The sequence below is a fragment of the Leuresthes tenuis genome, unplaced genomic scaffold (genome assembly GCF_036924035.1).
Source record: "Leuresthes tenuis unplaced genomic scaffold, fLeuTen1.0.hap1 SCAF_5, whole genome shotgun sequence".
Classification (NCBI taxonomy): Eukaryota; Metazoa; Chordata; class Actinopteri; order Atheriniformes; family Atherinopsidae; genus Leuresthes; species Leuresthes tenuis.
Genome location: NW_027325359.1, coordinates 24903753 through 24961325, shown reverse-complemented (window position 1 = coordinate 24961325; position 57573 = coordinate 24903753). Strand labels below are relative to the sequence as shown.

The following is a 57573-nucleotide window of genomic DNA, read 5'->3' as shown; positions in this document are numbered from 1 at the left end:
ACACCTGACGTTAAGGACAGGTTCACAATCAGTAACAGGTCTGACTCCAAAGTCTTTGAGACCCCTTTGAAAAAACCTGTTGGTAGGATGTCTAAACAGCAAGAGGAGGACTTCAGGTGACGTAAGATGTCCTCCAGGTCTTTACTGTTAATGGGTTGAAATAGTGTCATGGTGTTTAAACCGGTTTTCGGTGGACACAGTACATATGCTGAACCTGCTGCTGATGTACCAACTGCTTGTCTAATATTTTGGACTTTGTCTATGAAGAATTTGGCAAAGTCATTGCAGGCCATGGTGGAATGGAGTTCATTTGCCACTGACACAGGAGGGTTTGTTAGCCTGTCAACTGTAGCAAATAAGGCCCGAGCATTATGACTGTTTTTGGTGATGATGTCAGGGAAGTAGGATTTCCTTGCATTCCTCAGTTGTAAATTATAAGAGTGAAGTTTCTCTTTATAGATGTCATAATGAACCTGGAGATTTGTTTTTCTCCATCGGCGCTCAGCTTTCCGACACACTCTTTTCCCATTTTTCACCAGTGTGGAATTTCGCCATGGAGACTTCTTCCTTCCAGAGATAACCTTCACCTTAATGGGAGCAATAGTATCCATAACATTTAACATTTTAGTATTAAAGCTACTGACGAGCTCACTGACTGAACCCCCGGACAGGGCAGGTGCTAAGGAGAAAACCTGGTTAAAGATCTTACTACTGTTTTCAGTTTTGAGATCACTGCTGTTGAGACATTTGTGTGCACTGAAATCGTACTCTCAAAGAAAACACAGGAATGGTCAGACAGGCCCACATCAGACACAGTAATCTTTGAAATGCTTAGACCCTTGGAGATCACTAAGTCTAGAGTGTGCCCCCTATTGTGCGTAGGCTCTGTTATATGCTGAGTCAGCCCAAAGTTGTCCAGAGTGTTACTCAGGTCTTTAGTCCCTCTGTCCTGAGGATTGTCCATATGGATGTTAAAATCACCAACAATAATTATACAGTCAAAATCAACACAGATCATAGACAGCAGTTCACTGAGGTCTTCAGAAAAATCTGAACAGTATTTAGGGGGCCTGTAAATATTCAGAAACAGGACACTGGGTGAGGCCTTCACCTGTATAGCCATATATTCAAAGGACTGAAAACTTCCAGGAGATAACTGCTTACATTGAAAGGATTCATTGAATAAGACTGCGACCCCTCCTCCTCTCCTGCTCACTCTGGCCTCGCTGATAAAACTGTAACCAGGAGGGGTTGACTCAATAAGAACAGCAGCACTGTTATTTTGTTCCAACCAAGTTTCAGTTAAAAACATAAAATCCAGGGTGTGCTCAGTGATAAAATCATCAATTAAGAATGTTTTCCCAGCTAAAGACCTAACATTTAATAAAGCCAACTTAAGTGTTTTAGAGGTATTATTTGCCCCCTCGTGTTTGGGTGCAGTCTGTGGCACACAAGGTATGTTTACTTTATTTAAAGATCTTTTTGAGTGCAACTCTCTGTGTTTTGACTGGGTCACATTTCTCCTTCTGTCACCTAAAAGTACAGAAATTTTAAGATCTTCTAATAAACAGGGTCCCAGCTTGTCCTGGGAAAAGTCACGACTGTCAGAATTCACACAGCCTGGACCCCTCACACATCACACATCAGACTGCGGAGACAGTACATGGTGGCAGCGTGAAGGGACAGAAGGGGGTGGGGCTGGGCTCCGTCGCTTCGGCTGCTCTAGTAGGGGCGGGGCTCGGCGGGGAACCTTTGGCCGCTTTGGTGGGGGGTTTATGGGGGATAAAAAGGGATTGGGCTGGGGGGTAGATCTAAGCCCAGCATTGACCCGTTCCATCATCTCCTCAGTGAATTTCAGGTGAGGGGAGGAGGAGGGAGAAAGGGAGGGTGAGGAGCACAATGACCTGTCAGGGGTTTGGGGGGCTGGGGAAGGTCCTGGTCCTGGTCCCTGGTCCTGGTCATTAGTGCTGTTGAGAGGGTTTGGGGCAAATAAAGACCTCTCTTCTTGCCTCTGATGTCTCTCCTTTCCAAAGTTCCTCTTGGGTGGGGGCAGATGGAGTTCCTCCTCAAGGTTTCTGCTGGGATTTGTTTGTTCCTCTCTATGAGATAACTCCTTGTTTATCTCAGCCTTGGCCCCGAGCACAGATGGATGACGTAGGAAATAAAATATGTTGGAGGTGAACAGTTTCACCCCTGACTTGTTAAAATTAAATCCATTTGCCATGTATGATCAAAAGAGGGAGCGGAGGTGTTTGGCTGCAAGGTCTGAATGTCCAGCCATAATTTCTAAAAACCGGGTAAGAAAAGGCTCGAAAGCCCGACTTTACACCATCAAAAGCGGGAGCGGAGGTGTTCAGCTGCAAGAAGGTGTGAATGTTCGACTAAAGTTTGTAAAAATCTGGTAAGACAAGGTGCGAATGCCCAACAATGTATGATCAAAAGCGGGAGCAGAGGTGTTCAGCTGCAAGAAGGTCTGAATGTCCATCAATAATTGCTAGAAAACATGAAAGTAAAAATTTCGAAAATCAAACCGCACATGATCATAAGTGGGAGAGGAGGTGTTCCGCTGCAAGAAGATGTGAATATCCACCCATAATTCCTGAAAAAAGGGGAAAAAAATGGTGCGAATGCCCAACCATACATCATCAAAAGCAGCTGTAGATGTGTTCGGCTACAAGAAGGTGTGAACGTCCAACCAAAGTTTGTAAAAAGCAGTTAAGAAAAGGTTCGAATATCCAACCAAACATAATCAAAAGCGGGAGCAGAACTGTTCGACTGCAAGTAGGTGTGGATGTCAGATCCATCCATCCATCCATCATCTGCCGCTTATCCGGGGGTCGGGTCGCGGGGGCAGCAGCTTGAGCAGAGAAACCCAGACGTCTCTGTCCCCGGCCACTTCCTCCAGCTCTTCCGGGGGGACCCCGAGGCGTTCCCAGGCCAGCCGAGAGACATAGTCTCTCCAGCGTGTCCTGGGTCTTCCCCGGGGTCTCCTCCCAGTGGGACGTGCCCGGAACACCTCCCCAGGGAGGCGCCCAGGGGGCATCCTAACCAGATGCCCGAGCCACCTCATCTGACTCCTCTCAATGCGGAGGAGCAGCGGTTCTACTCCGAGCCCCTCCCGGATGACTGAGCTTCTCACCCTATCTCTAAGGGAGAGCCCAGACACCCTGCGGAGGAAACCCATTTCGGCCGCTTGTATTCGCGATCTTGTTCTTTCGGTCACTACCCACAACTCGTGACCATAGGTGAGGATGGGAACGTAGATTGACCAGTAAGTAGAGAGCTTCGCCTTCTGGCTCAGCTCCCTCTTCACAACGACGGGTCGGTGCAGAGCCCGCAACACTGCAGACGCCGCACCGATCCGCCCGTCAATCTCCCGCTCCATTCGTCCCTCACTCGTGAACAAGACCCCGAGATACTTGAACTCCTCCACTTGGGGAAGGATCTCATTCCCGACCCGGAGAGAGCATTCCACCCTTTTCCGGCTGAGAACCATAGTCTCGGATTTGGAGGTGCTGATTCTCATCCCAGCCGCTTCACACTCGGCTGCGAATCGCTCCAGTGAGAGCTGAAGGTCACGGCCTGACGACGCTAACAGAACCACATCATCTGCAAAAAGCAGAGACCCGATTCTGAGGTCGCCAAATCGGACACCCTCAACGCCCTGGCTGCGCCTAGAAATTCTGTCCATAAAAGTTAGGAACAGAATCGGTGACAAAGGGCAGCCCTGACGGAGTCCAACTCTCACCGGAAACGTATCCGACTTACTGCCGGCAATGCGGACCAAACTCTGGCACCGGTCATACAGAGACCGAACGGACCCTATCAAGGGGTCCGGCACTCCATATTCCCGGAGCACCCCCCACAGGACTCCACGAGGGACACGGTCGAACGCTTTCTCCAAGTCCACAAAACACATGTAGACTGGTTGGGCGAACTCCCATGCACCCTCCAGGATCCTGCCGAGGGTATAGAGCTGGTCCACTGTTCCACGGCCAGGACGAAAGCCACACTGCATCTCCTGAATCCGAGGCTCGATTATCCGACGGATCCTCCTCTCCAATACCCCCGAATAGACCTTACCAGGGAGGCTGAGGAGTGTGATACCCCTATAGTTGGAACACACCCTCCGGTCCCCCTTTTTAAAGAGGGGGACCACCACCCCAATCTGCCAGTCCAGAGGCACTGTCCCCGATGTCCACGCGATGCTGCAGAGGCGTGTCAGCCAAGACAGCCCTACAACATCCAGAGCCTTGAGAAACTCAGGACGGACCTCATCCACCCCCGGGGCCTTGCCACCGAGGAGCTTTTTGACCACCTCGGCAACCTCAGCCCCAGAAATGGGAGGCCCCGTCTCCGAGCTCTCCGACTCTGCCTCTTCCGAGCACGTGTTGGTAGGATTGAGGAGTTCCTCGAAGTACTCCCCCCACCGACTCACAACATCCCTAGTTGAGGTCAGCAAAGCCCCGTCCCCACTGTAAACAGTGTTGACTGTGAGCCGCTTCCCCCCCCTGAGACGCCGGATGGTGGACCAGAATCTCTTCGAGGCCGTCCGGAAATCGTTCTCCATGGTCTCACCGAACTCCTCCCAGGCCCGAGTTTTTTTCTCAGCAACCGCCGAAGCCGCAGCCCGTCTGGCCTGTCGGTACCTATCAGCTGCTTCCAGGGTCCCACTGGCCAAAAAGGCCCGATAGGACTCCTTCTTCAGCTTGACGGCTTCCCTCACCACTGGTGTCCACCAGCAGGTTCGAGGGTTGCCGCCACGACAGGCACCGACCACCTTACGGCCACAACTCCGATCAGCTGCCTCGGCAATGGAGTCACGGAACATGGCCCATTCGGACTCAATGTCCCCCACCTCCCCCGGGATATGGTTGAAGCTCTGCCGGAGGTGGGAGTTAAAGCTCCTTCTGACGGGGGATTCTGACAAACGCTCCCAGCAGACCCTCACAATACGTTTGGGCCTGCCAGGTCTGATCGGCATCCTCCCCCACCAGCGGAGCCAACTCACCACCAGGTGGTGATCAGTTGACAGCTCCGCCCCTCTCTTCACCCGAGTGTCCAGGACATACGGCCGCAAGTCCGATGATACAACCACAAAGTCGATCATCGAACTGCGGCCAAGGATGTCCTGGTGCCAAGTGCACATATGGACACCCTTATGTCTGAACATGGTGTTCGTTATGGACAGTCCATGACCAGCACAGAAGTCCAACAACATAACACCACTCTGGTTCAGATCGGGGGGGCCGTTCCTCCCAATCACACCCCTCCAGGTCTCACTGTCATTGCCCACGTGAGCATTGAAGTCCCCCAGCAGAACGAGGGAGTCTCCGGTAGGAGCATTCTCCAGTGCCTCCCCCAGAGACTCCAAAAAGGGTGGGTACTCTGAACTGCTGTTTGGCGCATAGGCACAAACAACAGTCAGGACTCGTCCCCCCACCCGAAGGCGGAGGGAGGCTACCCTCTCGTTCACTGGGGTAAACCCCAATGTACTGGCACACAGCCGGGGGGCAATAAGTATGCCCACACCTGCTCTGCGCCTCTCACCACGGGCAACTCCAGAGTGGAAGAGAGTCCAACCCCTCTCAAGAGGACTGGTTCCAGAGCCCAAGCCGTGCGTCGAGGTGAGTCCGACTATATCTAGCCGGAACCGCTCAGCCTCGCGCACCAGCTCCGGCTCCTTCCCCAACAGAGAGGTGACATTCCACGTCCCAAGAGCTAGCTTCAGTAGCCGAGGATCAGACCGCCAAGGCCTCTGCCTTCGGCCGCTACCCAGCTCACATCGCACCCGACCCCCTTGGCCCCTCCCACGGGTGGTGAGCCCGTCGGAAGGGGGACCCACGTCATCATTTCGGGCTATGCCCGACCGAGCCCCATGGGCACAGACCCGGCCACCAGGCGCCCGCTGCCGGGCCCCACCCCCGGGCCTGGCTCCGGGGGGAGGCCCCGGTGTCCCATATCCGGGCAAGGGATCACGAGGTCCAAATTTTTTGTTCATCATAAGGGGTCTTTTGAGCTGTTCTTTGTCTGGTCCCTCATCTAGGATCTGCTTGCCTTGGGTGACCCTACCAGGGGCTTAAAGCCCCGAGCAACATAGCTCCCGGACTCATTGGGGCACGCAAACTCCCCCACCACGATAAGGTGACAGCTCAGGAGGGAGGGATGTCAGATCATAATTTGCAAAAAGCTGATGAGAAAGGGTGAGAATGCCCAACTATACACCATCAAATGCGGGAGCGGAGTTGTTCGTCTGTGAGTAGGTGTGAATCTCCGACCATAATTGCTGAAAAATGTGTTAGAAAAGGTAAGAATGCCGGTCCATACATCATCAAAAGCGAGAGAAGTGGTGTTCTGCTGAAAGTAGGTGTGAATGTCCAGCCATAATTACTCACAAACGGGTAAGAAAAGGTAGTATTGCCAGACCATACATGATCAAAACAGGGAGCGGAGGTGGTTCAGCTGCAAGAAGGTGTGAATGTCCGACTAAAGTTCAAATATATTAACAAAAGCGAGAGGAGAAGTCTTCGGATGAGAGTGTTTGAGAATTTCCAACCATAATCTATAAAATGCGGTGAAAAAAAGGTGTTATAGAACACTAAAAGGTGGAGCGGAAGTGTTCGGCTGCAAGAAGGTGTGAATGTCCGACTATATTTGGTGAAAAGCATGTGAAGCAAGGTCTGAATGCCCAACCTTACATCAGCAAAAGCGAGATCAAAGGTGTTTGGCTGCAAGAAGGCCATAGTTTGCCAAAAGCGGGTAAGGTGCGAATGACCGACCAAATATCAACAAAAGTGGGGGCGGAGGTCTTCGGATGCAAGTGGGTGTGAATATTCCACCATACAAGTATGGTGGAGAGGAAGCTATGAATTGCTGACCATTGTTTGCAAAAAGCGGGTGAGAAAAGGTGCGAATGTCCAACCATACATGATCAAAACAGGGAGCGGACGTGTTTGGCTGCGACAAGGTTTTAATGTCCACCCATAATTAATGAATAGCGGGCAACAAGTAGGTTCCAATGCCCAACCATACATCATCAAAAGCAGGAGTGGATGTGTTCGGCTACAAGAAGGTTTGAATGTCCGAGCATAGTTTGTAAAAAGCGGGTAAGAAAAGCTTCGAATGCCCGAACATACACCATCAAAAGACAGACCGGACGTGTTCCGCTGTAAGTAGGTGTGAATGCCCAACCATAGTTGGTAAAAAGAAGTTAAGAAAAGGTTCAAATATCCGACTGTACACAATCAATAGCGGGAGCGGATGTGTTCGGCTACAAGAAGGTGTGAAAGTCTCACCATGGTTTGTAAAAAGTGGGTAAGAAAAGGTGCGAATGCCCGACAATGTATGATCAAAAGAGGGAGCGGAGGTTTTCGGCTACAAGAAGGTCTGAATGTCCGACCAAAGTTTGTAAAAAGCGGGTAAGAAAGGTTTGAATGCCCGACTATACACCATCAAAAGCGGGAGCGGAGGTGTTGCACTGTAAGACGGTGTGAATGTCTGACCATAGTTTGTAAAAAGCAGTAGGTGTGAATGTCAGATCATAATTTGCAAAAAGCTGATGAGAAAGGGTGAGAATGCCCTACTATACACCATCAAATGCGAGAGCGGAGGTGTTTGTCTGTGAGTAGGTGTGAATGTCCCACCCTAGTTGCTGAAAAATGTGTTAGAAAAGGTAAGAATGCCAGCCCATACATCATCAAAAGCGGGAGAGGTGGTGTTCGGCTGCAAGAAGGTGTGAATATCCAGCCATAATTACTCACAAACGGGTAAGAAAAGGTAAGAATACCAAACCATAAATTATCAAAAGCGGCAGCAGAGATGTTCGGCTGGTATTTATAAATGTCTAGATAGATTTGAACAAAAAACAACGTAGTATTTTGCAGTAAAAGAAAAAAAGGTTCAGAAATCCGAGAAAAAGCTTTTCATGAGTTCTGCATGATTTGGGATTTTGCTTATAAAATGCATTCCTTCAATCAAACTATGGTAAAACGGCTTTTACCTTCATATTTATCAATGTCTAGATCGACTTCAACAAAGAACAACATTAGATTTTGCAGTAGAAGAAAGAGAGACACTGAAGGATCAGGAATCCGAGAATAAGCTTATTTTCATACGTTCTGCATGATTTGGGATTTTGCTATAAAATGAATTCCTTCACTCAAACTATGTTAAAACTGCTTTTACCTTCATATTTATCAATGTCTAGATCGACTTCAACAAAGAACAACATTGTATATTGCAGTAGAAGAAAGAGCAACACTGAAGGAACAGGAATCCGAGAATAAGCTTACTTTCATACGTTCTGCATGATTTGGGATTTTATGTATAAAATGAATTCCTTCACTCAAACCAAGTGAAAACTTCTTTGTCCTTCATATTTATCAATGTCTAGATCGACTTCAACAAAGAACAACATTGTATATTGCAGTAGAAGAAAGAGAGACACTGAAGGAACAGGAATCCGAGAATAAGCTTCTTTTCATACGTTCTGCATGATTTGGGATTTTGCTATAAAATGAATTCCTTCACTCAAACTATGTTAAAACTGCTTTTAACTTCATATTTATCAATGTCTAGATCGACTTCAACAAAGAACAACATTGTATATTGCAGTAGAAGAAAGAGCAACACTGAAGGAACAGGAATCCGAGAATAAGCTTATTTTCATACGTTCTGCATGATTTCGGATTTTCCTATAAAATGAATTGCTTTGCTCAAACCAAGTTAAAATTGCTTTGTCTTCATATTTATCAATGTCAAAGCAGTTTTAACATAGTTTGAGTGAAGGAATTCATTTTAAAACAAAATCTCAAAACATGCACAACACATGAAAAGCTTATTCTCGGATTCCTGATCCTTCAGTGTTGCTATTTGTTATATTGCAAAGTACAACGTGTTTTCTTTGTTTTGTTTAAATCTATCTCGACATTGATAAATATGGAAGGACAAAGCAGGTTTAACTTGGTTTGAGCAAAGCAATTCATTTTGTAGCAAAATCCGAAATCGTGAAGAACTCATGAAAGCAAGCTTATACTCGGATTCCTGAAACTTTTAGATCTTAGATTTGCTCTTTCTTTTACTGCAAAGTACGTTGGGGTTTTTTTTTTTTGTTTAAATCTTTCTAGACAAGGTAAATATGAAGGACAAATCAGTTTTAACATAGTTTGAGTGAAGGAATGCATTTTATAAGCAAAATCCCAAATCATGCAAAACTAACGAAAAGCTTTTTCTCGCTTTTCACTGCTTTTTACAAACTGGTCGGACGTTCACACCTTCTTGCAGCCGAACACCACCTCTCCCGCTTTTGATGATGTATGGTCCAGCATTCTTACCTTTTCTAACACATTTTTCAGCAATTATGGTCGGACATTCACACCTACTCACAGCCAAACACTTCCGCTCCCGCATTTGATGGTGTTTAGTCAGGCATTCTCACCCTTTCTCATCAACTTTTTGCATATGATCTGATATTCACACCTACTTGCAGTCGAAAAGCTCTGCTTCCGCTTTTGATGGTACATATTTGGGCATTCGAACCTTTTGTTACCCGCTTTTTACATACCATGGGTGGACTTTCACACCTTCTTGTAGCCGAACAACTCTGCTCCCGCTATTGATTGTGTACAGTCGGGTATTTTAACCTTTTCTTACCCGCTTTTTACCAACTATGGTCGGACATTCACACCTTCTTACAGCGGAACACGTCCGCTCCCTCTTTTGATGGTGTATGTTCGGGCATTCGAACCTTTTCTTACCTGCTTTTTACAAACCATGGTCGGACTTTCACACCTTCTTGTAGCCGAACACCTCCGCTCCCTCTTTTGATCATACATTGTTGGGCATTCGCACCTTGTCTTACCCGCTTTTTACAAACTATAGTCAGACATTCACACGTTGCAGCTGAACCACCTCCGCTCCCTGTTTTGATCATGTATGGTCTGGCAATACTAGCTTTTCTTACCCGTTTGTGAGTAATTATGGCTGGACATTCACACCTACTTGCAGTCGAACAGCTCTGCTCCCGCTTTTGATTTTGTTTGGTTGGATATTCGACGCTTTTCTTAACTGCTTTTTACAAACTTTGGTCGGACGTTCAAACCTTCTTGCAACCGAACACCTCCGCTTCCGCTTTTGATGGTATATATTCGGGAATTCGAACCTTTTCTTACCCGCTTTTTACAAACCATGGTCGGACTTTCACACCTTCTTGTAGCCGAACAACTCCACTCACGCTATTGATTGTGTACAGTCGGGTAGTTTAACCTTTTCTTACCCGCTTTTTACCAACTATGGTTGGACATTCACACCGTCTTACAGCGGAACACCTCCGCTTCCGCTTTTGATGGTGTATAGTCGGGCATTCGAACCTTTTCTTACCCGCTTTTTACAAACTATGGTCGGACATTCAATCCTTCTTGTAGCCGAAAAGCTCCGCTCCCTCTTTTGATCATACATTGTCGGGCATTTGCAACTTTTCTTACCCGCTTTTTACAAACCATGGTCGGACTGTCACACCTTCTTGTAGCTGAACACATCCGCTCCCACTATTGATTGTGTACAGTCAGGTTTTTTAACGTTTTCTTACCCGCTTCTTACCAACTCTGGTCGGACATTCACACCTTCTTAAAGCGGAACACGTCCGCTCCCTCTTTTGATGGTGTATGTTTGGGCATTCGAACCTTTTCTTACCCGCTTTTTACAAACTATGCTCGGACATTCAAACCTTCTTGTAGCCGAACACATCCACTCCTGCTTTTGATGATGTGTAGTTGGGCATTCGAACCTACTTCTTGCCCGCTTTTCATTAATTATGGGTGGACATTCATACCTTGTCGCAGCCAAACACCTCCGCTCCCTGTTTTGATCATGTATGGTTGGACATTCGCACCTTTTCTCAACCGCTTTTTGCAAACTATGGTCAGCAATTCACAGCTTCCTCTCCACCATACTTGTATGGTGGAAGATTCACACCCACTTGCATCCGAAGACCTCCGCCCCCACTTTTGTTGATATTTAGTCGGTCATTCGCACCTTACCCGCTTTTGGCAAACTATGGCCTTCTTGCAGCCAAACACCTCTGATCTCGCTTTTGATGATGTAAGGTTGGGCATTCAGACCTTGCTTCCCCTGCTTTTCACCAAATATAGTCGGACATTCACACCTTCTTGCAGCCGAACACTTCCGCTCCACCTTTTAGTGTTCTATAACACCTTTTTTTCACCGCATTTTATAGATTATGGTTGGAAATTCTCAACCATTGTCATCCGAAGACCTCTCCTCCCGCTTTTGTTAATATATTTGAACTTTAGTCGGACATTCACACCTTCTTGCAGCTGAACCACCTCCGCTCCCTGTTTTGATCATGTATGGTCTGGCAATACTACCTTTTCTTACCCGTTTGTGAGTAATTATGGCTGGACATTCACACCTACTTTCAGCAGAACACCACCTCTCTCGCTTTTGATGATGTATGGACCGGCATTCTTACCTTTTCTAACACATTTTTCAGCAATTATGGTCGGACATTCCCACCTACTCAGAGCCGAACACCTCCGCTCCCGCATTTGATGGTGTATAGTCGGGCATTCTCACTCTTTCTCATCAGCTTTTTGCAAATTATGATCTGATATTCACAGCTGCTTTTGATAATGTATGGTTGGGCATTCGCACCTTTTTTTACCCATTTTTCAGGAATTATGGGTGGACATTCACACCGTCTTTCAGCTGAAAACATCCTCTCCCGCTTATGATCATGTGCGGTTTGATATTCGAAAATTTTCTTTCATGTTTTAAAGAAATTATTGATGGACATTCAGACCTTCTTGCAGCTGAACCCCTCTGCTCGCGCTTTTGATGGTGTATAGTAGGGCTTTCGAGCCTTTTCTTCCCGGTTTTTACAAATTATGGTTGGACATTCAGACCTTCTTGCAACCTAACACCTCCGCTCCCTCTTTTGATCATACATTGTCTGGCATTCGCACCTTGTCTTACGCGCTTTTTACAAACTTTAGTCGGACATTCAGACCTTCTTGCAGCTGAACCACCTCCGCTCCCTGTTTTGATCATGTATGGTCTGGCAATACTACCTTTTCTTACCCGTTTGTGAGTAATTTTGGCTGGACATTCACACCTACTCAAAGCCGAACAACTCCGCTACCGCATTTGATGGTGTATAGTCGGGCATTCTCACCCTTTCTCATCAGCTTTTTGCAAATTATGATCTGACATTCACACCTACTTGCAGTCGAACAGCTCTGCTCCCGCTTTTGATTATGTTTGGTTGGATATTCGAACCTTTTCTTCACTGCTTTTTACAAACTTTGTTCGGAGGTACACGTCTTCTTGAAGCCGAACACCTCCGCTTCCGCTTTTGATGGTGTATAGTCGGGCTTTCGAGCCTTTTCTTACCTGGTTTTTAGAAATTATGGTTGGACATTCAGACCTCGCAGCCGAACACCTCCGCTCCCTCTTTTGATCATACATTGTCGGTTATTCGCACCTTGTCTTACCCGCTTTTTACAAACTATAGTCAGACATTCACACGTTGCAGCTGAACCACCTCTGCTCCCTGTTTTGATTATGTATGGTCTGGCAATACTACCTTTTCTTACCCGGTTGTGAGTAATTATGGCTGGACATTCACACCTACTTGCAGTCGAACAGCTCTGCTCCCGCTTTTGATTTTGTTTGGTTGGATATTCGAACCTTTTCTTAACTGCTTTTTACAAACTTTGGTCGGACGTTCACACCTTCTTGCAGCCGAACAACTCCACTCCCGCTATTTATTGTGTACAGTCGGGTAGTTTAACCTTTTCTTACCCGCTTTTTCCCAACTATGGTCGGACATTCACACCGTCTTACAGCGGAACACCTCCGCTTCCGCTTTTGATGGTGTATAGTCGGGCATGCGAACCTTTTCTTACCCGCTTTTTACAAACTATGGTCGGACATTCAAACCTTCTTGTAGCCGAAAGCCTCCGCTGCCTCTTTTGATCATACATTGTCGGGCATTCGCACCCTTTCTTACCCGCTTTTTATAAAACCATGGTCGGACTGTCACAACTTCTTGTAGCCGAACACATCTGCTCCCGCTATCGATTGTGTACAGTTGGGTTTTTTAACCTTTTCTTACCCGCTTTTTACCAGCTCTGGTCGGACATTCACACCTTCTTACAGCGGAACACGTCCGCTCCCTCTTTTGATGGTGTATTTTCGGGCATTCAAACCTTTTCTTACCCGCTTTTTACAAACTATGCTCGGACATTCAGACCTTCTTGCAGCTGAATCACCTCCGCTCCCTGTTTTGATTATGTATGGTCTGGCAATACTACCTTTTCTTACCCGTTTGTGAGTAATTATGGCTGGACATTCACACCTACTTTCAGCAGAACACCACCTCTCTCGCTTTTGATGATGTATGGACCGGCATTCTTACCTTTTCTAACACATTTTTCAGCAATTATGGTCGGACATTCCCACCTACTCAGAGCCGAACACCTCCGTTCCCGCATTTGATGGTGTATAGTCGGGCATTCTCACTCTTTCTCATCAGCTTTTTGCAAATTATGATCTGATATTCACAGCTGCTTTTGATAATGTATGGTTGGGCATTCGCACCTTTTTTTACCCATTTTTCAGGAATTATGGGTGGACATTCACACCGTCTTGCAGCTGAAAACATCCTCTCCCGCTTATGATCATGTGCGGTTTGATATTCGAAAATTTTCTTTCATGTTTTAAAGAAATTATTGATGGACATTCAGACCTTCTTGCAGCTGAACCCCTCTGCTCGCGCTTTTGATGGTGTATAGTAGGGCTTTCGAGCCTTTTCTTCCCGGTTTTTACAAATTATGGTTGGACATTCAGACCTTCTTGCAACCTAACACCTCCGCTCCCTCTTTTGATCATACATTGTCTGGCATTCGCACCTTGTCTTACGCGCTTTTTACAAACTTTAGTCGGACATTCAGACCTTCTTGCAGCTGAACCACCTCCGCTCCCTGTTTTGATCATGTATGGTCTGGCAATACTACCTTTTCTTACCCGTTTGTGAGTAATTTTGGCTGGACATTCACACCTACTCAAAGCCGAACAACTCCGCTACCGCATTTGATGGTGTATAGTCGGGCATTCTCACCCTTTCTCATCAGCTTTTTGCAAATTATGATCTGACATTCACACCTACTTGCAGTCTAACAGCTCTGCTCCCGCTTTTGATTATGTTTGGTTGGATATTCGAACCTTTTCTTAACTGCTTTTTACAAACTTTGTTCGGAGGTACACGTCTTCTTGAAGCCGAACACCTCCGCTTCCGCTTTTGATGGTGTATAGTCGGGCTTTCGAGCCTTTTCTTACCTGGTTTTTAGAAATTATGGTTGGACATTCAGACCTTGCAGCCGAACACCTCCGCTCCCTCTTTTGATCATACATTGTCGGTTATTCGCACCTTGTCTTACCCGCTTTTTGCAAACTATAGTCAGACATTCACACGTTGCAGCTGAACCACCTCTGCTCCCTGTTTTGATTATGTATGGTCTGGCAATACTACCTTTTCTTACCCGGTTGTGAGTAATTATGGCTGGACATTCACACCTACTTGCAGTCGAACAGCTCTGCTCCCGCTTTTGATTTTGTTTGGTTGGATATTCGAACCTTTTCTTAACTGCTTTTTACAAACTTTGGTCGGACGTTCACACCTTCTTGCAGCCGAACACCTCCGCTTCCGCTTTTGATAGTATATATTCGGGCATTTGAACCTTTTCTTACCCGCTTTTTACAAACCATGGGTGGACTTTCACACCTTCTTGTACCCGAACAACCCTGCTCCCGCTATTGGTGGTGTACAGTCGGGTATTTTAACCTTTTCTTACCCGCTTTTTACAAACTATGGTCGGACATTCACACCTTCTTACAGCGGAACACGTCTGCTCCACCTTTTAGTGTTCTATCACACCTTTTTTTCACCGCATTTTATGGATTATGGTTGGAAATTCTCAACCACTCTCATCCGAAGACCTCTCCTCCCGCTTTTGTGAATATATTTGAACTTTAGTCGGACATTCACACCTTCTTGCAGCTGAACCACCTCCGCTCCCTGTTTTGATCATGTATGATCTGGCAATACTACATTTTCTTACCTGTTTGTGAGTAATTATGGCTGGACATTCACACCTACTTTCAGCAGAACACCACCTCTCTCGCTTTTGATGATGTATGGACCGGCATTCTTACCTTTTCTAACACATTTTTCAGCAATTATGGTCGGAGATTCACACCTACTAACAGACGAACAACTCCGCTCCCGCATTTGATGGTGTATAGTTGTTGTTTTGCAAATTATGATCTGACATTCACACTTACTTGCAGTCGAACAGTTCTGCTCCCGCTTTTGATTATGTTTGGTTGGATATTCGAAACTTTTCTTAACTGCTTTTTACAAACTTTGGTTGGACGTTCAAACCCTCTTGTAGCCGAACACATCCACAGCTGCTTTTGATGATGTATGGTTGGGTATTCGCACCTTTTTTTTACCCATTTTTCAGTAATTATGGGTGGACATTCACACCTTCTTGCAGCTGAACACCTCCTCTCCCACTTATGATCATGTGCGGTTTGATTTTCAAAATTTTTACTTTAATTTTTTCTAGCAATTATTGATGGACATTCAGACCTTCTTGCAGCTGAACAACTCCGCTCCCTCTTTTGATCATAAATTGTCGGGCATTCGAACCTTTTCTTACCCGCTTTTTGACAAAACTTGGTCGGACTTTCACACCTTTTAGTAGCCGAACAACTCCGCTCCCGCTATTGATTGTGTACAGTCGGGTATTTTAACCTTTTCTTACCCGCTTTTTACCAACTATGGTCGGACATTCATAACTTCTTACAACGGAACACCTCCGCTCCTTATTTTGATGATGTATGGTTGGGCATTCAAACCTACTTGTTGCCCGCTTTTCATTAATTATGGGTGGACATTCACACCTTGTCGCAGCCAAACACCTCCGCTCCCTGTTTTGATGGTGTATAATGGTGGACATTCGCACCTTTTCTCACCCGCTTTTTACTATGGTCGGCCATTCACAGCTTCCTCTCCACCATACTTGTATGGTGGGATATTCACACCCACTTGCATCCGAAGACCTCCGCCCCCACTTTTGTTGATATTTAGTCGGTCATTCGCACCTTACCCGCTTTTGGCAAACTATGGCCTTCTTGCAGCCAAACACCTGATCTCGCTTTTGATGATGTAAGGTTGGGCATTCAGACCTTGCTTCACCTACTTTTCACCAAATATAGTCGGACATTCACACCTTCTTGCAGCCGAACACTTCCGCTCCACTTTTGAGTGTTCTATGTAGCATTCACACCTTTTTCTTCACCGCATTTTATAGATTATGGTTGGAAATTCTCACCCACTCTCATCCGAAGACCTCTCCTCCCGCTTTTGTTAATGTATAGTCGGGCATGAGAACCTTTTCTTACCCGCTTTTTACAAATTATGGTTGGACATTCACACCTACTTGCAGCCGAATACTGATACTGATCCTCCCGTAATAAAATGGTCGGATCTTATCAAACACACTTTGTTTCTTGTGACAATCAAGTCAGCGAAACAGCGTATACACGTCAAGACACTGAATCAAGTTTGCCACAAGAACTCATAAGTTTGGCAGTATTGCTCTGCCGTCAGCAATCATACACCCATTTTATTTTCGTGAGACATGTGCAGGCACCTGTTCATCTACTGTTCTATCACTATGAATTAGTTTATCTATTATCAATAAGGATACTTCTACAACTACTATCAAAGTATGTCCGGACTTCTTATGTTGTCAGTTGCTATATATGAATAAGTGGGTAGCTACTGACAAGCATTAAGCATGTCACACAGCCCAAACATATAACATTTCAGGACACACCACACAGTTAACAACCACAGTGAAGCGTGTCAAAGCCCAAACATGTAACATTCAACGGGACACTTACACAACACATTCAAATCAAACAGTCAGACAACATACAAGAACATATACCCCAGCCGGCATTGCTCCCTGCCTATTTTCCTACAGCTCACTATGTGTGCGCACACCTTTATTCACAAACTCTTCAACTTATACTCTTTTACCGAAGCTGCTACAGCTCGATTGGCCGAATACCCTTAGATCCTATTTCGGTGAATTTGACATCTGCCTTACATGTAACAGATTAGCGATTTAGTTTGAGTGAAGGAATTCATTTTATAGCAAAATCCCAAATCGTGAAGAACTCATGAAAGTAAGCTTATTCTCGGATTCATGAAACTTGCAAATCCCAAGAGTCTGCTGAGAAACAAGAATGAATGCGAAGTAGACTTTAACACGGCTCTAGGAGCGAGCCGAGTGTGGGCTAACCGGGAGAATTGCTTGAAAGAAACGCGACACCGAATGAGCGGTCAGAACAAAGCCTCAATACGGTTTTCCCGTGGTGTTTTTGTTGCTGCCTTGTCTTTTGCACAGAGTAAAAGACAAGGCAGCCATCGAATAGGGCCCGATTGTTCCTACTTGGTCAGCCGAGGAGCAAGGGGGGGAGCAAGCGTCTCAACCAAGCAAAGCTCACCATGGGGAAGGTGGCTATGCCAACTAGCCTGATGCCCTGCTCCCGCAGTGACAGATAATCGTACTCTGGTTTCTCTTCATAATGTACAAGTCTTTCGCCTTTTACTAAAGACTTCCGTGGAGAGCAGCACTAATGAGTTGTTGCTATTTTTGGCAGGCTTTACCTTTGCGGGTGAAGCCCTTTCTGTCTGTGCAAAAGAAATCTTGTTACTGTGCAGAGTGACTTCTCTGAGTAGAGTTGCCTTACTTGTTGCGACTGTGCCGATGTTTGAAGCTGGAGTGCAAAGTTGTTGCTTGAATGGTGCTCGCTGGAGCGTGCGGGAGTGCAAAGTTATACCATTTAAAAGGGCTGAAGAGTGCTCAGTGCAGCGGGTGGGCGGAGATGCAAAGTGACACTCTGGCCACCTCGAAAACCGAGGTTACATCCAGTACCAGGGGCAGCCCAAGCTCTGCCGCAAGTGTGGTGAGCATGGGCACCTGGTTGAGGCTTGTACCAAGGTGATATGTGGGAAGTGCAGAGAAATTGGGGACACTTTTGGAGAGTGTCCAAATGGCAGGAAATGTAATCTCTGTGGAGAATTAAATCACCTCTTCTGAGACGGTAAAGCCACAGTCAAGCCAACAAAGAGAAGGACCAGAGGTGGCAGTTGGTGAACAAAGTGAAGAGGTTGACCCAATAAATTCAAACTTCCCGCTAAAAGCTTGGATTGGAAGTGAGGAGCAAAAAGGAGAGGGGCCTGTAGAGGCCTCACCACTCAGTGCTGAAGTCTGTGAGAATTCACAGGCAGAGGGTGGAGCTAAGCTAAATGAGGAGGAAGAGCAGACAGGTGAGTCTAGTGAAGGTACTCACCTCCCCGAAGGTCAACAGCCGAGGAGGACGGCATCTGAGTTGTCCTCTGATTCCCTTTAGCTCTGCAATCAACCCCCAGGGACTCAAAGTTAAATGCAACATTGCATCAGAGGCCAACACGAGAGTCCGAAAAGGAGAGCTAGTTTCCCAAGAAATAACCTGAGTGTGTAATTTGTTTTGATAACTTAGAAAAACGAAAATGACATACCTACTTTCCTTTATCCTTTTAATGGTTCTCACCTTCTCAACACTAAATGTGAGAAGTGTGAAATCAAAGACAAGAGCCCAGAGTATTATATCCTTCTTAGACTCCATAAAATCAGATGTGTTTTTAATACAAGAATGTGGACTACCTTTTTTGAAAAACCATAGACAATGGGAGGAAATGTGGCCCAATTTATCGATATGGAGTGGCTCAAATCAAATTAAAAATGATGGTGTGGCCATTCTAATTAAAAATCCGCATGTTCTGGTGCGAGACGGACGGGCACTTTTAGCACACTTGAATTTTATGGGGCAAGACTTTAACCTCTTAAATATTTATGGTTTCAATGGAAAAAATGACAGGTATGACCTTTTAGAAGATTACTCACAAACGGGTAAGAAATGGTAGTATTGCCAGACAATACATGATCAAAACAGGGAGCGGAGGTGGTTCAGCTGCAAGGTGTGAATTTCTGACTAAAGTTTGTAAAAAGCGCGTAAGACAAGGTGCGAATGCCCAACAATGTATGATCAAAAGAGGGAGCGGAGGTTTTCGGCTGCAAGGTCTGAATGTCCAACCATAATTTGTAAAAACCGGGGAAGAAAAGGCTCGAAAGCCCGACTATACACCATCAAAAGCGGGAGCGGAGGTGTTCAGCTGCAAGAAGGTGTGAATGTCCGACCATAGTTGGTAAAAAGCGGGTAAGAAAAGGTTAAAATGCCCGACTGTACACCATCAAAAGCGGAAGCGGAGGTGTTCGGCTTCAAGAAGACGTGAACCTCCGAACAAAGTTTGTAAAAAGCAGTTAAGAAAAGGTTCGAATATCCAACCAAACATAATCAAAAGCGGGAGCAGAGCTTTTCGACTGCAAGTAGGTGTGAATGTCAGATCATGATTTGCAAAAAGCTGATGAGAAAGGGTGAGAATGCCCGACTATACACCATCAAATGCGGGAGCGGAGTTGTTTGTCTGTGAGTAGGTGTGAATCTGCGACCATAATTGCTGAAAAATGTGTTAGAAAAGGTAAGAATGCCGGTCCATACATCATCAAAAGCGAGAGAGGTGGTGTTCTGCTGAAAGTAGGTGTGAATGTCCAGCCATAATTACTCACAAACGGGTAAGAAAAGGTAGTATTGCCAGACCATACATGATCAAAACAGGGAGCGGAGGTGGTTCAGCTGCAACGTGTGAATGTCTGACTATAGTTTGTAAAAAGCGGGTAAGACAAGGTGCGAATGCCCGACAATGTATAATCAAAAGAGGGAGCGGAGGTGTTCGGCTGCAAGGTCTGAATGTCCAACCATAATTTCTAAAAACCGGGTAAGAAAAGGCTCAAAAGCCCGACTTTACACCATCAAAAGCGGGAGCGGAGGTGTTCAGCTGCAAGAAGGTGTGAATGTTCGACTAAAGTTTGTAAAAATCTGGTAAGACAAGGTATGAATGTCCGACAATGTATGATCAAAAGCGGGAGCGGAGATGTTCAGCTGCAAGAAGGTCTGAATGTCCATCAATAATTGCTAGAAAAAATTAAAGTAAAAATTTCGAAAATCAAACCGCACATGATCATAAGTGGGAGAGGAGGTGTTCAGCTGCAAGAAGGTGTGAATGTCCACCCATAATTCCTTAAAAATGGGTAAAAAAAAGGTGCGAATACCCAACCATACATCATCAAAAGCAGGTGTTAATGTCAGATCATAATTTGCAAAAAGCTGATGAGAAAGGGTGAGAATGCCCGACTATACACCATCAAATGCGGGAGCGGAGTTGTTTGTCTGTGAGTAGGTGTGAATCTCCGACCATAATTGCTGAAAAATGTGTTAGAAAAGGTAAGAATGCCGGTCCATACATCATCAAAAGCGAGAGAGGTGGTGTTCTGCTGAAAGTAGGTGTGAATGTCCAGCCATAATTACTCACAAACGGGTAAGAAAAAGTAGTATTGCCAGACCATACATGATCAAAACAGGGAGCGGAGGTGGTTCAGCTGCAAGAAGGTGTGAATGTCCGACTAAAGTTCAAATATATTAACAAAAGCGGGAGGAGAGGTCTTCGGATGAGAGTGGTTGAGAATTTCCAACCATAATCTATAAAATGCGGTGAAAAAAAGGTGTGATAGAACACTAAAAGGTGGAGCGGAAGTGTTCGGCTGCAAGAAGGTGTGAATGTCCGACTATATTTGGTGAAAAGCAGGGGAAGCAAGGTCTGAATGCCCAACCTTACATCATCAAAAGCGAGATCAGAGGTGTTTGGCTGCAAGAAGGCCATAGTTTGCCAAAAGCGGGTAAGGTGCGAATGACCGACTAAATATCAACAAAAGTGGGGGCGGAGGTCTTCGGATGCAAGTGGGTGTGAATATCCCACCATACAAGTATGGTGGAGAGGAAGCTGTGAATTGCTGACCATAGTTTGCAAAAAGCGGGTGAGAAAAGGTGCGAATGTCCAACCATACACCATCAAAACAGGGAGCGGAGGTGTTTGGCTGCGACAAGGTGTGAATGTTCACCCATAATTAATGAAAAGCGGGCAAGAAGTGGGTTCGAATGCCCAACCACACATCATCAAAAGCAGGAGTGGATGTGTTCGGCTATAAGAAGGTTTGAATGTCCGAGCATAGTTTGTAAAAAGCGGGTAAGAAAAGGTTCGAATGCCCGAACATACACCATCAAAAGAGGGAGCGGAGGTGTTCCGCTGTAAGAAGGTGTGAATGTCCGACCAGAGTTGGTAAAAAGCGGGTAAGAAAAGGTTAAAAAAACCCGACTGTACACAATCAATAGCGGGAGCAGATGTGTTCGGCTACAAGAAGGTGTGACAGTCCGACCATGGTTTGTAAAAAGCGGGTAAGAAAAGGTGCAAATGCCCGACAATGTATGATCAAAAGAGGGAGCGGAGCTTTTCGGCTACAAGAAGGTTTGAATGTCCGACCATAGTTTGTAAAAAGCGGGTAAGAAAAGGTTCGAATGCCCGACTATACACCATCAAAAGCGGAAGCGGAGGTGTTCCGCTGTAGACGGTGTGAATGTCCGACCATAGTTGGTAAAAAGCGGGTAAGAAAAGGTTAAACTACACGACTGTACACAATCAATAGCGGGAGTGGAGTTGTTCGGCTACAAGAAGGTGTGAAAGTCCGACCATGGTTTGTAAAAAACGGGTAAGATAATGTTCGAATTCCCGAATATATACCATCAAAAGCGGAAGCGGAGGTGTTCGGTTGCAAGAAGGTGTGAACGTCCGACCAAAGTTTGTAAAAAGCAGTTAAGAAAAGGTTCGAATATCCAACCAAACAAAATCAAAAGCAGGAGCAGAGCTGTTCGACTGCAAGTAGGTGTGAATGTCCAGCCATAATTACTCACAAATGGGTAAGAAAAGGTAGTATTGCCACTCCATACATGATCAAAACAGGGAGCGGAGGTGGTTCAGCTGCAACGTGTGAATGTCTGACTATAGTTTGTAAAAAGCGGGTAAGACAAGGTGCGAATGCCCGACAATGTATGATCAAAAGAGGGAGCGGAGGTGTTCGGCTGCAAGGTCTGAATATCCAACCATAATTTCTAAAAACCGGGTAAGAAAAGGCTCGAAAGCCCGACTTTACACCATCAAAAGCGGGAGCGGAGGTGTTCAGCTGCAAGAAGGTGTGAATGTTCGACTAAAGTTTGTAAAAATCTGGTAAGACAAGTTATGAATGCCCGACAATGTATGATCAAAAGCGGGAGCGGAGGTGTTCAGCTGCAAAGAAGGTCTGAATGTCCATCAATAATTGCTAGAAAACATGAAAGTAAAAATTTCTAATATCAAACCGCGCATGATCATAAGTGGGAGAGGAGGTGTTCAGCTGCAAGAAGGTGTGAATGTCCATCAATAATTGCTAGAAAACATGAAAGTAAAAATTTCTAAAATCAAACCGCACATGATCATAAGTGGGAGAGGAGGTGTTCAGCTGCAAGAAGGTGTGAATATCCACCCATAATTCCTGAAAAATGGGTAAAAAAAAGGTGCGAATGCCCAACCATACATCATCAAAAGCAGCTGTGGATGTGTTCGGCTACAAGAAGGTGTGAACGTCCAACCAAAGTTTGTAAAAAGCAGTTAAGAAAAGGTTCGAATATCCAACCAAACATAATCAAAAGCGGGAGCAGAACTGTTCGACTGCAAGTAGGTGTGGATGTCAGATCATAATTTGCAAAAAGCTGATGAGAAAGGGTGAGAATGCCCGACTATACACCATCAAATGCGGGAGCGGAGTTGTTCGTCTGTGAGTAGGTGTGAATCTCCGAACATAATTGCTGAAAAATGTGTTAGAAAAGGTAAGAATGCCGGTCCATACATCATCAAAAGCGAGAGAGGTGGTGTTCTGCTGAAAGTAGGTGTGAATGTCCAGCCATAATTACTCACAAACGGGTAAGAAAAGGTAGTATTGCCAGACCATACATGATCAAAACAGTAAGCGGAGGTGGTTCAGCTGCAAGAAGGTGTGGATGTCTGATTATAGTTTGTAAAAAGCGGGTAAGACAAGGTGCGAATGCCCGACAATGTAAGGCAAGGCAAGACAAGGCAAGTATATTTGTATAGCACAATTCAACAACAAGGTGATTCAAAGTGCTTCACAGAGACATTAAAACAGAAGAAATAAAAAGCATGATTTAAAATTTAAACAAAAGAAGGAAATAAGAACAATAGATAAAATCAGAAAAAATTATATATATGAAAGATAAAATCAATAGTTAAAACATGATTCCGTTTTGAAACTCAAGCTTATTCAAATGCAGCTGAAAATAGATGTGTCTTCAACCTGGACTGAAATACACTGAGTGTTTCAGCTGATCTGAGGCTTTCTGGGACTTTGTTCCAGACATGTGGAGCATAGAAGCTGAATGCAGCTTCTCCATGTCTGGTTTTGACTCTGGGAACTGATAAAATACCGGATCCAGATGACCTGAGGGGTCTGGAAGGTTCATAGTGGGTCAGGAGGTCACTGATGTATTTTGGTCCTTGACCATTCAGAGCTTTATAGACCAGCATCAGAACTTTAAAGTCTATCCTCTGATGGACAGGCAGCCAGTGTAAAGACTTGAGAGCTGGACTGTGATGTGCTCCACTTTTTTGGTCTTAGTGAGGCCTCGAGCAGCTGAGTTCTGGATGAGCTGCAGTTGTCTAACTGACTTTTTAGGCAGACCTGTAAAGATGCTATTACAATAATCAAGCCTACTAAAGATGAATGCATGGACTAGTTTTTCCAGGTCCTGCTGAGACATCAGATCTTTTAGCCTTGATATATTCTTAAGGTGATAGTAGGCTGACTTTGTTAATGCCTTAATGTGTTTGTCCAAATTTAGGTCTGAGTCCATCACTACACCCAGATTTCTGGCCTGGTTGGTCGTTTTTAGATTTATAGATTGAAGCTCTGTGGTGACTTTCAATCGTTTATCTTTGGCTCCAAAGACAATTACTTCAGTTTTGTTTATGTTTAGCTGGAGGAAGTTGTGGCACATCCAGTCATTAATCTCCTCAATGCATTTTCCAAGGGCCTGTACAGGCCCTCTGTCTCCTGGTGACATTGTTATATACATCTGTGTGTCATCTGCATAGCTATGGTAGTTTATTTGGTTGTTTTTTATAATCTGTGCCAGTGGGAGCATGTAGATGTTAAACAGAAGAGGTCCCAGGATGGAACCTTGGGGAACTTGTGATTCTTGTCTGCTCAGATGTAAAGTTACCTATTGACACAAAGTACTTCCTGTTCTCTAAGTATGTTTTGAACCAGTTTAGTACAGTTCCGGAAAGACCAGCCCAGTTCTCCAGTTGTTTGAGTAATATATTGTGGTCAACTGTATCAAAGGCAGCACTGAGATCCAGTAAAACTAAGACTGACATTTTTCCACTGTCTGTATTCAGACATATGTCATTAAACACTTTGGTCAGAGCAGTCTCAGTGCTGTGGTGCTGTCTAAAGCCTGACTGGAAGGTATCATAGCAGTTATTTTGTGTTAAAAAGTAATTAAGCTGTTGAAAAACCGCTTTTTCAATGATCTTACTTAAAAATGGGAGATTTGAGATGGGCCTGTAGTTGTTCATTTGCGTCTTATCAAGATTGTCCTTTTTCAGCAGAGGTTTAATTACAGCTGTTTTTAGTGGCTCTGGAAACACACCTGACGTTAAGGACAGGTTCACAATCAGTAACAGGTCTGACTCCAAAGTCTTTGAGACCCCTTTGAAAAAACCTGTTGGTAGGATGTCTAAACAGCAAGAGGAGGACTTCAGGTGACGTAAGATGTCCTCCAGGTCTTTACTGTTAATGGGTTGAAATAGTGTCATGGTGTTTAAACCGGTTTTCGGTGGACACAGTACATATGCTGAACCTGCTGCTGATGTACCAACTGCTTGTCTAATATTTTGGACTTTGTCTATGAAGAATTTGGCAAAGTCATTGCAGGCCATGGTGGAATGGAGTTCATTTGTCACTGACACAGGAGGGTTTGTTAGCCTGTCAACTGTAGCAAATAAGGCCCGAGCATTATGACTGTTTTTGGTGATGATGTCAGGGAAGTAGGATTTCCTTGCATTCCTCAGTTGTAAATTATAAGAGTGAAGTTTCTCTTTATAGATGTCATAATGAACCTTGAGATTTGTTTTTCTCCATCGGCGCTCAGCTTTCCGACACACTCTTTTCCCATTTTTCACCAGTGTGGAATTTCGCCATGGAGACTTCTTCCTTCCAGAGATAACCTTCACCTTAATGGGAGCAATAGTATCCATAACATTTAACATTTTAGTATTAAAGCTACTGACGAGCTCACTGACTGAACCCCCGGACAGGGCAGGTGCTAAGGAGAAAACCTGGTTAAAGATCTTACTACTGTTTTCAGTTTTGAGATCACTGCTGTTGAGACATTTGTGTGCACTGAAATCGTACTCTCAAAGAAAACACAGGAATGGTCAGACAGGCCCACATCAGACACAGTAATCTTTGAAATGCTTAGACCCTTGGAGATCACTAAGTCTAGAGTGTGCCCCCTATTGTGCGTAGGCTCTGTTATATGCTGAGTCAGCCCAAAGTTGTCCAGAGTGTTACTCAGGTCTTTAGTCCCTCTGTCCTGAGGATTGTCCATATGGATGTTAAAATCACCAACAATAATTATACAGTCAAAATCAACACAGATCATAGACAGCAGTTCACTGAGGTCTTCAGAAAAATCTGAACAGTATTTAGGGGGCCTGTAAATATTCAGAAACAGGACACTGGGTGAGGCCTTCACCTGTATAGCCATATATTCAAAGGACTGAAAACTTCCAGGAGATAACTGCTTACATTGAAAGGATTCATTGAATAAGACTGCGACCCCTCCTCCTCTCCTGCTCACTCTGGCCTCGCTGATAAAACTGTAACCAGGAGGGGTTGACTCAATAAGAACAGCAGCACTGTTATTTTGTTCCAACCAAGTTTCAGTTAAAAACATAAAATCCAGGGTGTGCTCAGTGATAAAATCATCAATTAAGAATGTTTTCCCAGCTAAAGACCTAACATTTAATAAAGCCAACTTAAGTGTTTTAGAGGTATTATTTGCCCCCTCGTGTTTGGGTGCAGTCTGTGGCACACAAGGTATGTTTACTTTATTTAAAGATCTTTTTGAGTGCAACTCTCTGTGTTTTGACTGGGTCACATTTCTCCTTCTGTCACCTAAAAGTACAGAAATTTTAAGATCTTCTAATAAACAGGGTCCCAGCTTGTCCTGGGAAAAGTCACGACTGTCAGAATTCACACAGCCTGGACCCCTCACACATCACACATCAGACTGCGGAGACAGTACATGGTGGCAGCGTGAAGGGACAGAAGGGGGTGGGGCTGGGCTCCGTCGCTTCGGCTGCTCTAGTAGGGGCGGGGCTCGGCGGGGAACCTTTGGCCACTTTGGTGGGGGGTTTATGGGGGATAAAAAGGGATTGGGCTGGGGGGTAGATCTAAGCCCAGCATTGACCCGTTCCATCATCTCCTCAGTGAATTTCAGGTGAGGGGAGGAGGAGGGAGAAAGGGAGGGTGAGGAGCACAATGACCTGTCAGGGGTTTGGGGGGCTGGGGAAGGTCCTGGTCCTGGTCCCTGGTCCTGGTCATTAGTGCTGTTGAGAGGGTTTGGGGCAAATAAAGACCTCTCTTCTTGCCTCTGATGTCTCTCCTTTCCAAAGTTCCTCTTGGGTGGGGGCAGATGGAGTTCCTCCTCAAGGTTTCTGCTGGGATTTGTTTGTTCCTCTCTATGAGATAACTCCTTGTTTATCTCAGCCTTGGCCCCGAGCACAGATGGATGACGTAGGAAATAAAATATGTTGGAGGTGAACAGTTTCACCCCTGACTTGTTAAAATTAAATCCATTTGCCATGTATGATCAAAAGAGGGAGCGGAGGTGTTTGGCTGCAAGGTCTGAATGTCCAGCCATAATTTCTAAAAACCGGGTAAGAAAAGGCTCGAAAGCCCGACTTTACACCATCAAAAGCGGGAGCGGAGATGTTCAGCTGCAAGAAGGTGTGAATGTTCGACTAAAGTTTGTAAAAATCTGGTAAGACAAGGTGCGAATGCCCAACAATGTATGATCAAAAGCGGGAGCGGAGGTGTTCAGCTGCAAGAAGGTCTGAATGTCCATCAATAATTGCTAGAAAACATGAAAGTAAAAATTTCGAAAATCAAACCGCACATGATCATAAGTGGGAGAGGAGGTGTTCCGCTGCAAGAAGATGTGAATATCCACCCATAATTCCTGAAAAAAGGGGAAAAAAATGGTGCGAATGCCCAACCATACATCATCAAAAGCAGCTGTAGATGTGTTCGGCTACAAGAAGGTGTGAACGTCCAACCAAAGTTTGTAAAAAGCAGTTAAGAAAAGGTTCGAATATCCAACCAAACATAATCAAAAGCGGGAGCAGAACTGTTCGACTGCAAGTAGGTGTGGATGTCAGATCCATCCATCCATCCATCATCTGCCGCTTATCCGGGGGTCGGGTCGCGGGGGCAGCAGCTTGAGCAGAGAAACCCAGACGTCTCTGTCCCCGGCCACTTCCTCCAGCTCTTCCGGGGGGACCCCGAGGCGTTCCCAGGCCAGCCGAGAGACATAGTCTCTCCAGCGTGTCCTGGGTCTTCCCCGGGGTCTCCTCCCAGTGGGACGTGCCCGGAACACCTCCCCAGGGAGGCGCCCAGGGGGCATCCTAACCAGATGCCCGAGCCACCTCATCTGACTCCTCTCAATGCGGAGGAGCAGCGGTTCTACTCCGAGCCCCTCCCGGATGACTGAGCTTCTCACCCTATCTCTAAGGGAGAGCCCAGACACCCTGCGGAGGAAACCCATTTCGGCCGCTTGTATTCGCGATCTTGTTCTTTCGGTCACTATCCACAACTCGTGACCATAGGTGAGGATGGGAACGTAGATTGACCAGTAAGTAGAGAGCTTCGCCTTCTGGCTCAGCTCCCTCTTCACAACGACGGGTCGGTGCAGAGCCCGCAACACTGCAGACGCCGCACCGATCCGCCCGTCAATCTCCCGCTCCATTCGTCCCTCACTCGTGAACAAGACCCCGAGATACTTGAACTCCTCCACTTGGGGAAGGATCTCATTCCCGACCCGGAGAGAGCATTCCACCCTTTTCCGGCTGAGAACCATAGTCTCGGATTTGGAGGTGCTGATTCTCATCCCAGCCGCTTCACACTCGGCTGCGAATCGCTCCAGTGAGAGCTGAAGGTCACGGCCTGACGACGCTAACAGAACCACATCATCTGCAAAAAGCAGAGACCCGATTCTGAGGTCGCCAAATCGGACACCCTCAACGCCCTGGCTGCGCCTAGAAATTCTGTCCATAAAAGTTAGGAACAGAATCGGTGACAAAGGGCAGCCCTGACGGAGTCCAACTCTCACCGGAAACGTATCCGACTTACTGCCGGCAATGCGGACCAAACTCTGGCACCGGTCATACAGAGACCGAACGGACCCTATCAAGGGGTCCGGCACTCCATATTCCCGGAGCACCCCCCACAGGACTCCACGAGGGACACGGTCGAACGCTTTCTCCAAGTCCACAAAACACATGTAGACTGGTTGGGCGAACTCCCATGCACCCTCCAGGATCCTGCCGAGGGTATAGAGCTGGTCCACTGTTCCACGGCCAGGACGAAAGCCACACTGCATCTCCTGAATCCGAGGCTCGATTATCCGACGGATCCTCCTCTCCAATACCCCCAAATAGACCTTACCAGGGAGGCTGAGGAGTGTGATACCCCTATAGTTGGAACACACCCTCCGGTCCCCCTTTTTAAAGAGGGGGACCACCACCCCAATCTGCCAGTCCAGAGGCACTGTCCCCGATGTCCACGCGATGCTGCAGAGGCGTGTCAGCCAAGACAGCCCTACAACATCCAGAGCCTTGAGAAACTCAGGACGGACCTCATCCACCCCCGGGGCCTTGCCACCGAGGAGCTTTTTGACCACCTCGGCAACCTCAGCCCCAGAAATGGGAGGCCCCGTCTCCGAGCTCTCCGACTCTGCCTCTTCCGAGCACGTGTTGGTAGGATTGAGGAGTTCCTCGAAGTACTCCCCCCACCGACTCACAACATCCCTAGTTGAGGTCAGCAAAGCCCCGTCCCCACTGTAAACAGTGTTGACTGTGAGCCGCTTCCCCCCCCTGAGACGCCGGATGGTGGACCAGAATCTCTTCGAGGCCGTCCGGAAATCGTTCTCCATGGTCTCACCGAACTCCTCCCAGGCCCGAGTTTTTTTCTCAGCAACCGCCGAAGCCGCAGCCCGTCTGGCCTGTCGGTACCTATCAGCTGCTTCCAGGGTCCCACTGGCCAAAAAGGCCCGATAGGACTCCTTCTTCAGCTTGACGGCTTCCCTCACCACTGGTGTCCACCAGCAGGTTCGAGGGTTGCCGCCACGACAGGCACCGACCACCTTACGGCCACAACTCCGATCAGCTGCCTCGGCAATGGAGTCACGGAACATGGCCCATTCGGACTCAATGTCCCCCACCTCCCCCGGGATATGGTTGAAGCTCTGCCGGAGGTGGGAGTTAAAGCTCCTTCTGACGGGGGATTCTGACAAACGCTCCCAGCAGACCCTCACAATACGTTTGGGCCTGCCAGGTCTGATCGGCATCCTCCCCCACCAGCGGAGCCAACTCACCACCAGGTGGTGATCAGTTGACAGCTCCGCCCCTCTCTTCACCCGAGTGTCCAGGACATACGGCCGCAAGTCCGATGATACAACCACAAAGTCGATCATCGAACTGCGGCCAAGGGTGTCCTGGTGCCAAGTGCACATATGGACACCCTTATGTCTGAACATGGTGTTCGTTATGGACAGTCCATGACCAGCACAGAAGTCCAACAACATAACACCACTCTGGTTCAGATCGGGGGGGCCGTTCCTCCCAATCACACCCCTCCAGGTCTCACTGTCATTGCCCACGTGAGCATTGAAGTCCCCCAGCAGAAAGAGGGAGTCTCCGGTAGGAGCATTCTCCAGTGCCTCCCCCAGAGACTCCAAAAAGGGTGGGTACTCTGAACTGCTGTTTGGCGCATAGGCACAAACAACAGTCAGGACTCGTCCCCCCACCCGAAGGCGGAGGGAGGCTACCCTCTCGTTCACTGGGGTAAACCCCAATGTACTGGCACACAGCCGGGGGGCAATAAGTATGCCCACACCTGCTCTGCGCCTCTCACCACGGGCAACTCCAGAGTGGAAGAGAGTCCAACCCCTCTCAAGAGGACTGGTTCCAGAGCCCAAGCCGTGCATCGAGGTGAGTCCGACTATATCTAGCCGGAACCGCTCAGCCTCGCGCACCAGCTCCGGCTCCTTCCCCAACAGAGAGGTGACATTCCACGTCCCAAGAGCTAGCTTCAGTAGCCGAGGATCAGACCGCCAAGGCCTCTGCCTTCGGCCGCTACCCAGCTCACATCGCACCCGACCCCCTTGGCCCCTCCCACGGGTGGTGAGCCCGTCGGAAGGGGGACCCACGTCATCATTTCGGGCTATGCCCGACCGAGCCCCATGGGCACAGACCCGGCCACCAGGCGCCCGCTGCCGGGCCCCACCCCGGGCCTGGCTCCGGGGGGAGGCCCCGGTGTCCCATATCCGGGCAAGGGATCACGAGGTCCAAATTTTTTGTTCATCATAAGGGGTCTTTTGAGCTGTTCTTTGTCTGGTCCCTCATCTAGGATCTGCTTGCCTTGGGTGACCCTACCAGGGGCTTAAAGCCCCGAGCAACATAGCTCCCGGACTCATTGGGGCACGCAAACTCCCCCACCACGATAAGGTGACAGCTCAGGAGGGAGGGATGTCAGATCATAATTTGCAAAAAGCTGATGAGAAAGGGTGAGAATGCCCAACTATACACCATCAAATGCGGGAGCGGAGTTGTTCGTCTGTGAGTAGGTGTGAATCTCCGACCATAATTGCTGAAAAATGTGTTAGAAAAGGTAAGAATGCCGGTCCATACATCATCAAAAGCGAGAGAAGTGGTGTTCTGCTGAAAGTAGGTGTGAATGTCCAGCCATAATTACTCACAAACGGGTAAGAAAAGGTAGTATTGCCAGACCATACATGATCAAAACAGGGAGCGGAGGTGGTTCAGCTGCAAGAAGGTGTGAATGTCCGACTAAAGTTCAAATATATTAACAAAAGCGAGAGGAGAAGTCTTCGGATGAGAGTGTTTGAGAATTTCCAACCATAATCTATAAAATGCGGTGAAAAAAAGGTGTTATAGAACACTAAAAGGTGGAGCGGAAGTGTTCGGCTGCAAGAAGGTGTGAATGTCCGACTATATTTGGTGAAAAGCATGTGAAGCAAGGTCTGAATGCCCAACCTTACATCATCAAAAGCGAGATCAGAGGTGTTTGGCTGCAAGAAGGCCATAGTTTGCCAAATGCGGGTAAGGTGCGAATGACCGACTAAATATCAACAAAAGTGGGGGCGGAGGTCTTCGGATGCAAGTGGGTGTGAATATTCCACCATACAAGTATGGTGGAGAGGAAGCTATGAATTGCTGACCATTGTTTGCAAAAAGCGGGTGAGAAAAGGTGCGAATGTCCAACCATACACCATCAAAACAGGGAGCGGAGGTGTTTGGCTGCGACAAGGTGTGAATGTCCACCCATAATTAATGAAAAGCGGGCAAGAAGTAGGTTCGAATGCCCAACCACTCATCATCAAAAGCAGGAGTGGATGTGTTCGGCTACAAGAAGGTTTGAATGTCCGAGCATAGTTTGTAAAAAGCGGGTAAGAAAAGCTTCGAATGCCCGAACATACACCATCAAAAGACAGACCGGACGTGTTCCGCTGTAAGTAGGTGTGAATGCCCAACCATAGTTGGTAAAAAGAAGGTAAGAAAAGGTTCAAATATCCGACTGTACACAATCAATAGCGGGAGCGGATGTGTTCGGCTACAAGAAGGTGTGAAAGTCTCACCATGGTTTGTAAAAAGCGGGTAAGAAAAGGTGCGAATGTATGATCAAAAGAGGGAGCGGAGGTTTTCGGCTACAAGAAGGTCTGAATGTCCGACCAAAGTTTGTAAAAAGCGGGTAAGAAAGGTTTGAATGCCCGACTATACACCATCAAAAGCGGGAGCGGAGGTGTTGCACTGTAAGACGGTGTGAATGTCTGACCATAGTTTGTAAAAAGCAGTAGGTGTGAATGTCAGATCATAATTTGCAAAAAGCTGATGAGAAAGGGTGAGAATGCCCTACTATACACCATCAAATGCGAGAGCGGAGGTGTTTGTCTGTGAGTAGGTGTGAATGTCCCACCCTAGTTGCTGAAAAATGTGTTAGAAAAGGTAAGAATGCCAGCCCATACATCATCAAAAGCGGGAGAGGTGGTGTTCGGCTGCAAGAAGGTGTGAATATCCAGCCATAATTACTCACAAACGGGTAAGAAAAGGTAAGAATACCAAACCATAAATTATCAAAAGCGGCAGCAGAGATGTTCGGCTGGTATTTATAAATGTCTAGATAGATTTGAACAAAAAACAACGTAGTATTTTGCAGTAAAAGAAAGAAAGGTTCAGAAATCCGAGAAAAAGCTTTTCATGAGTTCTGCATGATTTGGGATTTTGCTTATAAAATGCATTCCTTCAATCAAACTATGGTAAAACGGCTTTTACCTTCATATTTATCAATGTCTAGATCGACTTCAACAAAGAACAACATTAGATTTTGCAGTAGAAGAAAGAGAGACACTGAAGGATCAGGAATCCGAGAATAAGCTTCTTTTCATACGTTCTGCATGATTTGGGATTTTGCTATAAAATGAATTCCTTCACTCAAACTATGTTAAAACTGCTTTTACCTTCATATTTATCAATGTCTAGATCGACTTCAACAAAGAACAACATTGTATATTGCAGTAGAAGAAAGAGCAACACTGAAGGAACAGGAATCCGAGAATAAGCTTACTTTCATACGTTCTGCATGATTTGGGATTTTATGTATAAAATGAATTCCTTCACTCAAACCAAGTGAAAACTTCTTTGTCCTTCATATTTATCAATGTCTAGATCGACTTCAACAAAGAACAACATTGTATATTGCAGTAGAAGAAAGAGAGACACTGAAGGAACAGGAATCCGAGAATAAGCTTCTTTTCATACGTTCTGCATGATTTGGGATTTTGCTATAAAATGAATTCCTTCACTCAAACTATGTTAAAACTGCTTTTAACTTCATATTTATCAATGTCTAGATCGACTTCAACAAAGAACAACATTGTATATTGCAGTAGAAGAAAGAGCAACACTGAAGGAACAGGAATCCGAGAATAAGCTTATTTTCATACGTTCTGCATGATTTCGGATTTTCCTATAAAATGAATTGCTTTGCTCTAACCAAGTTAAAATTGCTTTGTCTTCATATTTATCAATGTCAAAGCAGTTTTAACATAGTTTGAGTGAAGGAATTCATTTTAAAACAAAATCTCAAAACATGCACAACACATGAAAAGCTTATTCTCGGATTCCTGATCCTTCAGTGTTGCTATTTGTTATATTGCAAAGTACAACGTGTTTTCTTTGTTTTGTTTAAATCTATCTCGACATTGATAAATATGGAAGGACAAAGCAGGTTTAACTTGGTTTGAGCAAAGCAATTCATTTTGTAGCAAAATCCGAAATCGTGAAGAACTCATGAAAGCAAGCTTATACTCGGATTCCTGAAACTTTTAGATCTTAGATTTGCTCTTTCTTTTACTGCAAAGTACGTTGGGGTTTTTTTTTGTTTAAATCTTTCTAGACAAGGTAAATATGAAGGACAAATCAGTTTTAACATAGTTTGAGTGAAGGAATGCATTTTATAAGCAAAATCCCAAATCATGCAAAACTAACGAAAAGCTTTTTCTCGCTTTTCACTGCTTTTTACAAACTGGTCGGACGTTCACACCTTCTTGCAGCCGAACAATTCCGCTTCCACTTTTGATGGTGTATATTCGGGCATTCAAACATTTTCTTACCCGCTTTTTACAAACCATGGTCGGACTTTCACACCTTCTTGCAGCCGAACACCACCTCTCCCGCTTTTGATGATGTATGGTCCAGCATTCTTACCTTTTCTAACACATTTTTCAGCAATTATGGTCGGACATTCACACCTACTCACAGCCAAACACTTCCGCTCCCGCATTTGATGGTGTTTAGTCAGGCATTCTCACCCTTTCTCATCAACTTTTTGCATATGATCTGATATTCACACCTACTTGCAGTCGAACACCTCTGCTTCCGCTTTTGATGGTACATATTTGGGCATTCGAACCTTTTGTTACCCGCTTTTTACATACCATGGGTGGACTTTCACACCTTCTTGTAGCCGAACAACTCTGCTCCCGCTATTGATTGTGTACAGTCGGGTATTTTAACCTTTTCTTACCCGCTTTTTACCAACTATGGTCGGACATTCACACCTTCTTACAGCGGAACACGTCCGCTCCCTCTTTTGATGGTGTATGTTCGGGCATTCGAACCTTTTCTTACCTGCTTTTTACAAACCATGGTCGGACTTTCACACCTTCTTGTAGCCGAACACCTCCGCTCCCTCTTTTGATCATACATTGTTGGGCATTCGCACCTTGTCTTACCCGCTTTTTACAAACTATAGTCAGACATTCACACGTTGCAGCTGAACCACCTCCGCTCCCTGTTTTGATCATGTATGGTCTGGCAATACTAGCTTTTCTTACCCGTTTGTGAGTAATTATGGCTGGACATTCACACCTACTTGCAGTCGAACAGCTCTGCTCCCGCTTTTGATTTTCTTTGGTTGGATATTCGACGCTTTTCTTAACTGCTTTTTACAAACTTTGGTCGGACGTTCAAACCTTCTTGCAACCGAACACCTCCGCTTCCGCTTTTGATGGTATATATTCGGGAATTCGAACCTTTTCTTACCCGCTTTTTACAAACCATGGTCGGACTTTCACACCTTCTTGTAGCCGAACAACTCCACTCACGCTATTGATTGTGTACAGTCGGGTAGTTTAACCTTTTCTTACCCGCTTTTTACCAACTATGGTTGGACATTCACACCGTCTTACAGCGGAACACCTCCGCTTCCGCTTTTGATGGTGTATAGTCGGGCATTCGAACCTTTTCTTACCCGCTTTTTACAAACTATGGTCGGACATTCAATCCTTCTTGTAGCCGAAAAGCTCCGCTCCCTCTTTTGATCATACATTGTCGGGCATTTGCAACTTTTCTTACCCGCTTTTTACAAACCATGGTCGGACTGTCACACCTTCTTGTAGCTGAACACATCCGCTCCCACTATTGATTGTGTACAGTCAGGTTTTTTAACGTTTTCTTACCCGCTTCTTACCAACTCTGGTCGGACATTCACACCTTCTTAAAGCGGAACACGTCCGCTCCCTCTTTTGATGGTGTATGTTTGGGCATTCGAACCTTTTCTTACCCGCTTTTTACAAACTATGCTCGGACATTCAAACCTTCTTGTAGCCGAACACATCCACTCCTGCTTTTGATGATGTGTGGTTGGGCATTCGAACCTACTTCTTGCCCGCTTTTCATTAATTATGGGTGGACATTCACACCTTGTCGCAGCCAAACACCTCCGCTCCCTGTTTTGATCATGTATGGTTGGACATTCGCACCTTTTCTCAACCGCTTTTTGCAAACTATGGTCAGCAATTCACAGCTTCCTCTCCACCATACTTGTATGGTGGAAGATTCACACCCACTTGCATCCGAAGACCTCCGCCCCCACTTTTGTTGATATTTAGTCGGTCATTCGCACCTTACCCGCTTTTGGCAAACTATGGCCTTCTTGCAGCCAAACACCTCTGATCTCGCTTTTGATGATGTAAGGTTGGGCATTCAGACCTTGCTTCCCCTGCTTTTCACCAAATATAGTCGGACATTCACACCTTCTTGCAGCCGAACACTTCCGCTCCACCTTTTAGTGTTCTATAACACCTTTTTTTCACCGCATTTTATAGATTATGGTTGGAAATTCTCAACCATTGTCATCCGAAGACCTCTCCTCCCGCTTTTGTTAATATATTTGAACTTTAGTCGGACATTCACACCTTCTTGCAGCTGAACCACCTCCGCTCCCTGTTTTGATCATGTATGGTCTGGCAATACTACCTTTTCTTACCCGTTTGTGAGTAATTATGGCTGGACATTCACACCTACTTTCAGCAGAACACCACCTCTCTCGCTTTTGATGATGTATGGACCGGCATTCTTACCTTTTCTAACACATTTTTCAGCAATTATGGTCGGACATTCCCACCTACTCAGAGCCGAACACCTCCGCTCCCGCATTTGATGGTGTATAGTCGGGCATTCTCACTCTTTCTCATCAGCTTTTTGCAAATTATGATCTGATATTCACAGCTGCTTTTGATAATGTATGGTTGGGCATTCGCACCTTTTTTTACCCATTTTTCAGGAATTATGGGTGGACATTCACACCGTCTTTCAGCTGAAAACATCCTCTCCCGCTTATGATCATGTGCGGTTTGATATTCGAAAATTTTCATTCATGTTTTAAAGAAATTATTGATGGACATTCAGACCTTCTTGCAGCTGAACCCCTCTGCTCGCGCCTTTGATGGTGTATAGTAGGGCTTTCGAGCCTTTTCTTCCCGGTTTTTACAAATTATGGTTGGACATTCAGACCTTCTTGCAACCTAACACCTCCGCTCCCTCTTTTGATCATACATTGTCTGGCATTCGCACCTTGTCTTACGCGCTTTTTACAAACTTTAGTCGGACATTCAGACCTTCTTGCAGCTGAACCACCTCCGCTCCCTGTTTTGATCATGTATGGTCTGGCAATACTACCTTTTCTTACCCGTTTGTGAGTAATTTTGGCTGGACATTCACACCTACTCAAAGCCGAACAACTCCGCTACCGCATTTGATGGTGTATAGTCGGGCATTCTCACCCTTTCTCATCAGCTTTTTGCAAATTATGATCTGACATTCACACCTACTTGCAGTCGAACAGCTCTGCTCCCGCTTTTGATTATGTTTGGTTGGATATTCGAACCTTTTCTTCACTGCTTTTTACAAACTTTGTTCGGAGGTACACGTCTTCTTGAAGCCGAACACCTCCGCTTACGCTTTTGATGGTGTATAGTCGGGCTTTCGAGCCTTTTCTTACCTGGTTTTTAGAAATTATGGTTGGACATTCAGACCTCGCAGCCGAACACCTCCGCTCCCTCTTTTGATCATACATTGTCGGTTATTCGCACCTTGTCTTACCCGCTTTTTACAAACTATAGTCAGACATTCACACGTTGCAGCTGAACCACCTCTGCTCCCTGTTTTGATTATGTATGGTCTGGCAATACTACCTTTTCTTACCCGGTTGTGAGTAATTATGGCTGGACATTCACACCTACTTGCAGTCGAACAGCTCTGCTCCCGCTTTTGATTTTGTTTGGTTGGATATTCGAACCTTTTCTTAACTGCTTTTTACAAACTTTGGTCGGACGTTCACACCTTCTTGCAGCCGAACAACTCCACTCCCGCTATTTATTGTGTACAGTCGGGTAGTTTAACCTTTTCTTACCCGCTTTTTACCAACTATGGTCGGACATTCACACCGTCTTACAGCGGAACACCTCCGCTTCCGCTTTTGATGGTGTATAGTCGGGCATGCGAACCTTTTCTTACCCGCTTTTTTACAAACTATGGTCGGACATTCAAACCTTCTTGTAGCCGAAAGCCTCCGCTGCCTCTTTTGATCATACATTGTCGGGCATTCGCACCCTTTCTTACCCGCTTTTTATAAAACCATGGTCGGACTGTCACAACTTCTTGTAGCCGAACACATCTGCTCCCGCTATCGATTGTGTACAGTTGGGTTTTTTAACCTTTTCTTACCCGCTTTTTACCAGCTCTGGTCGGACATTCACACCTTCTTACAGCGGAACACGTCCGCTCCCTCTTTTGATGGTGTATTTTCGGGCATTCAAACCTTTTCTTACCCGCTTTTTACAAACTATGCTCGGACATTCAGACCTTCTTGCAGCTGAATCACCTCCGCTCCCTGTTTTGATTATGTATGGTCTGGCAATACTACCTTTTCTTACCCGTTTGTGAGTAATTATGGCTGGACATTCACACCTACTTTCAGCAGAACACCACCTCTCTCGCTTTTGATGATGTATGGACCGGCATTCTTACCTTTTCTAACACATTTTTCAGCAATTATGGTCGGACATTCCCACCTACTCAGAGCCGAACACCTCCGTTCCCGCATTTGATGGTGTATAGTCGGGCATTCTCACTCTTTCTCATCAGCTTTTTGCAAATTATGATCTGACATTCACACCTACTTGCAGTCGAACAGCTCTGCTCCCGCTTTTGATTATGTTTGGTTGGATATTCGAACCTTTTCTTAACTGCTTTTTACAAACTTTGTTCGGAGGTACACGTCTTCTTGAAGCCGAACACCTCCGCTTCCGCTTTTGATGGTGTATAGTCGGGCTTTCGAGCCTTTTCTTACCTGGTTTTTAGAAATTATGGTTGGACATTCAGACCTTGCAGCCGAACACCTCCGCTCCCTCTTTTGATCATACATTGTCGGTTATTCGCACCTTGTCTTACCCGCTTTTTGCAAACTATAGTCAGACATTCACACGTTGCAGCTGAACCACCTCTGCTCCCTGTTTTGATTATGTATGGTCTGGCAATACTACCTTTTCTTACCCGGTTGTGAGTAATTATGGCTGGACATTCACACCTACTTGCAGTCGAACAGCTCTGCTCCCGCTTTTGATTTTGTTTGGTTGGATATTCGAACCTTTTCTTAACTGCTTTTTACAAACTTTGGTCGGACGTTCACACCTTCTTGCAGCCGAACACCTCCGCTTCCGCTTTTGATAGTATATATTCGGGCATTCGAACCTTTTGTTACCCGCTTTTTACAAACCATGGGTGGACTTTCACACCTTCTTGTACCCGAACAACCCTGCTCCCGCTATTGGTGGTGTACAGTCGGGTATTTTAACCTTTTCTTACCCGCTTTTTACAAACTATGGTCGGACATTCACACCTTCTTACAGCGGAACACGTCTGCTCCACCTTTTAGTGTTCTATCACACCTTTTTTTCACCGCATTTTATGGATTATGGTTGGAAATTCTCAACCACTCTCATCCGAAGACCTCTCCTCCCGCTTTTGTGAATATATTTGAACTTTAGTCGGACATTCACACCTTCTTGCAGCTGAACCACCTCCGCTCCCTGTTTTGATCATGTATGATCTGGCAATACTACATTTTCTTACCTGTTTGTGAGTAATTATGGCTGGACATTCACACCTACTTTCAGCAGAACACCACCTCTCTCGCTTTTGATGATGTATGGACCGGCATTCTTACCTTTTCTAACACATTTTTCAGCAATTATGGTCGGAGATTCACACCTACTAACAGACGAACAACTCCGCTCCCGCATTTGATGGTGTATAGTTGTTGTTTTGCAAATTATGATCTGACATTCACACTTACTTGCAGTCGAACAGTTCTGCTCCCGCTTTTGATTATGTTTGGTTGGATATTCGAAACTTTTCTTAACTGCTTTTTACAAACTTTGGTTGGACGTTCAAACCCTCTTGTAGCCGAACACATCCACAGCTGCTTTTGATGATGTATGGTTGGGTATTCGCACCTTTTTTTTACCCATTTTTCAGTAATTATGGGTGGACATTCACACCTTCTTGCAGCTGAACACCTCCTCTCCCACTTATGATCATGTGCGGTTTGATTTTCAAAATTTTTACTTTAATTTTTTCTAGCAATTATTGATGGACATTCAGACCTTCTTGCAGCTGAACAACTCCGCTCCCTCTTTTGATCATACATTGTCGGGCATTCGAACCTTTTCTTACCCGCTTTTTACAAAACTTGGTCGGACTTTCACACTTTTTAGTAGCCGAACAACTCCGCTCCCGCTATTGATTGTGTACAGTCGGGTATTTTAACCTTTTCTTACCCGCTTTTTACCAACTATGGTCGGACATTCATAACTTCTTACAACGGAACACCTCCGCTCCTTATTTTGATGATGTATGGTTGGGCATTCAAACCTACTTGTTGCCCGCTTTTCATTAATTATGGGTGGACATTCACACCTTGTCGCAGCCAAACACCTCCGCTCCCTGTTTTGATGGTGTATAATGGTGGACATTCGCACCTTTTCTCACCCGCTTTTTACTATGGTCGGCCATTCACAGCTTCCTCTCCACCATACTTGTATGGTGGGATATTCACACCCACTTGCATCCGAAGACCTCCGCCCCCACTTTTGTTGATATTTAGTCGGTCATTCGCACCTTACCCGCTTTTGGCAAACTATGGCCTTCTTGCAGCCAAACACCTGATCTCGCTTTTGATGATGTAAGGTTGGGCATTCAGACCTTGCTTCACCTACTTTTCACCAAATATAGTCGGACATTCACACCTTCTTGCAGCCGAACACTTCCGCTCCACTTTTGAGTGTTCTATGTAGCATTCACACCTTTTTCTTCACCGCATTTCATAGATTATGGTTGGAAATTCTCACCCACTCTCATCCGAAGACCTCTCCTCCCGCTTTTGTTAATGTATAGTCGGGCATGAGAACCTTTTCTTACCCGCTTTTTACAAATTATGGTTGGACATTCACACCTACTTGCAGCCGAATACTGATACTGATCCTCCCGTAATAAAATGGTCGGATCTTATCAAACACACTTTGTTTCTTGTGACAATCAAGTCAGCGAAACAGCGTATACACGTCAAGACACTGAATCAAGTTTGCCACAAGAACTCATAAGTTTGGCAGTATTGCTCTGCCGTCAGCAATCATACACCCATTTTATTTTCGTGAGACATGTGCAGGCACCTGTTCATCTACTGTTCTATCACTATGAATTAGTTTATCTATTATCAATAAGGATACTTCTACAACTACTATCAAAGTATGTCCGGACTTCTTATGTTGTCAGTTGCTATATATGAATAAGTGGGTAGCTACTGACAAGCATTAAGCATGTCACACAGCCCAAACATATAACATTTCAGGACACACCACACAGTTAACAACCACAGTGAAGCGTTTCAAAGCCCAAACACGTAACATTCAACGGGACACTTACACAACACATTCAAATCAAACAGTCAGACAACATACAAGAACATATACCCCAGCCGGCATTGCTCCCTGCCTATTTTCCTACAGCTCACTATGTGTGCGCACACCTTTATTCACAAACTCTTCAACTTATACTCTTTTACCGAAGCTGCTACAGCTCGATTGGCCGAATACCCTTAGATCCTATTTCGGTGAATTTGACATCTGCCTTACATGTAACAGATTAGCGATTTAGTTTGAGTGAAGGAATTCATTTTATAGCAAAATCCCAAATCGTGAAGAACTCATGAAAGTAAGCTTATTCTCGGATTCATGAAACTTTAGATTTGCTCTGTCTTTTACTGCAAAGTACAACGTTGTTTTTTTTGTTTAAATCTTTCTAGACATGGTAAATATGAAGGACAAAGCAGTTTTAACATAGTTTGAGTGAAGGAATTCATTTTATAGATAAAATCCCAAGAGTCTGCTGAGAAACAAGAATGAATGCGAAGTAGACTTTAACACGGCTCTAGGAGCGAGCCGAGTGTGGGCTAACCGGGAGAATTGCTTGAAAGAAACGCGACACCGAATGAGCGGTCAGAACAAAGCCTCAATACGGTTTTCCCGTGGTGTTTTTGTTGCTGCCTTGTCTTTTGCACAGAGTAAAAGACAAGGCAGCCATCGAATAGGGCCCGATTGTTCCTACTTGGTCAGCCGAGGAGCAAGGGGGGGAGCAAGCGTCTCAACCAAGCAAAGCTCACCATGGGGAAGGTGGCTATGCCAACTAGCCTGATGCCCTGCTCCCGCAGTGATGGATAATCGTACTCTGGTTTCTCTTCATAACGTACAAGTCTTTCGCCTTTTACTAAAGATTTCCGTGGAAAGCAGCACTAATGAGTTGTTTCTATTTTTGGCAGGCTTTACCTTTGCGGGTGAAGCCCTTTCCGTCTGTGCAAAAGAAATCTTGTTACTGTGCAGAGTGACTTCTCTGAGTAGAGTCGCCTTACTTGTCGCAACTGTGCCGATGTTGCTTGGATGGTGCTTGCTGGAGCGTGCGGGAGTGCAAAGTTATACCATTTAAAAGGGCTGAAGAGTGCTCAGTGCAGCGGGTGGGCGGAGGTGCAAAGTGACACTCTGGCCACCTATGGCCATAAAAAGAACACCGCTACAAGTGCGCATTGTGCCAGGAAGGGCCCTTGGACGTGAACCAGTGGACAGATATCACTTCTCGGCCTTTTGGCTAAGATCAAGTGTAGTAACTGTTCTTATCAGTTTAATATCTGATATGGCCTTTGTACGAGGACTACATATTAAATTGATTTTTAGCAATAGGAGTTGAAAAAGGAGCTTGCTCCGTTCACTCCAAGCATCGACCCGGTACTGCAGTGCCGCTGGGAACGGTGCGCTCTTCTCTGCTCTTGTGAAAAAGCAAACAGTGGTGCAGGATGGAAGTTTCAGGGAGCCCAAGATGAAACTTTCTTTTAGTCTGCTGAGAAAAGAGAGTGAATGCGAAGTAGACTTTAACACAGCTCTGGGGGCAAGCCGAGTGCGGGCTAACCGGGAGAATTACTTGAAAGAAACGCGACACTGAATGAGCGGCCAGAACAAAGCCTCAATACAGTGTTCCCGTGGTGTTTGTGGCTGCCTTGTCTTTTGCACAGAGTAAAAGACAAGGCAGCCATCGAATAGGGCCCGATTTTTCCTACTTGGTCAGCCGAGGATCATGGAGGGGGAGCAAGCGTCTCAACCAAGCAAAGCTCACCATGGGGAAGGTGGCTATGCCAACTAGCCTGATGCCCTGCTCCCGCAGTGACGGATAATCGTACTCTGGTTTCTCTTCATAACGTACAAGTCTTTCGCCTTTTACTAAAGACTTCCGTGGAAAGCAGCACTAATGAGTTGTTTCTATTTTTGGCAGGCTTTACCTTTGCGGGTGAAGCCCTTTCCGTCTGTGCAAAAGAAATCTTGTTACTGTGCAGAGTGACTTCTCTGAGTAGAGTCGTCTTACTTGTTGCGACTGTGCCGATGTTTGAAGCTGGAGTGCAACGTTGTTGCTTGGATGGTGCTTGCTGGAGCGTGCGGGAGTGCAAAGTTATACCATTTAAAAGGGCTGAAGAGTGCTCAGTGCAGCGGGTGGGCGGAGGTGCAAAGTGACACTCTGGCCACCTATGGCCATAAAAAGAACACCGCTACAAGTGTGCATTGTGCCAGGAAGGGCCCTCGGACGTGAACCAGTGGACAGTTATCGCTTCTCGGCCTTTTGGCTAAGATCAAGTGTAGTACCTGTTCTTATCAGTTTAATATCTGATATGGCCTTTGTACGAGGACTACATATTAAATGGATTTTTAGCAATAGGAGTTGAAAAAGGAGCTTGCTCCGTTCACTCCAAGCATCGACCCGGTACTGCAGTGCCGCTGGGAACGGTGCGCTCTTCTCTGCTCTTGTGAAAAAGCAAACAGTGGTGCAGGATGGAAGTTTCAGGGAGCCCAAGATGAAACTTTCTTTTAGTCTGCTGAGAAAAGAGAGTGAATGCGAAGTAGACTTTAACACAGCTCTGGGGGCGAGCCGAGTGCGGGCTAACCGGGAGAATTGCTTGAAAGAAACGCGACACTGAATGAGCGGTCAGAACAAAGCCTCAATACGGTGTTCCCGTGGTGTTTGTGGCTGCCTTGTCTTTTGCACAGAGTAAAAGACAAGGCAGCCATCGAATAGGGCCCGATTTTTCCTACTTGGTCAGCCGAGGAGCAAGGAGGGGGAGCAAGCGTCTCAACCAAGCAAAGCTCACCATGGGGAAGGTGGCTATGCCAACTAGCCTGATGCCCTGCTCCCGCAGTGACAGATAATCGTACTCTGGTTTCTCTTCATAATGTACAAGTCTTTCGCCTTTTACTAAAGACTTCCGTGGAGAGCAGCACTAATGAGTTGTTGCTATTTTTGGCAGGCTTTACCTTTGCGGGTGAAGCCCTTTCCGTCTGTGCAAAAGAAATCTTGTTACTGTGCAGAGTGACTTCTCTGAGTAGAGTTGCCTTACTTGTTGCGACTGTGCCGATGTTTGAAGCTGGAGTGCAAAGTTGTTGCTTGAATGGTGCTCGCTGGAGCGTGCGGGAGTGCAAAGTTATACCATTTAAAAGGGCTGAAGAGTGCTCAGTGCAGCGGGTGGGCGGAGATGCAAAGTGACACTCTGGCCACCTCGAAAACCGAGGTTACATCCAGTACCAGGGGCAGCCCAAGCTCTGCCGCAAGTGTGGTGAGCATGGGCACCTGGTTGAGGCTTGTACCAAGGTGATATGTGGGAAGTGCAGAGAAATTGGGGACACTTTTGGAGAGTGTCCAAATGGCAGGAAATGTAATCTCTGTGGAGAATTAAATCACCTCTTCTGAGATTGCCCTAAATCTTTTGCCAACAAATTAAAGACGGTAAAGCCACAGTCAAGCCAACAAAGAGAAGGACCAGAGGTGGCAGTTGGTGAACAAAGTGAAGAGGTTGACCCAATAAATTCAAACTTCCCGCTAAAAGCTTGGATTGGAAGTGAGGAGCAAAAAGGAGAGGGGCCTGTAGAGGCCTCACCACTCAGTGCTGAAGTCTGTGAGAATTCACAGGCAGAGGGTGGAGCTAAGCTAAATGAGGAGGAAGAGCAGACAGGTGAGTCTAGTGAAGGTACTCACCTCCCCGAAGGTCAACAGCCGAGGAGGACGGCATCTGAGTTGTCCTCTGATTCCCTTTAGCTCTGCAATCAACCCCCAGGGACTCAAAGTTAAATGCAACATTGCATCAGAGGCCAACACGAGAGTCCGAAAAGGAGAGCTAGTTTCCCAAGAAATAACCTGAGTGTGTAATTTGTTTTGATAACTTAGAAAAACGAAAATGACATACCTACTTTCCTTTATCCTTTTAATGGTTCTCACCTTCTCAACACTAAATGTGAGAAGTGTGAAATCAAAGACAAGAGCCCAGAGTATTATATCCTTCTTAGACTCCATAAAATCAGATGTGTTTTTAATACAAGAATGTGGACTACCTTTTTAGAAAAACCATAGACAATGAGAGGAAATGTGGCCCAATTTATCGATATGGAGTGGCTCAAATCAAATTAAAAATGATGGTGTGGCCATTCTAATTAAAAATCCGCATGTTCTGGTGCGAGACGGACGGGCACTTTTAGCACACTTGAATTTTATGGGGCAAGACTTTAACCTCTTAAATATTTATGGTTTCAATGGAAAAAATGACAGGTATGACCTTTTAGAAGATTACTCACAAACGGGTAAGAAATGGTAGTATTGCCAGACAATACATGATCAAAACAGGGAGCGGAGGTGGTTCAGCTGCAAGGTGTGAATTTCTGACTAAAGTTTGTAAAAAGCGCGTAAGACAAGGTGCGAATGCCCAACAATGTATGATCAAAAGAGGGAGCGGAGGTTTTCGGCTGCAAGGTCTGAATGTCCAACCATAATTTGTAAAAACCGGGGAAGAAAAGGCTCGAAAGCCCGACTATACACCATCAAAAGCGGGAGCGGAGGTGTTCAGCTGCAAGAAGGTGTGAATGTCCGACCATAGTTGGTAAAAAGCGGGTAAGAAAAGGTTAAAATGCCCGACTGTACACCATCAAAAGCGGAAGCGGAGGTGTTCGGCTTCAAGAAGACGTGAACCTCCGAACAAAGTTTGTAAAAAGCAGTTAAGAAAAGGTTCGAATATCCAACCAAACATAATCAAAAGCGGGAGCAGAGCTTTTCGACTGCAAGTAGGTGTGAATGTCAGATCATGATTTGCAAAAAGCTGATGAGAAAGGGTGAGAATGCCCGACTATACACCATCAAATGCGGGAGCGGAGTTGTTTGTCTGTGAGTAGGTGTGAATCTGCGACCATAATTGCTGAAAAATGTGTTAGAAAAGGTAAGAATGCCGGTCCATACATCATCAAAAGCGAGAGAGGTGGTGTTCTGCTGAAAGTAGGTGTGAATGTCCAGCCATAATTACTCACAAACGGGTAAGAAAAGGTAGTATTGCCAGACCATACATGATCAAAACAGGGAGCGGAGGTGGTTCAGCTGCAACGTGTGAATGTCTGACTATAGTTTGTAAAAAGCGGGTAAGACAAGGTGCGAATGCCCGACAATGTATAATCAAAAGAGGGAGCGGAGGTGTTCGGCTGCAAGGTCTGAATGTCCAACCATAATTTCTAAAAACCGGGTAAGAAAAGGCTCAAAAGCCCGACTTTACACCATCAAAAGCGGGAGCGGAGGTGTTCAGCTGCAACGTGTGAATGTCTGACTATAGTTTGTAAAAAGCGGGTAAGACAAGGTGCGAATGCCCGACAATGTATAATCAAAAGAGGGAGCGGAGGTGTTCGGCTGCAAGGTCTGAATGTCCAACCATAATTTCTAAAAACCGGGTAAGAAAAGGCTCAAAAGCCCGACTTTACACCATCAAAAGCGGGAGCGGAGGTGTTCAGCTTCAAGAAGGTGTGAATGTTCGACTAAAGTTTGTAAAAATCTGGTAAGACAAGGTATGAATGTCCGACAATGTATGATCAAAAGCGGGAGCGGAGATGTTCAGCTGCAAGAAGGTCTGAATGTCCATCAATAATTGCTAGAAAAAATTAAAGTAAAAATTTCGAAAATCAAACCGCACATGATCATAAGTGGGAGAGGAGGTGTTCAGCTGCAAGAAGGTGTGAATGTCCACCCATAATTCCTTAAAAATGGGTAAAAAAAAGGTGCGAATACCCAACCATACATCATCAAAAGCAGGTGTTAATGTCAGATCATAATTTGCAAAAAGCTGATGAGAAAGGGTGAGAATGCCCGACTATACACCATCAAATGCGGGAGCGGAGTTGTTTGTCTGTGAGTAGGTGTGAATCTCCGACCATAATTGCTGAAAAATGTGTTAGAAAAGGTAAGAATGCCGGTCCATACATCATCAAAAGCGAGAGAGGTGGTGTTCTGCTGAAAGTAGGTGTGAATGTCCAGCCATAATTACTCACAAACGGGTAAAAAAAAGTAGTATTGCCAGACCATACATGATCAAAACAGGGAGCGGAGGTGGTTCAGCTGCAAGAAGGTGTGAATGTCTGACTAAAGTTCAAATATATTAACAAAAGCGGGAGGAGAGGTCTTCGGATAGATTGGTTGAGAATTTCCAACCATAATCTATAAAATGCGGTGAAAAAAAAGGTGTGATAGAACACTAAAAGGTGGAGCGGAAGTGTTCGGCTGCAAGAAGGTGTGAATGTCCGACTATATTTGGTGAAAAGCAGGTGAAGCAAGGTCTGAATGCCCAACCTTACATCATCAAAAGTGAGATCAGAGGTGTTTGGCTGCAAGAAGGCCATAGTTTGCCAAAAGCGGGTAAGGTGCGAATGACCGACTAAATATCAACAAAAGTGGGGGCGGAGGTCTTCGGATGCAAGTGGGTGTGAATATCCCACCATACAAGTATGGTGGAGAGGAAGCTGTGAATTGCTGACCATAGTTTGCAAAAAGCGGGTGAGAAAAGGTGCGAATGTCCAACCATACACCATCAAAACAGGGAGCGGAGGTGTTTGGCTGCGACAAGGTGTGAATGTCCACCCATAATTAATGAAAAGCGGGCAAGAAGTAGGTTCGAATGCCCAACCACTCATCATCAAAAGCAGGAGTGGATGTGTTCGGCTATAAAAAGGTTTGAATGTCCGAGCATAATTTGTAAAAAGCGGGTAAGAAAAGGTTCGAATGCCCGAACATACACCATCAAAAGAGGGAGCGGAGGTGTTCCGCTGTAAGAAGGTGTGAATGTCCGACCAGAGTTGGTAAAAAGCGGGTAAGAAAAGGTTAAAAAACCCGACTGTACACAATCAATAGCGGGAGCAGATGTGTTCGGCTACATGAAGGTGTGACAGTCCGACCATGGTTTGTAAAAAGCGGGTAAGAAAAGGTGCAAATGCCCGACAATGTATGATCAAAAGAGGGAGCGGAGCTTTTCGGCTACAAGAAGGTTTGAATGTCCGACCATAGTTTGTAAAAAGCGGGTAAGAAAAGGTTCGAATGCCCGACTATACACCATCAAAAGCGGAAGCGGAGGTGTTCCGCTGTAGACGGTGTGAATGTCCGACCATAGTTGTTAAAAAGCGGGTAAGAAAAGGTTAAACTACACGACTGTACACAATCAATAGCGGGAGTGGAGTTGTTCGGCTACAAGAAGGTGTGAAAGTCCGACCATGGTTTGTAAAAAACGGGTAAGAAAAGGTTCGAATTCCCGAATATATACCATCAAAAGCGGAAGCGGAGGTGTTCGGTTGCAAGAAGGTGTGAACGTCCGACCAAAGTTTGTAAAAAGCAGTTAAGAAAAGGTTCGAATATCCAACCAAACAAAATCAAAAGCAGGAGCAGAGCTGTTCGACTGCAAGTAGGTGTGAATGTCCAGCCATAATTACTCACAAACGGGTAAGAAAAGGTAGTATTGCCACTCCATACATGATCAAAACAGGGAGCGGAGGTGGTTCAGCTGCAACGTGTGAATGTCTGACTATAGTTTGTAAAAAGCGGGTAAGACAAGGTGCGAATGCCCGACAATGTATGATCAAAAGTGGGAGCGGAGGTGTTCGGCTGCAAGGTCTGAATATCCAACCATAATTTCTAAAAACCGGGTAAGAAAAGGCTCGAAAGCCCGACTTTACACCATCAAAAGCGGAAGCGGAGGTGTTCAGCTGCAAGAAGGTGTGAATGTTCGACTAAAGTTTGTAAAAATCTGGTAAGACAAGGTATGAATGTCCGACAATGTATGATCAAAAGCGGGAGCGGAGGTGTTCATCTGCAAGCAGGTCTGAATGTCCATCAATAATTGCTAGAAAACATGAAAGTAAAAATTTCTAAAATCAAACCACACATGATCATAAGTGGGAGAGGAGGTGTTCAGCTGCAAGAAGGTGTGAATATCCACCCATAATTCCTGAAAAATGGGTAAAAAAAAGGTGCGAATGCCCAACCATACATCATCAAAAGCAGCTGTGGATGTGTTCGGCTACAAGAAGGTGTGAACGTCCAACCAAAGTTTGTAAAAAGCAGTTAAGAAAAGGTTCGAATATCCAACCAAACATAATCAAAAGCGGGAGCAGAACTCTTCGACTGCAAGTAGGTGTGGATGTCAGATCATAATTTGCAAAAAGCTGATGAGAAAGGGTGAGAATGCCCGACTATACACCATCAAATGCGGGAGCGGAGTTGTTTGTCTGTGAGTAGGTGTGAATCTGCGACCATAATTGCTGAAAAATGTGTTAGAAAAGGTAAGAATGCCGGTCCATACATCATCAAAAGCGAGAGAGGTGGTGTTCTGCTGAAAGTAGGTGTGAATTTCCAGCCATAATTACTCACAAACGGGTAAGAAAAGGTAGTATTGCCAGACCATACATGATCAAAACAGGGAGCGGAGGTGGTTCAGCTGCAACGTGTGAATGTCTGACTATAGTTTGTAAAAAGCGGGTAAGACAAGGTGCGAATGCCCGACAATGTATAATCAAAAGAGGGAGCGGAGGTGTTCAGCTGCAAGAAGGTGTGAATGTTCGACTAAAGTTTGTAAAAATCTGGTAAGACAAGGTGCGAATGCCCGACAATGTATGATCAAAAGCGGGAGCGGAGGTGTTCAGCTGCAAGAAGGTGTGAATGTCCACCCATAATTGCTGAAAAATGGGTAAAAAAAAGGTGCGAATACCCAACCATACATCGTCAAAAGCAGGTGTTAATGTCAGATCATAATTTGCAAAAAGCTGATGAGAAAGGGTGAGAATGCCCGACTCTACACCATCAAATGCGGGAGCGGAGTTGTTTGTCTGTGAGTAGGTGTGAATCTCCGACCATAATTGCTGAAAAATGTGTTAGAAAAGGTAAGAATGCCGGTCCATACATCATCAAAAGCGAGAGAGGTGGTGTTCTGCTGAAAGTAGGTGTGAATGTCCAGCCATAATTACTCACAAACGGGTAAGAAAAAGTAGTATTGCCAGACCATACATGATCAAAACAGGGAGCGGAGGTGGTTCAGCTGCAAGAAGGTGTGAATGTCCGACTAAAGTTCAAATATATTAACAAAAGCGGAAGGAGAGGTCTTCGGATGAGAGTGGTTGAGAATTTCCAACCATAATCTATAAAATGCGGTGAAAAAAAGGTGTGATAGAACACTAAAAGGTGGAGCGGAAGTGTTCGGCTGCAAGAAGGTGTGAATGTCCGACTATATTTGGTGAAAAGCAGGGGAAGCAAGGTCTGAATGCCCAACCTTACATCATCAAAAGCGAGATCAGAGGTGTTTGGCTGCAAGAAGGCCATAGTTTGCCAAAAGCGGGTAAGGTGCGAATGACCGACTAAATATCAACAAAAGTGGGGGCGGAGGTCTTCGGATGCAAGTGGGTGTGAATATCCCACCATACAAGTATGGTGGAGAGGAAGCTGTGAATTGCTGACCATAGTTTGCAAAAAGCGGGTGAGAAAAGGTGCGAATGTCCAACCATACGTGATCAAAACAGGGAGCGGAGGTGTTTGGCTGCGACAAGGTGTGAATGTCCACCCATAATTAATGAAAAGCGGGCAAGAAGTGGGTTCGAATGCCCAACCACACATCATCAAAAGCAGGAGTGGATGTGTTCGGCTATAAGAAGGTTTGAATGTCCGAGCATAGTTTGTAAAAAGCGGGTAAGAAAAGGTTCGAATGCCCGAACATACACCATCAAAAGAGGGAGCGGAGGTGTTCCGCTGTAAGAAGGTGTGAATGTCCGACCAGAGTTGGTAAAAAGCGGGTAAGAAAAGGTTAAAAAAACCCGACTGTACACAATCAATAGCGGGAGCAGATGTGTTCGGCTACAAGAAGGTGTGACAGTCCGACCATGGTTTGTAAAAAGCGGGTAAGAAAAGGTGCAAATGCCCGACAATGTATGATCAAAAGAGGGAGCGGAGCTTTTCGGCTACAAGAAGGTTTGAATGTCCGACCATAGTTTGTAAAAAGCGGGTAAGAAAAGGTTCGAATGCCCGACTATACACCATCAAAAGCGGAAGCGGAGGTGTTCCGCTGTAGACGGTGTGAATGTCCGACCATAGTTGGTAAAAAGCGGGTAAGAAAAGGTTAAACTACACGACTGTACACAATCAATAGCGGGAGTGGAGTTGTTCGGCTACAAGAAGGTGTGAAAGTCCGACCATGGTTTGTAAAAAACGGGTAAGATAATGTTCGAATTCCCGAATATATACCATCAAAAGCGGAAGCGGAGGTGTTCGGTTGCAAGAAGGTGTGAACGTCCGACCAAAGTTTGTAAAAAGCAGTTAAGAAAAGGTTCAAATATCCAACCAAACAAAATCAAAAGCAGGAGCAGAGCTGTTCGACTGCAAGTAGGTGTGAATGTCCAGCCATAATTACTCACAAATGGGTAAGAAAAGGTAGTATTGCCACTCCATACATGATCAAAACAGGGAGCGGAGGTGGTTCAGCTGCAACGTGTGAATGTCTGACTATAGTTTGTAAAAAGCGGGTAAGACAAGGTGCGAATGCCCGACAATGTATGATCAAAAGAGGGAGCGGAGGTGTTCGGCTGCAAGGTCTGAATATCCAACCATAATTTCTAAAAACCGGGTAAGAAAAGGCTCGAAAGCCCGACTTTACACCATCAAAAGCGGGAGCGGAGGTGTTCAGCTGCAAGAAGGTGTGAATGTTCGACTAAAGTTTGTAAAAATCTGGTAAGACAAGTTATGAATGCCCGACAATGTATGATCAAAAGCGGGAGCGGAGGTGTTCAGCTGCAAAGAAGGTCTGAATGTCCATCAATAATTGCTAGAAAACATGAAAGTAAAAATTTCTAATATCAAACCGCGCATGATCATAAGTGGGAGAGGAGGTGTTCAGCTGCAAGAAGGTGTGAATGTCCATCAATAATTGCTAGAAAACATGAAAGTAAAAATTTCTAAAATCAAACCGCACATGATCATAAGTGGGAGAGGAGGTGTTCAGCTGCAAGAAGGTGTGAATATCCACCCATAATTCCTGAAAAATGGGTAAAAAAAAGGTGCGAATGCCTAACCATACATCATCAAAAGCAGCTGTGGATGTGTTCGGCTACAAGAAGTTGTGAACGTCCAACCAAAGTTTGTAAAAAGCAGTTAAGAAAAGGTTCGAATATCCAACCAAACATAATCAAAAGCGGGAGCAGAACTGTTCGACTGCAAGTAGGTGTGGATGTCAGATCATAATTTGCAAAAAGCTGATGAGAAAGGGTGAGAATGCCCGACTATACACCATCAAATGCGGGAGCGGAGTTGTTCGTCTGTGAGTAGGTGTGAATCTCCGAACATAATTGCTGAAAAATGTGTTAGAAAAGGTAAGAATGCCGGTCCATACATCATCAAAAGCGAGAGAGGTGGTGTTCTGCTGAAAGTAGGTGTGAATGTCCAGCCATAATTACTCACAAACGGGTAAGAAAAGGTAGTATTGCCAGACCATACATGATCAAAACAGTAAGCGGAGGTGGTTCAGCTGCAAGAAGGTGTGGATGTCTGACTATAGTTTGTAAAAAGCGGGTAAGACAAGGTGCGAATGCCCGACAATGTAAAGCAAGGCAAGACAAGGCAAGTATATTTGTATAGCACAATTCAACAACAAGGTGATTCAAAGTGCTTCACAGAGACATTAAAACAGAAGAAATAAAAAGCATGATTTAAAATTTAAACAAAAGAAGGAAATAAGAACAATAGATAAAATCAGAAAAAATTATATATATGAAAGATAAAATCAATAGTTAAAACATGATTCCGTTTTGAAACTCAAGCTTATTCAAATGCAGCTGAAAATAGATGTGTCTTCAACCTGGACTTAAATACACTGAGTGTTTCAGCTGATCTGAGGCTTTCTGGGACTTTGTTCCAGACATGTGGAGCATAGAAGCTGAATGCAGCTTCTCCATGTCTGGTTTTGACTCTGGGAACTGATAAAATACCGGATCCAGATGACCTGAGGGGTCTGGAAGGTTCATAGTGGGTCAGGAGGTCACTGATGTATTTTGGTCCTTGACCATTCAGAGCTTTATAGACCAGCATCAGAACTTTAAAGTCTATCCTCTGATGGACAGGCAGCCAGTGTAAAGACTTGAGAGCTGGACTGTGATGTGCTCCACTTTTTTGGTCTTAGTGAGGACTCGAGCAGCTGAGTTCTGGATGAGCTGCAGTTGTCTAACTGACTTTTTAGGCAGACCTGTAAAGATGCTATTACAATAATCAAGCCTACTAAAGATGAATGCATGGACTAGTTTTTCCAGGTCCTGCTGAGACATCAGATCTTTTAGCCTTGATATATTCTTAAGGTGATAGTAGGCTGACTTTGTTAATGCCTTAATGTGTTTGTCCAAATTTAGGTCTGAGTCCATCACTACACCCAGATTTCTGGCCTGGTTGGTCGTTTTTAGATTTATAGATTGAAGCTCTGTGGTGACTTTCAATCGTTTATCTTTGGCTCCAAAGACAATTACCTCAGTTTTGTTTTTGTTTAGCTGGAGGAAGTTGTGGCACATCCAGTCATTAATCTCCTCAATGCATTTTCCAAGGGCCTGTACAGGCCCTCTGTCTCCTGGTGACATTGTTATATACATCTGTGTGTCATCTGCATAGCTATGGTAGTTTATTTGGTTGTTTTTTATAATCTGTGCCAGTGGGAGCATGTAGATGTTAAACAGAAGAGGTCCCAGGATGGAACCTTGGGGAACTTGTGATTCTTGTCTGCTCAGATGTAAAGTTACCTATTGACACAAAGTACTTCCTGTTCTCTAAGTATGTTTTGAACCAGTTTAGTACAGTTCCGGAAAGACCAGCCCAGTTCTCCAGTTGTTTGAGTAATATATTGTGGTCAACTGTATCAAAGGCAGCACTGAGATCCAGTAAAACTAAGACTGACATTTTTCCACTGTCTGTATTTAGACATATGTCATTAAACACTTTGGTCAGAGCAGTCTCAGTGCTGTGGTGCTGTCTAAAGCCTGACTGGAAGGTATCATAGCAGTTATTTTGTGTTAAAAAGTAATTAAGCTGTTAAAAAACCGCTTTTTCAATGATCTTACTTAAAAATGGGAGATTTGAGATGGGCCTGTAGTTGTTCATTTGCGTCTTATCAAGATTGTCCTTTTTCAGCAGAGGTTTAATTACAGCTGTTTTTAGTGGCTCTGGAAACACACCTGGCGTTAAGGACAGGTTCACAATCAGTAACAGGTCTGACTCCAAAGTCTTTGAGACCCCTTTGAAAAAACCTGTTGGTAGGATGTCTAAACAGCAAGAGGAGGACTTCAGGTGACGTAAGATGTCCTCCAGGTCTTTACTGTTAATGGGTTGAAATAGTGTCATGGTGTTTAAACCGGTTTTCGGTGGACACAGTACATATGCTGAACCTGCTGCTGATGTACCAACTGCTTGTCTAATATTTTGGACTTTGTCTATGAAGAATTTGGCAAAGTCATTGCAGGCCATGGTGGAATGGAGTTCATTTGCCACTGACACAGGAGGGTTTGTTAGCCTGTCAACTGTAGCAAATAAGGCCCGAGCATTATGACTGTTTTTGGTGATGATGTCAGGGAAGTAGGATTTCCTTGCATTCCTCAGTTGTAAATTATAAGAGTGAAGTTTCTCTTTATAGATGTCATAATGAACCTGGAGATTTGTTTTTCTCCATCTGCGCTCAGCTTTCCGACACTCTCTTTTCCCATTTTTCACCAGTGTGGAATTTCGCCATGGAGACTTCTTCCTTCCAGAGATAACCTTCACCTTAATGGGAGCAATAGTATCCATAACATTTAACATTTTAGTATTAAAGCTACTGACGAGCTCACTGACTGAACCCCCGGACAGGGCAGGTGTTAAGGAGAAAACCTGGTTAAAGATCTTACTACTGTTTTCAGTTTTGAGATCACTGCTGTTGAGACATTTGTGTGCACTGAAATCGTACTCTCAAAGAAAACACAGGAATGGTCAGACAGGCCCACATCAGACACAGTAATCTTTGAAATGCTTAGACCCTTGGAGATCACTAAGTCTAGAGTGTGCCCCCTATTGTGCGTGGGCTCTGTTATATGCTGAGTCAGCCCAAAGTTGTCCAGAGTGTTACTCAGGTCTTTAGTCCCTCTGTCCTGAGGATTGTCCATATGGATGTTAAAATCACCAACAATAATTATACAGTCAAAATCAACACAGATCATAGACAGCAGTTCACTGAGGTCTTCAGAAAAATCTGAACAGTATTTAGGGGGCCTGTAAATATTCAGAAACAGGACACTGGGTGAGGCCTTCACCTGTATAGCCATATATTCAAAGTACTGAAAACTTCCAGGAGATAACTGCTTACATTGAAAGGATTCATTGAATAAGACTGCGACCCCTCCTCCTGTCCTGCTCACTCTGGCCTCGCTGATAAAACTGTAACCAGGAGGGGTTGACTCAATAAGAACAGCAGCACTGTTATTTTGTTCCAACCAAGTTTCAGTTAAAAACATAAAATCCAGGGGGTGCTCAGTGATAAAATCATCAATTAAGAATGTTTTCCCAGCTAAAGACCTAACATTTAATAAAGCCAACTTAAGTGTTTTAGAGGTATTATTTGCCCCCTCGTGTTTGGGTGCAGTCTGTGGCACACAAGGTATGTTTACTTTATTTAAAGATCTTTTTGAGTGCAACTCTCTGTGTTTTGACTGGGTCACATTTCTCCTTCTGTCACCTAAAAGTACAGAAATTTTAAGATCTTCTAATAAACAGGGTCCCAGCTTGTCCTGGGAAAAGTCACGACTGTCAGAATTCACACAGCCTGGACCCCTCACACATCACACATCAGACTGCGGAGACAGTACATGGTGGCAGCGTGAAGGGACAGAAGGGGGTGGGGCTGGGCTCCGTCGCTTCGGCTGCTCTAGTAGGGGCGGGGCTCGGCGGGGAACCTTTGGCCGCTTTGGTGAGGGGTTTATGGGGGATAAAAAGGGATTGGGCTGGGGGGTAGATCAAAGCCCAGCATTGACCCGTTCCATCATCTCCTCAGTGAATTTCAGGTGAGGGGAGGAGGAGGGAGAAAGGGAGGGTGAGGAGCACAATGACCTGTCAGGGGTTTGGGGGGCTGGGGAAGGTCCTGGTCCTGGTCCCTGGTCCTGGTCATTAGTGCTGTTGAGAGGGTTTGGGGCAAATAAAGACCTCTCTTCTTGCCTCTGATGTCTCTCCTTTCCAAAGTTCCTCTTGGGTGGGGGCAGATGGAGTTCCTCCTCAAGGTTTCTGCTGGGATTTGTTTGTTCCTCTCTATGAGATAACTCCTTGTTTATCTCAGCCTTGGCCCCGAGCACAGATGGATGACGTAGGAAATAAAATATGTTGGAGGTGAACAGTTTCACCCCTGACTTGTTAAAATTAAATCCATTTGCCATGTATGATCAAAAGAGGGAGCGGAGGTGTTTGGCTGCAAGGTCTGAATGTCCAACCATAATTTCTAAAAACCGGGTAAGAAAAGGCTCGAAAGCCCGACTTTACACCATCAAAAGCGGGAGCGGAGGTGTTCAGCTGCAAGAAGGTGTGAATGTTCGACTAAAGTTTGTAAAAATCTGGTAAGACAAGGTGCGAATGCCCGACAATGTATGATCAAAAGCGGGAGCGGAGGTGTTCAGCTGCAAGAAGGTCTGAATGTCCATCAATAATTGCTAGAAAACATGAAAGTAAAAATTTCGAAAATCAAACCGCACATGATCATAAGTGGGAGAGGAGGTGTTCAGCTGCAAGAAGGTGTGAATATCCACCCATAATTCCTGAAAAAAGGGGAAAAAAATGGTGCGAATGCCCAACCATACATCATCAAAAGCAGCTGTAGATGTGTTCGGCTACAAGAAGGTGTGAACGTCCAACCAAAGTTTGTAAAAAGCAGTTAAGAAAAGGTTCGAATATCCAACCAAACATAATCAAAAGCGGGAGCAGAACTGTTCGACTGCAAGTAGGTGTGGATGTCAGATCATAATTTGCAAAAAGCTGATGAGAAAGGGTGAGAATGCCCAACTATACACCATCAAATGCGGGAGCGGAGTTTTTCGTCTGTGAGTAGGTGTGAATCTCCGACCATAATTGCTGAAAAATGTGTTAGAAAAGGTAAGAATGCCGGTCCATACATCATCAAAAGCGAGAGAGGTGGTGTTCTGCTGAAAGTAGGTGTGAATGTCCAGCCATAATTACTCACAAACGGGTAAGAAAAGGTAGTATTGCCAGACCATACATGATCAAAACAGGGAGCGGAGGTGGTTCAGCTGCAAGAAGGTGTGAATGTCCGACTAAAGTTCAAATATATTAACAAAAGCGAGAGGAGAAGTCTTCGG

At 45.3% G+C, this 57573-nt stretch overlaps 6 non-coding genes across 6 annotated transcripts; all 6 read left to right on the top strand.

Annotated features, from left to right (window-relative positions):
- Positions 1-17658: 17658 nt before the first annotated feature.
- LOC140308307 (U5 spliceosomal RNA) lies at positions 17659-17772 on the top strand. Its single transcript, XR_011916266.1, has one exon. It is a non-coding gene; the product is annotated as a U5 spliceosomal RNA (small nuclear RNA).
- A 24293-nt stretch (positions 17773-42065) lies between these two features.
- On the top strand, positions 42066-42179 carry LOC140308384 (U5 spliceosomal RNA). The gene has a single exon (XR_011916336.1). It is a non-coding gene; the product is annotated as a U5 spliceosomal RNA (small nuclear RNA).
- A 285-nt stretch (positions 42180-42464) lies between these two features.
- Positions 42465-42655, top strand: LOC140308141 (U2 spliceosomal RNA). The gene has a single exon (XR_011916115.1). It is a non-coding gene; the product is annotated as a U2 spliceosomal RNA (small nuclear RNA).
- A 411-nt stretch (positions 42656-43066) lies between these two features.
- On the top strand, positions 43067-43180 carry LOC140308184 (U5 spliceosomal RNA). The gene has a single exon (XR_011916154.1). It is a non-coding gene; the product is annotated as a U5 spliceosomal RNA (small nuclear RNA).
- Positions 43181-43488: 308 nt separating this feature from the next.
- LOC140307918 (U2 spliceosomal RNA) lies at positions 43489-43679 on the top strand. The gene has a single exon (XR_011915939.1). It is a non-coding gene; the product is annotated as a U2 spliceosomal RNA (small nuclear RNA).
- Positions 43680-44090: 411 nt separating this feature from the next.
- LOC140308306 (U5 spliceosomal RNA) lies at positions 44091-44204 on the top strand. Its single transcript, XR_011916265.1, has one exon. It is a non-coding gene; the product is annotated as a U5 spliceosomal RNA (small nuclear RNA).
- Positions 44205-57573: the final 13369 nt, after the last annotated feature.